Source organism: Pagrus major, chromosome 4 (assembly GCF_040436345.1).
Source record: "Pagrus major chromosome 4, Pma_NU_1.0".
NCBI lineage: Eukaryota > Metazoa > Chordata > Actinopteri > Spariformes > Sparidae > Pagrus > Pagrus major.
The window spans coordinates 7861484-7933572 of record NC_133218.1 but is presented as its reverse complement, the minus strand read 5'-3'; the positions used below and the strand labels follow the sequence as shown (position 1 = coordinate 7933572).

At 40.1% G+C, this 72089-nt stretch overlaps 4 protein-coding genes across 5 annotated transcripts; 3 read left to right on the top strand and 1 right to left on the bottom strand.

Moving 5' to 3' along the window:
* Positions 1-14075: 14075 nt before the first annotated feature.
* Positions 14076-17351, top strand: pnoca (prepronociceptin a). The gene is made up of 2 exons (XM_073465289.1): positions 14076-14195; positions 16731-17351. The coding sequence occupies exons 1-2, from the start codon at positions 14076-14078 to the stop codon at positions 17349-17351; spliced, it is 741 nt and encodes a 246-aa protein (XP_073321390.1).
* Positions 17352-20524: 3173 nt separating this feature from the next.
* pdpr (pyruvate dehydrogenase phosphatase regulatory subunit) lies at positions 20525-31887 on the top strand. Its single transcript, XM_073464886.1, has 18 exons — positions 20525-20612; positions 21304-21577; positions 21788-21921; positions 22392-22473; positions 22852-23015; positions 23209-23330; positions 23554-23671; positions 24257-24406; positions 26288-26480; positions 26736-26860; positions 26979-27134; positions 27565-27698; positions 28033-28181; positions 28261-28373; positions 28895-28989; positions 29257-29346; positions 29465-29647; positions 30272-31887. The coding sequence occupies exons 2-18, from the start codon at positions 21315-21317 to the stop codon at positions 30677-30679; spliced, it is 2679 nt and encodes an 892-aa protein (XP_073320987.1). The 5' UTR covers positions 20525-20612; positions 21304-21314; the 3' UTR covers positions 30680-31887.
* A 3088-nt stretch (positions 31888-34975) lies between these two features.
* Positions 34976-38804, bottom strand: mrps11 (mitochondrial ribosomal protein S11). Its single transcript, XM_073464490.1, has 6 exons — positions 38637-38804; positions 38316-38420; positions 38046-38144; positions 37118-37247; positions 35952-36017; positions 34976-35286 (listed from the first exon to the last, which is right to left on the bottom strand). The coding sequence occupies exons 1-6, from the start codon at positions 38723-38725 to the stop codon at positions 35179-35181; spliced, it is 597 nt and encodes a 198-aa protein (XP_073320591.1). The 5' UTR covers positions 38726-38804; the 3' UTR covers positions 34976-35178.
* Positions 38805-39340: 536 nt separating this feature from the next.
* mrpl46 (mitochondrial ribosomal protein L46) lies at positions 39341-45961 on the top strand. 2 transcript variants are annotated; one of them, XM_073464653.1, is made up of 4 exons: positions 39341-39601; positions 40915-41116; positions 41502-41672; positions 45575-45961. In XM_073464653.1, the coding sequence occupies exons 1-4, from the start codon at positions 39341-39343 to the stop codon at positions 45817-45819; spliced, it is 879 nt and encodes a 292-aa protein (XP_073320754.1). In that variant the 3' UTR covers positions 45820-45961. The 2 variants fall into 2 exon arrangements, with proteins under 2 accessions (XP_073320754.1, XP_073320753.1); XM_073464652.1 differs by having other exon boundaries at positions 45572-45961.
* Positions 45962-72089: the final 26128 nt, after the last annotated feature.

Sequence of the window (72089 nt, the reverse complement as noted above, 5' to 3'; positions counted from 1 at the left end):
TCCCTTTTTACAATGTAAATTTTAGATGCTGACTTTTGATTACTTTTTTTATGTACATTTTGTATATCTATGAATTTAAGACTTATTATAAATCATTTTGCTTTCTCGTCCTTGTTTTTTATTCATCTGTGGTGTTGGGTTAAATGGGGGTGGCCACGTTGATGGTAGGTCATTTGCAGACAATCTCCCTCTTTTTCACAGCCTAATGTTGGCAGGTATGTATTCAGTTATCCAGTATTCATAGTACAATTTATATCCAGACAATTTATTCATTCATTATAGTACAGCCACACATGCATCAAAGAATTTGCTTTCAGGACAAATTGTGTTTCCTGTTTCCTCAAAACTTTTTTTGTCACAGTAACTTGTGTGATTCATTTTGAGATTCGTCCTGCGAACACATGGCCAGAGTTAAGTAACCCTAATCAGAGAGAAACAGAGCTCATCCTGCTGATAATGAAGACCGGACAGATGCGTAATAAGAAACTCTGGAGCTCATGCTCGTCGTGATTCTTTTGTTTCCTGCGCCGATTTTTGTTTGTGAGCGGAATGACAGTAATACAGTCCTGCCACTGCCTGAAGAGAGGTTGGAGGACATCTGACTGTCACTCCCACAACATGGTGGAGGAGTGACAGCCAGATGTCCTCCAACCTCTCTTCAAAAGAACGCTGCACATGAATACGACATTTTCTTTGAGATAACAGCATATGAAGTATTTTACTCTGGGGAATTAATAACTGGTAACATATTGTTATGAGGAACAGTCATCTTATAGGCACAGTTAAATGAAAATAAGAACTTTAAAAAAAATCTCAACTGTGGCAAATACACACTTCACATACTGAAAGAGTGAGAAATATTAAAATAACACTTGTATTACAGGAGGCTGAATATGGAGCGTGTGACTATGCAATACATTTGCAGAAACCAAGAAGTGATTGGAGAACCTGTACAAAATATTTATGTTCCTCTTCAGTCAAAACTGTGCTCCGCAGTGCAGAATGATGTGTGTGAAGAGACATTGGAGAGCTTGTTTCCAAACGTATCTACGGAAGGGCGAATGTTTCTCTGTGCTTACCTTTTATTAACACGTGTGCAACTTTTACAAGTGTGAAATGTAAATCTGAAACTTGAAGTGCACACACACATTGAGAATGGACTTTTCAGTAAAGCAGGAGCAGGGCCAGATAAAAAAGACAGATTATTCTAGGCAGACTTTTTTCAGGGCCCCACTTTACGCACATTTTGATATTTGGTAAACACATAAAATAACTTAAATTCCACATGGTTGTTATTATTATACTAATTTATTTAGTTAGGTATATATTTTAGCAAATTTATTTATATTTTAATCTTCATATGCAATTAGTGAGTCACGTATGAAAAGTATAGCTAAATTTCTGTATGTTTATAAATGATAAATACAAGTTTTTTGACCAGAGATTCATTGAGATTTTTTTTTTTTGCAAAGATTTGTTTTTGTTTACAGATGCTGACATTACAGTGCAACTGTGATAGCGAAAATACACGTTTCCATATGTGCATTAGAAAAAAAAAATTTTAAGAAGAAAAGTAAAAATGCTTAAAATAAATAAAAAGATTTTAAAAAGGGGGGGACACAAAAAGACACGCGCGCGCGCGCACACACACACACACACACACACACACACACACACACAAAACAAACAAAACACTTAACTATAAGGATATCTCAACTTAGACATGTATACATGTAAGATATTGCTAGTACTAAACCTAAGGCATATTTTGAAGGTACTGATATGTGTGTATACATTTACGAATGGATCAGACATGATCCAAGATTTTTTTATTTAAAAAAAATATATTTTGATGTTGAATATGTGTGTAAATAAGTATGTTAAACATTATTTAAAGAATGCAGCTTTTTTGTTCTCTGTCTGGGCCCCCTAGTGGCAATAAGGCCTGAGACACGTGTCTAGAATGCCTATGGCTGGATCCTGCCCAGTGAAGGAGACATCTTACATTCAGTGGTTAAAACATTTTAAATGAACAATAATTTCTGATTCATAAATTTTGGATAATTCAATGAAGGAAACAAGTAAATGTAATTTTATGAATTTGGAACGAGGTCATAATGTTATTTTCTGTCTTATAGCCCATAGCAAAATCATTGTGTTTGGATTTCTTGAGAGTCTTTAATGTCTGCAGGTTATGTGGTTGACTTGTGTGTTTTTTCTCTGTATTCAATTTATTAATGTTCTTTTCATAATGTGAAAAATTAAGACACAATGAAGTGTAACGCTGCAACAAGATGAATGCCTTTATCCCTCCGTTTTCTTTAATTTTTCCTCCTCCTCCCTCTTCCTCGTCTATTTGAATTTTTCCACTTCTCCATCCCTCACTCTTCCTCCCTTCCTCATCCTCACATCTCCCATTCTCTCAATCATTTATTCTCCTGTCATCTTCTCCCTCTTTTTCTCCTCTACTTTTCTCCCTACGCTAACTCCTATCTTTCTCTCCCCCGTTGCCACCATCCCTCTCTTCCTACCTCACGCCCTGTCCATGTTCTCCCCCCATCTTCTTTCTCCTCGGATCTCCATCCCTCCCTCTCTCCCTCCCTCCTTCCCTTTCTCTCTCTGTGATGAAAGAGGGAGTTTTGAAAGAGAGAGAGAGAACCAGAGGAGGAGGTTGAAGGGGAGGGGTGGGTCTCTATAAGAGCAGCTGCCTCCAGCCTCCACGTAGCCAGAAAAACCACGCTGAGACCGAGGGAAGGAAACGTACGCTGACGAACCTCAACCTGCACCCAAGGGACCCCTGTTGGCACCCATAATCTCACCTCAATACAGGTAAGAACGCCCTGGGGAGAAGGAGGGAGATGGAGGAGGAAAAGAAATGGCTTGACCTCTGACCTTTGATACAGAATCTTTTGCACTTTGCATTTTTATATCTGTAAGGAATTACTGACATTTTGTTACACTTGATTGACAGGCAGGAAGGAAATTGTAAAAAAAAAAAAAAGGGAGCCACCGTTTTCAGAAAGTGAGGATCTGATTTAACGTGTCTTAACCTGCTTACTAGTTGCATCCAATGTTGGTAATGTAGCAGTGTCAAAAATGTGAATTCCCTTTAACTACATCTAAATTTAACTGAAACAATAAGCGAGGAAAAAAGAAAAAAACAACATGTTTGAAAGCTTTGTCAGCCCTCTTAAGAGCTCTTTGTCTCCATCACTTGTCTGTCATCTATTTTTTTTTTTCCAATTGTTGCCGTGCTGTGACCCTCTGACCCTTGAGCTCCTCACGGCTGAGTGACTGTAAAGATGCCAATCGTTGACGTCAGTGACGCACAGAGTGGTTTCAGATAATGTCTCAGGTCACTTTAGCTAACAAACCATTGAATCTGTGTTTTCATAGAATCAATGCATCACCTCTAAAGGAGCAATTACGGTCTATTATGTCTTGTGACTACTTCACCCCAGGGTTAAATACTTTGTGTTTTAGTGGGTTAAAAGCACAGGGCGGCAGGGATGTCCACGCTACGGAGAGCACGAGGTGACCACTCTGAGGGCTACACATGCAGTTTGTTTTGTCAGTGCGGTGGTATTTAGTAAAGAGGGAAAGGTCATAAATCGTTCATACGGTTAGTCATTAATCGTTAAGGCCTGACTTGGCGCTGTGCTCGAGTGGGTTTCATGAATGAATGGGGAGTCTTCGCAGAAAGCTGCTGAGGGCTGGTGTTTACGCTGTAGCTTCGTGAAAGGTAATTTGGGTGAGTGCGTGTCGGTTAATCAGGGTCAGATAGAAGAGTGTTTTTTTAGGTTTTCATAGCCTGAAATACTTTAAATTCAGAGTGAAAATTAGCTAATTTCTTAAGGTTCATTGTACTGTATGGCAAAAATATGAAAGATTACATGAACGAGAGGTGACGTGAGAGAAATCAATCCCTGTAGGCTGCTTTAAAGGGGCACTATGTAGTTTTAGAAAATAAACTTGGAAACTCAGAAAGGTAATATTGACAATATTGATAATACCATCTTAAAAAAGTGAAATAATTATTATGTCCAGGGGTGAGAATATAAGTCTTCATCAGAGGAAAATAAAGTCCCCAGAACACTGTTTAAAGGTGGCAGGGTTCAGTCAATGTAAACCGAGTAAAACAGTATGAAATTGTGTTGTCAGTTTGTATATTGACTTTATTCAGTAATGAAAATGAAGACAGTTTGTTGATTGTGTTTAAGCATGAAAATCAATCAATGAAGATTTTCTCCTCTGATTAAAATTTCTTCCAAAAAACTACGTAGTGCACCTTTATGTTTGATTTCAAATATGGATGATGGAATGTGAAATGAAACCTCCTTCCAATTTTAGGGTTTCACTGAAAAATTATCTGGCCACATCTGGCCCGTTTGGACATTTCAGTCACTTGTCCTTCGTATGAGCAAAACCTTATTCTTCCAAAGTTGGATTAATGGAGTCATACCAGGCTAAATGTGATGGATTCAGGTATTCATCTTGCCAGAAATATATATGAAATCACATCGTTATAGCACCAACTGCGTGTTTGTAATGCTTTGGAATTCAGATTATGCAAAGATTTTGAGTTTATATTTATAACATAATCATTTTAATCGTTATTATTAATTGTAGTCGTAGCTGCAACATTTCTGTTTCTGCCCTATCTGAGCCTACTCATTTTATTTATCTCGTGCCTTCAGGCTTCAGGTGTAAAACTCATTATTGAGTGTTTTTTTTAAGCTGTCAAGAAACATTAATGAAGCTAATAAACTCTAAGATTGGGTGTCACCTCAGTAATTAACAAAGTGTTTTTGTTTAGCCTGGGGCTCACTTCACACTTGACCTTGAAAGACACTCCATACAAAAAAAAGCACTGTTCGAAATGGATTACTTTAAAAGTGAGCGATTACAAGATGGCTCTTTCAACAGCCGCTGATAGTAACTGATTTGAGAGTGCATGTATCTGGTTCTAATTAAAGCTTCGTGCATCTCTCCAGAAAGAGCCTGCTGTAGATCTGCAGATAGTCACGTCATGTTGAACTGGCTCAGAGAAAACTAGAGGCTGCTTTCTCATACCTGGGGGCAAATACTCAAAACATTCTTGTGATTGCATTGGATTTGGGTAGCTGTGAAATTTATCTCTAATTAGCTTTGTATTATGTCCTACAACTGTAGCATTTCTGCACTAGCTGTGCGAAGCAAGGCAAGTAATGCATTCAGTGAGGCTTTATGGAAGGAACAGAAACCAGAGTAGGGACATAGTATGTTAATAGAAAGTTCAGTGTTTGAAATGTGAGGTATTACTTCTGCAGAGATTAAAACTGTGATATGTGGACATGTGGGCGAGACAACAAGAAGAGCATTATTATATGGCTATATAACCATCCTGAAACACATCAACTGTTGGTGACAAACCTTCTGTGCTGTTGTTTCGTGGGCAATTTCATTGTGTTCCTGTGGCAACATGGCCAAACATAGACAAGGTGACAATGACATTTGGGACTGGGAGAGAGAGATAAGATTTCAACACCTACTATAACAGAAATTCTAACAGAAAATGTTTGAAATATCTAACACAACTCTTGTGAGAGGGGCAAGGTCCTCTTTTTGTTTTACTATCAGGCTTGAAGAAGACTATTTAAACCAACAACACAAGTTGCGTTTGGAGGGAATAGTGACATTTTCTTTTTTTTAAAGCCCAGTTTCAATCATCCAGTCCTCCTAAACACAGATGAAACATCTGAATGCTTCAAGGTCGAGTCATTGTTAGCTGATAAAGTAGCAGCGCCGCACAGGAAGTTGTTTTACATGTCATCCAACTGTGATGGTAGCTTATTTGGGGTAAAGTGATGAACTGGTAGTCACTGTGTAGTCAGTGAGACGTATGAGAAAAAAGAATAAAAGAAGTTCCACTGATGCGAATCCATCTGGCATAAACAGACAGAAAAACAACAAATAGATACACAGAGTGTGGTGTCGCATTCAAAAATGAACCTTAAAGGTGCAATATGTAAGAACTGGCCACCTGTCCAATTCATACTCAAAACAAGTAAGGAGGAGCATATATCACCAGAGTAACCGCTAACTGCTGCTAACTGTAGCTCCCGGTAGCTTGTTAGCTCAGTTAGCCGTGCAGCTAGTGTTTCAGACTGGGAGCTTGGAGACCATGGGACACACAAGATTTTTGGACCAGGTCGGGTCAGAGCTAGCTGGTAGTATGCTATCAGTAAATATCTTGGCAACACAGTAAATAAATGTCACAATGTCAAAATGAACTTTTTCAACTCCAACTCTTACATAATGCCCCTTTAAGATTAACCAAAAACACAATGATTGCACACAACATTCAGAACACCTTACTGAGTTGCAACAACCTCTGCATAGTCATAGCCTAAAAATCCCTTTTGATCCATCTCCTCAGTATCAGTGAATTCTTTGGTTTCCTCACCAACACAGCACACATGTGTATCTTTATGGATAAACTTCCTTAACCCCAGGAAATCATTCTCATTCAAAGGCTGGCTAAGTAAAATGAAGGGAGGAGCGCAGGATCACAGGTCACGCTGCATAGTGCTGGTGTGCACAGCCGTGGTGGCTGCGCTGAATTGGATGTGAAGGTGTGGAGTTAATCCAAGGATACAATGTTCCTCACACAGCAGGGTATCTGTCCATCCTTTTGTGTTGGGAGGATTTCACAGATCCTTCTTTATGTCTTCGTTGGTGACCCCGGTGTGCTTCTCCTTTTTCCCTCCCTGCTGCCGTTTCAAAGGAGACAGACTCCTGTCAGATGCAGTTGCGCTCATTTTTGATTCTGGGGGCAGAGATATACTTTTTCTTTCCTGTTGTTGATTTTTCTGTCGCAAAGGCTAGGGCATTTCTTCAGGCTTCTTGATTTGTTTTCTTGTATTCATGGTACTTTAGGAATTGAAGAAGAATTATTGAGCCGAACTGGAAGTCTGGATAAGTGTCAACAAGTGTTAAATAGCTATATATTCGTGTTTTTCCTGCTCATGCAGTAAAAAAGAAAATACATTTTCTGGTATACCTGCCCATTTTATCCAATCAGGACAAAGAACTCCATAGAAGACGGTCCTGTCTGCTCGTGAACGTGCAGAGAGCCAGGTCCTCCTGTTTGCTGCTATGTCTGGCGTTTACTGTTCCGTGTTCATGCGGTGACATGAAGAGAAGGGAGGGGATTGCTAACTGCAAAACGGACAGGAAGTTTGCTAAAACGACAATGCTTACAGCAGCTTTAATGAATGAGCTGTCTTTTATTTTGAAATTTGAAACCCTGAAGATTAAATGACTCTATCCCAGAGTCTGACATTTGGTGACATTGTAGTCTAAGGACTAGTGCATGGGAAAGAGACACTACCATCATGCTAATTAGCTAATATGCACCACCAAGTTTAAACAACCACTCATATTAGCCTCCTAGTTCCGATTCTGAGTTGTAGATATCTGGAATTTCTGGCGGCTATCGTATATCTGGCTTGGTGAAGACATGACTTAAGTATTTTTTTAAGCTCCACAATACTTTGCAACAATGATAATGTTGAAAACGAGACCTTTGGTTATCCTTTGGCAATAATTCAACAATTTATCTTATTTTGACCTGTCATAGTAGAAAAGGCTCAGATGTAATAACCTTATTGATGCCTTCCATTTGTACGTCAGCCAGCCAGCCACCTCTGTATAGACTGCAGCCATTAGCGTTGTTATTAGTTACACCTGTGCTCGACAAAAGCCTAGTGTTTCATAAAATGCTTTCCTGCCTCAATACATTTTCTAAATACCCTAACACAACAGGTTTAATTCAATATTATAATAACTATGTTGCAAAAAAAAAATAAAATAAAATACAGTGCATCAACTCATCTCAAAACATAAACAAAAAAAAAATCAATATGAACTGAGTGTGATATCAGCCCTGTGTAAGTGTGTGAGCACACCTCCCAACCATTAATCGACTTCAGGTGATTAGATGCATTGAGAAGGGAAATTGATTTAGCTTAGCGTGTCCGCCTGTAATAGCTTCAGCATGTAATGTGCTGCCACGTCACACACGGGTTGACTGACAGGCAACATTGTGTAAAAGCACTAAAGGTTTCTTCAAAAGGTTTCTTCTGGCTCGAGATAGGTCAAAACGCCCACTCTGCAGACACATCAGGGAGCTGACATGAACTCTGACCAGGAGACAAGGAGCGGGATCAGAACAAATAATGTCTTTTGCTAGTAGTGCCGTTGTACTGTTACTGCATGGGCACATTTTTATGCTTTCTGATCATAAATCCATGCAATATAATCACTGAAAATATGGCTAAAGAAAATGGCGCAACGTTGATTTCTCATATTTCTTTGTATCAATTGCAATTTTGTGTATGTAGAATTTATCCATCACTGTTCATGTTTTACAGGCTGAACAATGGGCTAATTATTAACACTGATACAAAAATAAGGCAGATAATGCTCTAGTATCAAGTAAAAGGTAAAAATGATTACAAAACTGAACTGTTACTTATTGTTCATGAAATAGAATTTAGTTTAGGGGCACTCCTACAACTAAGCCTCTTGTCGATGTTTATACCGATGGCAGTAGTAGTTTTGTCCATTTTATGTGTGTGTGAAAGACAAAGAGTGAGAAAGTGTATGATGTAGGACGGGGGAGAGAAAGAGTGTGAGTGGGTGAGAATGAGACTTAAAGAGGCAGAAAGCAAATGTTAGTCTTACAGGAAGAGAGAGGTAATGACAGGTAAATTAGTAGATAGATAGTGTTTGTGGGTTGTGACAGAAATGGTTCATTAATGGATTAGATATTTTTAATCAACCTAATTGGTCATCCTGGTTGATTGGCAATATATATCTACTGTCCTGAAATGTGTCACATCAATGACCAGCCATCAATATTAAAACAAACAGCACAATGTGTTTTGAGTGGGCCTGGGACAAGCCGTCAATCAACATGACTTTTCTGACAGATAATGTAGTCTGCCATCTGGCTCCAGGCAGAAGACTAAATAACATTTAATTACCTGTCAAACCAACTCATCAACTAACAAAGCCAACATCAGGAATACACTAATTATTCAATATTTGATTTTTGTCTTTAATATGGTGCTTGTCTCTCCTTTAAGGGTTGGAAGCTAGTGTTTAAAGTAAAAGTTATCATATTTAAAGCTGCAGTTTATAGGTATAATTTTGTATGAATACTTGAGAAAATCCTTAGATCTTCAGTTCAGTTACTGTTTCATTGCTACTAATTTACTAACTAAAAGTCAGTAAATGCAAAGAGTGAAAAATGACTTAATGAATATTTGATGCAAACAGCATACCACAGACTACAAATAAGGCACTTGTCTGTCAAATGAAGTGGTCACAAGGCAATTGAACCTCACTAAACATAAAAATCTCCATTAAGAAAAGGCCATTTCTGTTTTTTTGATGTTCTCGCACATGTGTAACTACAGTGTGTCCAAATGTCCAGACTGGCCACACAAAATGAAAGTGGTTGCAGTGCATTCACATTGTGTGAATCTGACAATATTGTGGTTATTACATTTTAACTTACGTAATAATCTGCAGTTCAGCTTTTAAAAATAAAGAGGGAGCTGCAAGACGGATGGCCACAGCTCCTCAGTTCAACCACGCGTATATAATCCGGCTTTAAGACGCTCTTCGGGCCGAGAGTAATTTATTTTGAACTTCCAGCTCTTGATGAGAAAATGGCAATAATGGAGGAAAATAATGGTGGAAACAGTTGATAACACAGTGTGACACAAGCAGTTTGAGAATTTTGTACTTGACTGAGTTGTGAGTTGTGTGGTGATGAGACTTTACAGTTGAACATTTCTTTTTGGTTGACTAAACATACTTTTAAATCAACAACCAGAAGATTTTCATGATGTTTAGTACTTTTTCCATTTAGCTGGGGAAAAACTTTCTGAGCTGACAATGTACATACAGTCAGATACTTTCCAAGGAGACAGACCACAGACCCTGTCCTGATGGTCTCCCTTAGGAAAGTGTCATTATACCTATAATTTGTCTGAATACTTGTTATGTTTTACAAAACATATATGACACCACAAAGCTGTTTGCTTTTGCTTGGCAACGTTCTATTACGACTTGGATCAGATGTTTTTCAAGTAGCAAAAAAGGTCAAATGGCACGACATCAGCTCATGTGGTCGCATGGTAACAGACTGAGTCAGATACTATTGAGAGATATTCTATGGACAGGGGTTCCTTACATCCTAAAGATGATATATATTCATCTTCCCCTGGACTGTAAGACCTCAATCAGCATTGCCTTAGTGCAGCGCCAGACAGTAATGACTTAATTAACTGGTTTATTTAGTGGTTAATCAGTTAATTAAAGGCAGAGTAATTGGTTCTTTTTAAAGGCTCTCGAGAGAACCTGGCAGACGTCAGTAGAAGACCTCGTTGAGAAGTCACAGAGCTTTTAACAATACAAAGTACTTTATAGACAAAAGAAAAACAGATAAAGATTCAGTGGAGTGTACCTGTGTGTGAATGTCTGCATGCGCACACATATCTGTAATAAGAAATCAGGATTTAACTGTTTTCAGCAGGAAAGAAAGAGTTAGGAACATGTCGTTACTCAGCTTGGCCACAATGGTTGTGTGTGTCCTGCATTCACCCTCAAGTAGGATTCAGACTGCTCCTTAAACCTCCGATGACAGCTGTCAAAACATATTCCCCGGATCCCAATCTGAACAAACATTCAAGGGACATGCGGAACAAGTCCGTCCCATTGAGGCCCTAACTCGAAACCCTTAGCACTCAAAGGATCTGCCACCAACACCCTGGTGCCAGACACCATAGGACACCCAAAGAGGTCCTGTGTCCACTTGTTCCGGCACATCCAACAGAGGCTTGATCGCATTGGGATCTGTGGAAGTTGGAGGCCAGGTTGATGCCTTGAGCAAAGCAGAATAATGGACATTCCTGAGCAGTTTTTGTGGTGTGCCAGGCCTCACTGTCCTGCCAGGGGGGGCATGAGGGGTTGTACTTGGTCTGAAATGGTCTTTGGGTGGCTACAGCAGTCAGCGAATGGCCACAATTGTTGACTGTTCCCTCCTTTTGCCCTCAAGTAGGATTCAGACTGCTCCTTAAACCTCCAACGACAGCCGTCAAAACATATTCCCTAGATCCAAATCTGATCAGAAGTCTGTGGGGAAGTCCAATCCATGGAGGCCCCACCTCGCAACCAACAGGACTAAAAGGATCCACCATCAACCCCTTTGTGCCAGACACCACAGGACAACCCCAGAGGACCATGCCTTGATTGGTCAAAGCCAGGCTGATCCAGGGTTGGAGCTCTGTGGATCAGACTTGTTCCAGCAAAACCGAACAAATTCTTGATTGGATTGGGATCTGCAGAAGTTGGAGACCAGGTTGATGCCTTTAGCAGAGAAGAATAATGGACATTTCATAACAGTTTTTGTGGTGTGGTAGGGGGCCACTGCCATCGGGGAATGTCGTTGCCATGAGGAGGTGTACTTGGTCTGGGAAGTTGTTGGGTGGCGTCCAAACAAATGCCAGGACTGGATGTTTTCTCAGCAGAACATTGTATTTTAACAAGAAGACAGATGTCTTTATTTGTTAGTCCTTTTAATGTTGTGGCGGATCGTTGTATACAGCATGACATAATGGTTTGACTGTGTGAAGGTGAGCATGTATACCACTTTTATTGTCTTGAACCGTTCCTAAGAAGGATACTGCATGTGTATGTGTATGCGTCCTCTGGCCACAGCCCTGTAGATTAGTACAGATGAGAAGTTATGAAGTCTCCTTCATGCATTATGCTATCCTAAGACTTGCTGTCTGAAGTCAGTGACAGGAGTGAATGAAGATGCATTTTGGCCAAATGAACATACCCAAGCTGTTTGTCTAAATGAGGTGCCATCTGGCAACAGAGTCCCGCCTTTAGCTGTCCTACAATATGCCTGCCTTAAATGGCTTTGCTGCTCTTTTGTCCATCAATTTCAAACCCATATTCTTTTTCTTATCAGACTAAAGAGAGACTTGACACACTTTGAGTGTTTGCACACTAGAAGACTAATTAATTTTGATTAATTTTGCAGCTACTGTTTTATGGGTAGTTATAGATTGGAGAGCACTGTAGTGCAATTACACTTTTATCAGTTTTTAATTACTCTGAATAAATCCAAATTTCTCAGACATTATAAGGTAATGTTTGATTGAAGACAAATTAGTTTTACTTTCTGCTGCGTCGTGGCATAGATAATAACTACCTACAGCTAAAAGGGCAGTGGTGTGTGTGTGTGTGAAATTGTATTTGAGTGTGTCGACCAATGTACTGTATAATGGGCATTTGTGGAAATGCATGTATTTGTACGTATGTGTGTTTGTGTGCTGCGTACGTTCGTGTGTCTGAATGTTTTGTGCATGTGAGTTTCAGTGTGTGTGTTTGTCAGTACCAAACAATGACTCAGTTTGTTGCCAGAGGCATTAATTGAGGCATCAATTAAAGGAGTTAACGAGTTTGTTTAATGAGATGAAAACTCTGGTTGTGTTTCTGACGTCAGACTCACCAGACTGGGCTGCTCCTGCCAGAATAAGGTCAAACAGATTTCTTTCTGTCTTTTTTTTTTCATTCTCCAAGTCTTATAAGATTTTTTATCTGTTGTGCTCTCTGTCCCCCTGACTGTCCTTTCGTCTCACGTCCTGTGACCTTCTGTCATTATCATTGTCTTATTTGACTATATGTCCTCCTCTTCCAAGTGTGAGAGGCCTACATGCCTTTAAATGAAGATTACTCACCTGTTTGTACATGATACAGCATACAAATTAGTGACTGGGCAACGTTCTAAAAAATGAATGACTTTTAATTCACATTAGCAGGAAAATGGTAGCAACACAACTGAAAGTCTGTCTGTACTGTGATTATAAGCACACAAAACAAATACAGCTGATATACAAAAAATTAAAGATTAGTTCTTTTGCATTACTGCTAACATAAAACATGACGAGCTGTGTATTATGCTCCTGCATTGTAAATGGCAAATAGTTCTTTAACTAATAACTTACTAGCAGTTCAGTGTATGTGTGTGAATGATGCCACTACTGAAACATGTAACAAACTTTAAGAATAGGCTCCCCATTTTGGGAGAAATGCCTTCTCACTGTCTTACCAAGACAAGATGAAAATATTGACCTTTTTTTGACTTGCAGGGCAGAAAAACAAATATCTTTAATCAGGGCTCAGTTACATCCAGTGTCCCAGTAAGCCATGACAGTGAGCCAGCATGCACAATACAACACACCCTGGAAACAGATCAATATTTGCAATGTTATCAGTTCCGTCTGTGTATGTATTGCTGTTAAAGCCACAATATCTGTTGTCTAGTTCAGTTTAGCAGTAGCTGAAGAATGACTGAGCTTATCACAAAGACTTAAGCACAAGGAAACACACAACAACAACAGCAACACAATAGGCTACATAAACGCACAGCAGGAACGTCAGATGGATCATTCCATTGTGTTTAACTATATAACTTTAAACATAACAGTAACAGATAGAAATGACAACAATGTCATTTCACATATCCCAGAAATGCAAATGAAGTGCCAGTAGTCTACCCAGAAGTGACCTTTGTTGCTAGTGTGACGTAACGTTGATTTGGTCCATAGGTTGCTAACTGCTAAATAAAAGAGATTTAGAGCTGCTGGAAGGTGTATTGTCCTTCTTCTTAATGCTAATTAACTCTGCAATCAATACTCTGTAGCTGTTACTGTTTTGGTGTGTTAAAAGACAACATAAGGGGAACAAATGAAAACCATGATGTTGCCAACTTTAAGGGTCAGGGATCATTTCTATTAGCAGTTTCTAGTAGATCTAGAATACAGAAGTCTAGTTTCTTTTTCATTTCTTTTCCATAATAATCTCCCATAGCTTGATCAAACGTTGATACATATCCAGCATTTAACAGTTAAGCCCTTCAATATATGTTGACACAATATAAGATGTACGACATTGTTGCACTGAACATGTGTGTTTGCTCTGTCCTGTGTGCTGCAGCAGACGGCGGGACCATGAAGACTGTGGTGGCTCTGCTGCTGCTCTGTCTGTGTGATCCTGGACAGAGTGACTGCCAGACAGACTGCTTGGCCTGCAGCAACATCCTGCCCAAACAGCTCAGTTTCAACACCATGGTGAGGAATACACACACACACACACACACACACACACACACACACACACACACACACACACACACACACACACACACACACACACAGGGTTAGTTGTGAGTTAAATTACCGAAAAACAAATTATACTGAAATAGTAGTTAGCAAATCTTCTGTCCACTCACTCTCACACAAATCAAATCTCTCCATGGGGCTCTTTTAATTTAAGAAACCCCTCACACACCTTCCTGTATTCATCCCATCCTCCCTCCGTCTTCTTCACTGTCTCTGACTCAACAAATGATCCTTTTGGCATTTGAGTTTTAATTTTTTTGTGGCTAATTGATTCCTGGGGATATATGTGTGTTTCCCCTCTCAGCGCTCATGCCTGGTGGTTGTTTCTCCTAGTGACATATCTGCTCCTCAGACATTTTGGCAGGGAACAAAGTAAAAGACATTTAAGTGCTCATGGTTTCAAACATAAAACTTTGAATTATTAGTGTTGTTAGTATTCAGCATGGGCATTTGGTGCCTTAGGACAAGACTGGTCAGTTGACCTCGGCAATACACCTAACAAGAAACTGATGAGTTGGGCCATATGCCCCTTCTTTTGCTTATTTTAATTTTCTCCTCTCCTTTATCTCCCTGTCTTCTTCTTGGCTGAAAGGCATTTTACTCGTAAATCAATAACTGACCAGAGCTTCCATGATTAGTCTGCTTCAAGAAAGAGTCGATGATGAGCTCAAAGCAATGTGGTATTTCATGCATAGTTACAATCGTCAGTCTTATTCTGACAGATTTATTCCCCCACATAGTAACACACACACACACAGACACACACACGCTGATTGAACCGTTGAAGTGGAAGATATGTGATAAACGAGATACAAATCCAATCAATCTCCTCCTGTCACACTGATATGTGTGATATGTGATATGTTTCTGAGTTAAGGACTTTCCACTCAAACAACTCCATTAAATCAAATTAAAGCATTAAAGCAAATTTAAGCATGCATGCATTGTTTAAACACAATGACTAATAAATAATGAATGACAGCAGTCTATCAAGGTGTTCCCAGACCAGGAAGGCTACTGCGCATTAATTTATGTTATTGGTTCCACCTGTGCTTTGTCAGGTCAACATGTGTGTGCAAAACTCTGTTCCTTTGAAAGAATGTTGTTCTTTTCAAACTTGACATGAACTACATAGAACTCACCAAAACAGCCTTGTTTTTTTTTTTGTTTTTTTTCCACAGTCATGTCTGGTTTGGTCAAAAAAATCCTCAGTGCACTGCGTAACATATGAATGCTCATGCTCACTTCCGGCTGCCAAATCCAGCTGAGCTGAGCCCCGTCGCCCTGTGATCTGAGGTCCCAGTCCAAGCAAATTCTAGAGCCACTGCCTCCACGGCTAACTGAGCCATGAGCTAATTAGCTAATGGCAGCTAGTTACAGCCAAGGCTAGCTTTCCTTGGCTGTAGAGCTGCAAAGCTGCAGAGCTGTAAAGAGCAGCAGTTGTTGGTTACTCTGGTGATATGCTGTCCCCTATAATTTTGGAGCTACCTTTGAATTCTGGCTTTATTCTACTTATTACATCTTGAAACCAATAACAATTGTCTTGGGTGGGACAAAGCTCAGGATGCAGCAACAATGCCCCTTCAAAATAGTGTCGGTCAGGAACTTGTTTTGCTCACGATCAGGCGGGCCCTGGCATTAAAATGGCTAAATTCCCACAAAATAGGAAAACAATTGTTAGTGACCAGGTTAGAATTAGGGTGACTTGTGCGTTTCAGCATGTAGGTTACTAGCTTGGAGGTAGTTTCTTGGAGGTATGCTGTTGTTTCTGCTCCTGTCTGGAGCTGTTTACTGGTGGGAGGAGAGAGGCCGCGGTAGCGACTATGTGCTTTGAGCTAAATGCTAACATCAGCATGTTAACATTCTCACAATTAAATTGTTAACATGCTAATGTTTACTAGGTTTAATGTTCACCATCTTAGTCTAGGGTGTTAGCATGATAACATTTGCTAATTTGCGTTAACCACAAAGGACACCTGAAGCTGGTGGAAATTAGTTTTCCAGGTATTTGGTCATAATCCAAAGTGTTGGAAATAAATAAATTTGGACCTGAAGGTAGCGCTAGATTAAAAGTTAAGGGATCCCCACATGCATTACAATTTATCCTGAAGGGAACATGAATGTATGAACCAAGTTTCCAATATTTGTTAAACCACGCATTCTGATTGTGATTGACCAACTAACCTCCAAGCAGACCCAACTTATTTAGAGTTAAAGGTTCTGTTTGTAAGAAAAATTGATTTTTGAGTCTCACTCCCAACTTTTGTTTGGGAGTGAGACCAAAGCGTCATTTTTTTGACGAGCTGGGAAACACAGAGCGTCATTATTTGACAAGTTGGAAATGAGTCTCAAAAATTAACTTTTCTTACAAGTAGGACCTTTAAGCTAAAAACTGACCACATTGAGTTCTGTCTATTTTATGTTATGAATGAACTGACCATAACTGACCGAAAATGAAGATGATCTCGTCTTTGTCTTTGTCAGGTGTGTCTCACTGAGTGCGAAGGCAATGTCTCCCCAGCCTTCTACTTGGACTTCTGTCGTAAGGTGCTCTCATCTTCAATCTCCTCCCTCGGTGGTGCCATGCGGAAAAGATCTCAGGAGGAGGTGGAGGCCCTGTTTCCTGAGGAGGAGCAGGAGCCGGTGGAGGGACGTCTGATGCTGCCAAATGCATTGGAGAGGTTCGATCACATGACCCGGGCACTCGAGGTGGACGAGAGGGATCTGGGTGGCAAGGGCAGCCATCTGAACACTGCCTACAATGCCCAGAATGCCTTGTCTGTTGAGGATGAGTATGATGAGGAGGCAGGGCAGGAAGAAGGGGCTGCTGACCTTGCAACAAGAGGACAGGGTGACGTAGGGCTGAGTGTCTCCAAGAGGTTTGGCGGCTTCGTGAAAGGGAGGCACAACTACAGGAAGCTGATGTCTCCGGGAAGATCCTACCAGAAGAGGTACGGAGGCTTCATCGGCATTCGGAAGTCGGCTCGCAAGTGGAACAACCAAAAACGTTTCAGCGAGTTCCTGAAGCAGTATCTGGGGATGAGCGCTCGGGCAACTGAGTACAACAGTGTGTCAGAGGACCTCACCCAACAGAATGAAGTTTAGCGGAGTGTACCTTTAAGCCACTGACATAAAACAATCTCCTGGTGTAATTTCAATGATCTTGTTTTGTATTTCACTCATGTCAAAATTTTACTTGTGTCACCAGAGTTGACCTTTTGCGATGAAGTAAAGATTCAATAGGTCAACATAGATTCAAAAGTATAACTAAACTCATAATCTAAGACTGCTAACAGTCCTCTTGAGACTCTATAATCCCTGGTATCTTCCAGGCCACTGAGTTATTCTGACCGTTTATTCATTGCCCCTGAGGGATGTTCTAGTTAAACAATCATGGTGATCAGCTGCCCAAGACCTTATCCTCTGGAGTTTGGAAGAAAACTCTCACTTTGGGAATTCTTTGTATTTCCACAGTGAGTAAAATATAGCATATAATTCAGTGTTTAATGTAATCTGCAAGGTTAAAAATTGCATTATTATTGCTTTCCTTATCCCCTGTGTTATACAGTATATTTGACCTATTAATTTCTGTGCTGGGTCATCTGTAAAAACTTACATGGAGGCCTTCGGAACCTCTGATTTCAAGTCTAGAGGACCACTTATTATCTTCATTATACTACCATCTTGTGGCAAAATGTGTAACTCAGTCTATTTAACAGACAAAACTGGTGTTTTTCATGTTTTGGCATTATGGTAGGGCAGTAATGTAAGGTTTACTGTATGTGATTTGTGGTAAATAAATTAAGCAACACAGCTTAAAGTCATTAATTCATCACTGTGCCAAAACACACCTGAGACAGGGCTACTAACGCAGGTTTAATATAAAGATCTCTCATTTAATCCGGGGCAATGGTGATGTGAAAGAGTACACAGCACTCAATATTAACGCATTACTGATCTGTCTGACAAACTGATGTGATGTACAAGTGAGCATCGTCTCCGACTGGCTGTTGTCTTCACTTATGTAAAAACAGTATTTGCAGTTTTTTTTCTTCAAAGTGTAACGGTGTTAAAATGTTTTTGTTGCCTACTATGAGAACGTGTAAATAGCTGAATTTAAACATGTCAATAAAAATAGTTTACTATTTCCTTCGTGGCCTGTCATGCAGCAACTGATTCTGTGTCTTGAGGTGTTTTTGTTCTTAGTAATGAGAGTGGGTTACTTTAATCTCTATTTTTTGATTGTTACTTTTAGATTTTTTGGAACTGCTTTTTTTTTTTTTTTTTACATCAGTTATAAGCCATCAGTAAGGTTATGTACTGACCACAGTTCTTATCTCTGAGGTAATAAAGCAATTATAAATGCTGGCAATCCATCCAGTGAATCCTATTGGATTTTTTACTTTCAAATAAGCCATTAAGTCAGCAGTGGTAGATGTTGATGAATATTTAATAATATGATCTTTCTGATCTATTTAGGGATCATGAACTGGACTGATCCAGTAGGTCAGAGGTCAAACGGTCCATTGGAGGGGTCCACCTAATGAAGACCTAAAACAACACATTTTTTACAACCTGATGACACCAAAACTCCGTCATATTAAGGACTTATAATTGCATTTACAAATTACAACTCAGTCATATATGAATATAGCAATTATTTGCAACTTGTCAAACCTTTATAATGACTTTATGAGAAACATTTTTACTAATTTCTATGCCTCTGTACTGGTGATAGCCGTGGCTTGCAGTACATCCATCCAAATTTTGTGAACGCGATATCTCATTCCTGAGGGAATTTCTTCAAATTCGGCACAAACATCCACTTGGACTGATTAGAATTTGGTGCTCAAAGGTCAAAGGTCACTGTGATCTCACAAAACAACACATTCTTAGTACTTACTTAATTCATATGATAATTATGACAACATTTTACATGAATGTCTAACAGGATAAAATTATGAAGTTTTGACATTTTGTATTCAAAAGGTCAAAGGTTAACTTCACTGTGACACCATAATGTTCTGCAAAAAATGTGGCCATTTTTCAATGCCACAGCTCAGAGGTACAGCAACTTGGCTTTTGCTTGAAGGCATACAACAGCGAGGTGGTAAGGCTAGTAAAATTTATATCTCAAGTGGAATAAGCCATGATGTGTCATTACTTCCAACAACAAACAACTTGACAGCTTAAACAACACATTTCACTGAAACACTGCAAAAAATGTCTGTAGAAAACAACACAGACATACACACCAGTACCAGCTGGCTTCTAGTGCCCCTCAGTGGTCGGTCCTGTACAGGCCGGCCTGATCATACAGCAAATATATTGCATGCTATTCCCAACTGACCTATCTCCACATTCCCAACCTAACGTCACTACTGATGCTGTTGTTTTGAAGCATATCAATTCTTCTTTGGTAGTACTCTTTGATAAATGGTTGTTTTGATGAAGTTCAGTTTGTCCAGTTAACTTGAAGGAAATACCTCTCAGGCAAACTGCAAGAGAAGCATTGAAGACCTATTAAAATACAGTTTCTGTGTGTAAAAGTTCTATTCGCTCTGGTGCCTTAATAAGGACCAAGACTAGTTCAAAACCTGTATGTAAATATATAAATATAAAACAAATGAAATAAAATATAAAAGCAGACAAAGAGAAAAATTGCGTTACATGTGTGTTGTGTGACTCTACATATCCATAATGTGTTTGAAAATGTGAGAAAACTCATCTGGACTCTACCCATAGTTCTGAGAGTGGTTTGAAGAATAGTTTTTGAGCTGTTGGGCTCCACTAATTATAAAATAAAAAATAAAATACCAATAAACTATATGTCAACCAGACTTACATTAACATCAGCAGCTAGAAGACAATGTTAACTCAAAGAACCTCTGTAACTGTATAATCACCTGAATGGATCAGTCAAATAATTGAGGAGGTCCCCAAGTTTCCATAGATATGTCAAAATATAGCATTTTGGTAAACTGGCTTTAAAAGATGAATAAGAGAATCATGTAGTGCAATGCAATGCAAACAGATAGGGAAAAATCTGTTATAATAAATAGGCCCTCCTTAAATGTATCACCTTAACATATGAATTCAAATCAAGCTAGTCAAGTAAGAAGTCTTTCTGATTTGAACTAGGCCAGTGAATGTATTCATCTCCACGTTAATTGACTGTGGGATGATTACTATCCTGTCAAAAGGACTTCACTTTGAAGGTTTGGACCGGAAGTGCCTGTTGTGATTGAAGCTAGTTTGACATTGGTGCTGACTGCTGTACCCAAACAAGACTTTCTGTCAGATCACTCAGTCACTGTATTCACTTCTGTCCTTTAAATATCACAACGCCTGGACTCGGTTGATTCGGTGAGTTGCACGTCGTTGTAAACAATGAAAGAAGGACCGCGGAGAAAAGTTTGTGAATGCGGTTTCGCGACAGAAGTCAGAGAATCAACATTAGCTAGCTTTCTGATAGCTTAAGCTACGCATGCTAGCTACTTCTACCACCAACGGTACCTTTGACTTGAGAAACTCGAAAAACACGAAATGTCACGAAACCTTTGCGAAACGTTCACACTGAACAGTTCAGCTAAAGCTGTTGACCTCAAAGATAAAGTTTCAGGGTGGTTTACAAAGGTACTAACGCATTATAACCGTTAAAGCTAGCTATGTTGCTAAAGGGATAACGATTAATGTTAACTGCGGCGATACCTAAGAGCTAACAAGTATGTAACGCCAGGTTAAATATAATATAATTGACAGCTGAAGGACTATTGTGAGGTAACCTTGCTGGCTTACTAGGCCCCGTCTTCTTTGCAAAGTGTTGAATACTTTGCATAACGCCAACCTGCGTTACTTAGCAGAAACTTGCTGAATTGCATTTGTAGACTCCGTTAAACTCGAGCTGAAGTAAGAGCAGCACTGCGTCTTCTTCAAATATTATAGAAATTAGGTAGGGGTGTTGGCAGTGTTGACATTTCGCCTATCCTATAGTAACCTTGAATCCTTGAATACGTACATGACCAGTATGTGAGGCTGTGTGTGTTTATGGTTGCAGAAAGCACAGCTATGTGCAGCTGTGTGCGGAGCTCCAGGGCTCTGTCCCCTGTCCTGCTCCCTCGGCTGCTGCTCCCCCAGACGGGCTACAGATTAGCTGGCAGGGGCCTCTGGACCACCCCCCACTGTATGACTGTCAATGGAGACTCCCAGCTGCTCCCACTGCCCAGCCAGGCCCGTGTGGTGATATGTGGAGGAGGTATTGTGGGGACATCAGTCGCCTACCACCTGGCCAAACTGGGCTGGACTGATATAGTGCTGCTGGAGCAGGGCAGGTGAGATAATGTGTTTAAATTACTTTACTAGGAATGTTTGACATTTTGTGAATCCTCTCAAGCTCAGTCACCAACCCTGACCTATGAGTTTTGTTATTTCGACAAATAAAGACCGTTTCTACACTTGGAGTCAGAGGAGGCTCAGTAAAAAAGAAATGTTGATTAGATATTGTTAATGCTGTGTTGCCTGCTCTGTTATCTTGTTGGCAGACTTGGTGCGGGAACAACCAGACTATGTGCAGGCATTGTCAGTGTGGCCAAGCCTATTTCCATTGAGTGTCAAATGGCAAACTACTCCAACAGCCTTTACCAGCAGCTGGAGGAACAAACTGGGGTCAAAACAGGTCAGCCACTGGAACATATTTTGCTTTCATTCATATTTCACTTATTCTGATGCTATTCATGAAGACAGCAGTTTACTATATGACTAAAACTTTTATCTTTACTGTTAATAAACTACCAAAGAACATTTTCCAGATGCATATTTATGATCTATTCTATTACCATTTCTAATTTTATCTCCCCAGGGGATAGTCAGGCAATAAAGCAAACAATTACTTCATAGTCATAGCCTTGTATTTCAATGCAGTAAATCTTACAGTAATGCAGCTTAATCATTTGCACATGGCATGCACTGCTAGACAAGCTATCATTTGATGTGCCTTGCTGAACACTTCCCATATGTTTTGTCTTTTTCCAAATCTAGAATGAAACTACAGTTTAGAGTTTTATTATGGCTTTACTCTATATGTTAGCTTTGAGCAGTTTGAGATCTGCTGGGTCACATTATATGTGGTTTTCTTATGTGTTTCAGGGTATGTAAAGACGGGGTCTTTGTGTCTGGCCCAAAATCAGGATCGTTTCATTTCTCTGAAGCGCCTGGCATCCCGACTGAAGTAAGACCCCAAAACCTTACATCAGTATTTAGAAAAGATACATTTGGCAGCATCGAGTATATGTGGTTGAGGCAGCTTTGCACATGGGAACACAGAAACGTTTCTCCTTTGCAAAACTGCTCCAGTTCTGTGAAGTTGCACAAGGACTTAGAGTGAAACCAATTTTTCAAGTCCAGCCACGAATTCTTGATTTATTCAAGGGCTTGACTCTGACTTAGCTACTGCAGGACATTCATTTTTTGCCTGGTGGTGGCATGATGCTGCAAGGTCACTTTTATTATTTGTCTGTACAATTTCATCTCTGATTTGTTCAGATAAAATGTTCATTTTGAGTATTAACTCTGGTCTTCATCTTTATCTTTTTCACTCAATTGTTAGGGTGATGGGGATCAGCTGTAACATCATTAAGCCTAAAGAAATAGCCAAACTCCATCCTCTTGTCAACATTCATGACCTGGTGGGGGCACTCCACCTGCCTGCAGACGCTGTGGTGTCTCCACCTGATGTTAACCACGCCCTGGCTGTGGCTGCTGCTGGACATGGTAAGAGACTCATACTCACAACCTCTGACAGAACATTAATGGTTTATCATACCAACATGCTTTACAAGTAATACATTAATTCAAACCTTTGTCCCTCTGATTCTCCTCCTCTTCACTGGCATCTTCTTCTGTCCTCCTCCTTTTTCTCCTTTTTCCTCCTCCTACATCTCCTTATCTTTCTCATCCAATCCAGGCGTTCAGATCTTGGAGCGAACCACTGTTCAGCAGGTTTTGGTCGAGAAGGGTCAAGTGCTGGCGGTGGAGACTGACCGTGGCTCCATCGAGTGTGAATATTTCGTCAACTGTGCTGGACAGGTAAACCTCGGAGTGGGATTGTGGGATGCAAATAGGGAAACATAACAGTTCCCAATGCCAGCTTATAGTGGGGGATCGATTAAATGTATTCCTTTTTTCTTCATTGATTCAACAGAAATCTTGGTCAAATTGTTATATATATTATGGCAGGTTGGCACAGTCAGCATACCTTTTGTTCAGCAGCAGGTGTGCGACATATTTGTTCTGTATGTCTCTGGTCTAGTGGGCTTATGAGCTAGGCCAGGCTAGTGAGATGAAGGTGTCCATTCCTCTTCATGGCTGTGAACACTTCTACCTCCTCACCAAACCTCTCCAGGGGACACTTCAACCCAACATGCCAGGTATCACTCTTCAAACACACAGGAAAATTGACTTTTTCTTGCCGCAGGCACAGTTGCTAATGGATTTTAAATTTCAATCACTTTTACTGTTTTAGCAGCTAAATATGATCTCTGTAATAGAGAAGAACCTCCAGATTTGGCAAATTGTCTAATAGAGTAACTCATTACACATGATATCCATTACAGTGCCATTTCACATTTAAACTAATATTTTAAGAGCCGCTCCTCCATTTAATGAGTAGTTTCTCCACAATTACAGTGGTGCATGTGTCAATGCTAATAGTTTGAATGCATTTATACCTTAAAAGGAAAACGCATTAGAAGATACACATTAGAACGTAACTTCCCTTGATTCTTGTGACTCTGCAGGCTCAAATTTGTTTACATTGTACTTTGAAATGATTTAGCCACTTGGCCCCTAGTATTGATTGATAATAAACCCTAAACGTGGAAAATGAAAATCATTGTAAACCATCAGAGATTATTTTTTCTGCATGGATTCTGGGTCAGTTAACATGAGGTTACAGGGTGGCTACAAACAAACCCCGAGGAGGTAATCTAACTGGGCCTGCGTCTTGTCCCTAGTGGTCCTCGATATGGACGGCAGGATATATGCACGGCCATGGCAGGGAGGCCTTCTGTCCGGCGGCTTTGAGAAGAACCCAAAACCAATTTTCACGGAGGGCCGCAACCAGCTGGAGATACAGAACATGCAGGAGGACTGGGACCACTTTGGTAATGGAGGGAGGAGGGTAGCTTTAAATGAACATTGTTAAAGAAAATAATTGTTCCTGGCTGTAGTCTGTTGGTTGATAGATGTTATTCTTTGTATTATCTTGATAATCGGTGAAATGCAAATGTCACAAAGCCGTGACATTTTTTTTGGCTGACACTTTGAATTGAAACAAAAGTCTTGTGATCGATTCATATTAAATTTCAGGTTTTGGTCTCTGCACCTCTGAATGAAATGTCAGCCCTCTGCATAGACTCACCATTTTTAATTTATATTCAGCAGTTGCACAGAGACAGAAGGAGTAGTTGTAGACCAGGCAGAAATATCAGATGATCAAATCAGAGTCAGTGATGTAGCACAGACACAGGGTGTGTTTGTTTTGCATAATGGGGGTATACAGGCTCAATTTTACTTTACTGATGTGAGTGAAGTGATTTACTGAAACATTTGCAGTTTCATCCCAAAGAGCATTGCAGTTATTCACCTTATTGCTAGCCCCCATGATACCTCTAGCCTGTCCTGTCACTTAACCTGAACTGGCATTTCCATGGTAACAGGACACTAAACCGATGTGTACAGTTATTCATCTATGATAATATATTCAGATTTTTGAATGAAGTTTAGGCCCGCAGCCCAGTGTGCTTGTTTACAAAATCCAATATGATTTCCTGACTAATGGCCCCAGATTTCTTTCCACTGCATTTCCGATTTTTTGCGAGGCTAAAGTCCTGGTGTTCAATTTATATTTTGATTAAAGTAACCTTCAATAATGGAAGGAAAAAAGGTACTGGGTCGGTTCAGGTATTTTGTGAGACCTGTTTTTAAATTTTTTTTTTAGTACAGGTATGTTTTGAAATGTTTTTTCATGCTATTAATTGGACATCAACTGAAAGCAGTACACTTCAATGTACACTTCACTATACACATGTTAAAACACACACAGACACACACACACACACCTGTCTTTTGGCCTTGGCCTCATGCTTGTAATCTGAGATTCCTCATGCAGCGTGACTGGTTGTCGTAAAGACGCAGTATATCACCAGCAGACCCTGAACTGCTGCAATGCATAAGTCAAACTAATCCGCCCCTGGTCCTCCTACAGCTGAATTATAGTCAGTATTTACATGACTTTACATTTTAATTTTATTCGTATTTATTTTCAAGGTTGCACTTGAAAAAAAGAACGTGTTTCATTAATATAGATATGAATGAAGTATTTGATTGACCACCAGCTCACCTTCTGTCAACAATTGTTGTTACACTGCTTGAAGGTATGAATGGAAGTTTTAGTAATTAGTGGAAAACAGTGAAGTCTGGAGTTTGTTCTTTTTATCATGTTGGGAAAAAAAGGAAAACAAATGAAAGATTTTATGTTTTGCATTTTGGAATCGATAAGCGATAATCAACTAGGATCCATCACATATTTCACTTGCTGTGGGCAATGGATTTTTACTGCCACTTTCATGTTGGAAAACCTGCTGGACTGTTTATGGCACAACATGGGGAGTGGATGTGGTTCCTGCTGTGCTGCAGGAACTCTAGCTTGTAGAGTCTTTTGCAGTAGTAGATACTTTGGGTCTGGTGGTGGTCGGGCAAAGGCAATTAAAGACAACTTGAGTGTTTTGTTCATTTTTGTTTTTCAGTAATTTGAAAGACAATAGCAGTGAGGTTAATTGGAAAAAAGCTTTAAATGTTGACAAGCACTGAGACTGTTGCCATAGCTTTAGGCGAACAGTTATTTAGATTATATTGTAGTTCATGTTAATTATATGACTGCATCACTGATTTCAAAATGCAATATATTGATGTGGACTTGGCACGTTTTATAGAGAGTTCCTTTAGCGAGATTGTATAGCAACCTTACTGTCTTCTACCTCCAGAGCCAATGCTGAGTGCCTTGTTGAGGAGGATGCCCGGTCTGGAGTCAGCTGAGATCCTTCAGCTAGTCAACTGTCCTGAGTCCTTCACCCCTGATATGCGTTGCCTGATGGGAGAGACGCCAGGTGTCTCTGGCTACTACGTGCTGGCAGGGATGAACTCCTCTGGCCTGGCCCTCGCTGGAGGAGCTGGCAAGTAAGCATGAGTATAAGTGTGTTTGCTCGAGGATAGCCTACTGTATTTGTGAAGACAAACTTTACCAAGTGGTTTTGAAGACTAGACTGCACTGCATTGTACAACTTATACATTTATAAGGCGGGCAACTGAAATATCTTTTACTCAGAAAATAATTCAGCATCAGTTTACAAAGTCATCAGCATTGTGAGCAGAATATGTTTTGATTGCATTACACTGAAGCACAAATGGCATTTTGTGTGTTTTGGTATCTAGGTACCTGGCGGAGTGGATGACCTACGGCTACCCCACAGCCAATGTGTGGCCGCTGGATGTCAAACGCTTTGGCAACTTGCAGAGCAGCCGAACCTTCCTGCGACACAGAGTAATGGAAGTTGTGCGTGAGTATTGAACTCTTGTTACAGTTAATAACAATCCCCAGTTTCCAACACCTTAAAGGTAGTTAAATAACAGAATTAGGTATAATTATATTTGTGCGTACAATGTGTTTGTGTCCAGCTCTGCTGTACGAACTGAAGGTTCCTCGCTGGGACTTTCAGACTGGGCGACAACTGCGGACCAGCCCTCTGTACGACCGTCTCGACACCCAGGGAGCCCGCTGGATGGAGAAACATGGTTTTGAAAGGCCCAAATACTTTGTTCCTCCAGGGAAAGGTAGTCACTAGTAACACGCTGCATTCTCTTTATATTGAAGTCTTCAGTAAGAATCCAAATGACTTTCAAATTAAATAAATCACCATAGACTTGAAAACATGACTGAGGATCACTTTTATTAAAATTGATACCTTAAACTAGTTATAGTCAAAAATGCTGTTTGCCTGTGATGAAATGACTGGATTAGGACTGCATATCAAAGTAGCACACTGACAAGTTCTACTGTATTTTCCTGTGGTTGGATGTGACAAACCTAAAATGGGCTCTCTAGGGCAGTTTATTTTTGTTTTCTATTTTCTAGAGTATAGGTTTGAAAGTCACAATGCCCCACTCTCTGCTAACACAGCTGAAATGACCTGGTGTAGTTTGGTTGTGTATCCTCAATGCTTCATGGCACACAACCCTATATTTTCTCTGCCTGTGTGTATAGATCTGCTGTCTCTGGACCAGAGTAAGACCTTCTACAAGCCTGACTGGTTTGACATTGTTGGAGCAGAAGTGAAATGCTGCAAAGAGGCTGTCTGTGTCATCGACATGTCGTCCTTCACCAAGTTCGAACTGACTGTAAGTCCAATAACAACTTATAAGGCTTAATCAGCTCTGATCCCATAGGAAAGAAAACTGCCGCTGTACTTCCTTCTGAGGGCTCAGACATCTAAACATATATTGCTCCTCTTTGTGACCCAGTGAGTCGGCATGTGTTTTCCATCAGCCAGAGTGTAGAAGTCTTTAAAAGTCTTTAAAATGGCACATGATGCAATTCTTAGTCAACTTGTAGTAACTGATGCAACAGTTGTGCATTCTGCTTTTTGGAATGTTGAAGTCCAGTCGATGTGTAATGCATCCACGGCGGTAAAGTAATTTAAGTAAAACCTTTTGGTCTGTCCTGATGTCCTAGTCAACGAAGGACCAGGCCCTGGACCTGCTGCAACATTTGTGTGCCAACGACCTGGATGTCCCTGTTGGACATATCGTCCACACCGGCATGCTGAATGAGAGGGGAGGCTACGAGAATGACTGCAGCGTGGTCCGCCTCAGCAAGAACAGGTTTGTGACACCCAGACAATTACACTACTAACATGCAGCTGACCATAAAAACCAACTCACATGTTTGTCGCCTCTCCAGCTTCTTCATCATCTCTCCGACAGACCAGCAGGTCCACTGTTGGTCCTGGATAAAGAAACACATGCCCAGTGACCCACACCTTCACCTAGAGGATGTCAGCTGGAAGTATACTGGTAAGCGCACAGCACCGTTGTTGAGATTCTGCAGTGATGTCGCCATCTAGTGTCTACTCAATATTAAAGAATGGAAAAGCACCAGCATCTCACATCCTCTCTCCTCTCTTAACCCATTTTTTAAATTGACCTCATTTTGGGTTTGGTGTTGGCAAAATCAGACACTCGGGGGACCAAGAATGTGGTTAATTACTGTCCAAAATATAATTTGTATTTGTAGTTTAATCACATTAACTGTCTGCAGTGTGAGCACCACTTTCATTCTATCTTTGTACATGATAAAACACCAGCTGAGGATCTCTATCCCAAAACTTACCCATGACATTAAACAGTATGTCTTTACTGTAATGATTCTAATATTCTTTTCATATTTCAATTGATATTCATTTCTTACAAAGTTATATGAGTTTCTTTATTAATTGTGAACTTAGTCAGGAAACCTTTCAGGTGAAAGTGTCAGTCCTGGGCTGAACTTAACAGGTCTTTCTGATATCTTTATAAGTCTGATCCTTTACCCACAGCTTTAAATCTGATTGGACCTCGTGCAATGGACGTTCTGGCTGAGCTGTCATATGTTTCCATGACACCTGACCACTTCCCCTCCATGTTCTGTAAGGTAGGAAACAAATGCTAATGATAATATGTAATATTGTAATATTAATTGTTGAAGTAGCTGAGTATTAGCAGCAGCAGTATTTAAGGTTGCACCAATGCTTGTAGTAATGAAAGTGTCGTTAACAGTAGCACAAGTAACTGTTTATACCTAGTTATTATTCCCACATTGACTGTGTGTGTGTGTGTGTGTGTGTGTGTGTGTGTGTGTGTGTGTGTGTGTGTGTGTGTGTGTGTGTGTGTGTGTGTGTGTGTGTGTGTGTGTTTACAGGAGATGAGTGTTGGCTACGCTAACGGGATCAGAGTAATGAGTATGACTCACACTGGGGAGCCAGGTTTCATGCTCTACATACCTATAGAGGTGAGTTCACATCTTGTCACCATTCCACTGGATGATTAATAAAGTCAAGCTTTTAGAAAATGCTATAATTATACAGTGCAATTCGTCTCATTTCTGTATTCTCCTCTGCTCTCCACAGTATGCTCTGCATGTGTACAACGAGGTGATGTCAGTGGGTCAGAAGTATGGGATTCGTAATGCAGGGTACTACGCTCTGCGCAGCTTACGCATAGAGAAATTCTTTGCCTTCTGGGGTCAGGACCTCGATACCTTCACCACGCCGCTGGAATGTGGACGGGAGTTCAGGGTGAAGTTTGACAAGGTCTGTTCCGCCACATCAAACTGTGTGATAACAATGTGGATTCTGACTGCTGCGTTCTCGTTTTGTGTCACATAACAGCGGCTTGTTGCTGTTACCAAGCTAATTTTAGTCAAGAGGAGATTTACATAAAGCTTTTTTGCAAGATTAGGGAACAATTTCAGAATGATAAAAGGTACAATGTCATCTGCTTTGCTAAACTCTTAAACATCTGTGTTATAGTCTTTGCTGGGAAATGATCACCAAACTGCACCTGCAGGCGTAACAGGTGGTATTTTACACCAGCAGCAGTGAAGTTTAGTTCATTTATGAAACAGTGGAGCATCAGGTGCTGTCTGCTGCCACAGCAATAATGTCAGCACAATATTCATGAATGGACCTCAGTGTAGAATTGGTTTCACAGATTGCTTTCAGTTGAGTGGTCATCAGCTGATTCTGTGTCTTTGCTGCCAGGCTTGTAATCAAAAAAAATGTATGAAATGAGAAGCTGTTTACTGTTGTTTCAAACAGAGCAATGTCCCATAACATCTGATACTGCTCTCTCTCATCTTTTACTTTCTCCTTTGCGCTACTTTTGCCTTTTTCTCTCTCTCACTCTCTCTCCTGTCTTCTCTCTCCCTCTACCAGGACACAGATTTCCTCGGTCGTGAGGCCCTGATGCAGCAGCGTCAGGACGGAGTCTCTCGGCGGTTCGTCATGCTGGTTCTAGAGGACCATGACACTGAGTTGGACCTGTGGCCATGGTGGGGCGAGCCCATCTACTGTAACGGTCAGCTAGCCGGGGCGACCACCAGCAGCGCCTACAGCTACACCCTGGAGCGCCACGTCTGCCTTGGTTTTGTATCTCCGCCGCCAGGCCCAGATGGACTCCCCACACCCATCACCCCAGACTTCATCAACCGTGGGGACTACGAGGTGGACATTGCTGGCCAGCGCTACCCAGCCAAAGCCAAACTCTACCCTTTCAGCTCCCTCTTCACCCAGCAGAAACGACGCAAGGACGAAATGGAGCTCAGCAACCTCCAGGGGAAGTAATGTGGGCTAATGGAAGGCCTTGCCTTTGCCTCAGTTGAGGCTTCAATGACACTCCTTCAGTTCACCAAATCCACTCCTGCACTTACCTCGCGGTGCCAACCTATTGTCCCTTTTCTCGCTCCTAATCTGAGGGCTGTATGCACAATCACTCCCTGTCCCTCTGATATTTAACTTCCACACTGCATCTCCCTCTTTCAAAGTGCAATATTTAAGAGGCACCAAAAGCTTGTGCTGTATCAAAAACAGAGCTCCTGTGTCGTCAAGTTCTGCAGTTCTTCTTTAGCCCTCACACTCAAACACAGCCCACACAGTCTGAACGGCTGATGTACAGACAGCCTGCAGTTAAGTGCCTTTGTCAAGGCAACATCAACTATATGTGTTGTAGACTCTTTCACTTTGTTCACTTTAAACCATCCAGAAGGGATTTTGACCGACAATCTTCTCCGGTAGTGTTCCAGTCACTGTAACGTTTCGACACTGCACAGTCTGGAAGAGTTTGGAAGAATTGTCATTCAGTGCTGATGTGCAAATGCCTACACAGTCAATGTAGCTGTTGACTTTATTGTCCTTTACAAATTGTAAATTTGCTGCTGTAAAGAATATGAGTGATGTGATGTGGCCTAATTCAGATACTTTATACTGTCTACTACTACTATCATCCCCACTACATTATCCTGAACAATGAAGGGTTATCAGTTAATTAAATATCCTTCTCAGTCCAGGGAAAAAAGGCCTGGGAAAGAATCGGGAAGCCTGATATAATCATTAGTTAACTGTTGTGTTGTGTGCCGCCCATTATCCTCCGGTTGTGTTGAAAAGGCTTCACAGATTGGCCTAAAAGCCTCAGATTGAAGCAAAATGACCTTTTTTCGCCTTGGCTATCATAAATTTTCAGCTGTCCTGTGTTGTCGAGCTTGTGGTTATGTATTTACGTAAAATAATCCGAGCTGTTATTTATGTTTTGTGGTTGTTTTGAAGCAGCGTTGCTCTTTTGATGCTCAAGTTTTGTTTTGCTGATGTGTTGCTGAATGTGTGGTTGATGTTCGGTGAACCACAGATGAGGGAAAGCTGCGACTGGACCTGTACTCCCAGAGTCCACAATATCTTAGATTGGCTATTAGATTTTTGCTTGATCCATAGTAGTTCCCATGTTTGTGTAAAGGAAGGACTTCATTTGGATTTGAAATAAAGCAATGTATTTTTGTATAGCTAGTGTGTATAAAATCTCTATTTTCAGTACTGCACATTTTTTCAAGTTTTATCAGCTCTATGAATCATCTTTACTATGTATATTGATACACATTTATCAAGTGATTTGGTCCTTTAGTCTCATGTCCCCTTCACGGGTCAAAAGTCAGGAAGAGGTATGGAGGTGGTAGGGAGGCTGTGAGGAACTATGTTCTGATAAAAGTGGCAGTTAAAAGTGTAACTAACTCATCCAGCCGTCAAACATTTGACACCTGAGTGTTGAGTTAGTGTGTGAGCTCTGTGTTGTCACAAGGCTCTGCATCAAACTGCTGGGAACCTAAAAACTGAACGCCTTACAGATTTTGAGGTGCAAAACAATCTAGACAAGTGATAAAGAATATAGATACATTGTGTAGATATCTCTCTGTATTGCTGTTACCTCCATACTTTAAGATTTGCCACACTACTTATAGTTTTCTGACGTCGTTGCAGTCAGAGTTGCAATACATGAATGTAGATTATTTTACTCAGTCTTATCTCTGGCATTGAGAAATATTGGAGTGATTGTGTGTGCTTCTGGAGGAGGGTGGAATATCCTCAAATGTAAACAAAAAGACAGCCACAGCAGGGAACCCACTCCCAGTGACAGACAGATTTTCTTTTATCTCCCTATTTCCCTACTTGAAATCCTCTGATCTCAAGAGCAGGGAATTCTCAGCAGCATCAATTCAGTCTGTTTCAGGCCCGTCTGAAGCACTTTTATCTCTGAAAGGGGAGAAAACTGCAGTCTTTACAATTGCACACAAAATAGGAATATGGAAAGTTTCACCAAATCGTACTTGTTAACACTTGTTTTAAAAGAACAGTTATGCAAAAATTAAAATTCAGTCATTATTTACTCAGCCCCATGCAGATGGAAAGTCAGGGGAAGTTTTGTAGTTAACAAAACATTTCTGGAGCTTCAAAATGTCTCTATACAGCTCGCCCAGCATAATCCAAACCTGCGGAAACCCTGAGATTGCAAATTGATTTGAAAAGACATTATTTATTCACTCATTTCAGACAGGCTGCATGTTAACACTTTTAGCTTAGCAGCAACAGTGAAGATTTTGGCTTTAAAAAGGTGTAAATAATAATTTTCAAATCAATTTGGATTCTCAGGGCTTCTGGAGACTTGAGTTACACTGGACAAACTGTATAGACACATTTTATGCGTTCTTTCAGTGTTTTTGCTGTGAAGCTCCAGAAATGTTTTTTGGACAATGAAACGTCCCTGACTTCAATGACTGAATTTCCATTTTTGGGTGAACTTACCCTTTAATCTGATTCAGCTTTTGATTAGTTTGCTTACATCTCAGGCTTTTCCACTATAAATGATGTACATGGAGCCCATCTCAAACGTACAACAAAGGGCTAATTTCTCTTTTTGTGTGTTGTGTTTGTAAAAAGGCACAAAAAATAAGTGAAGTATTTGCATGTTGGAGCGCAGTGAATCATTGTCACTCTTTGTATCAGTCCGCTTCAGTGCTGTGTCCTGACCTCCTGCTACTGTGGCACCAGTGATACCTTTGCTTTGGCTATATGTGATTAACTTTTGGGGTCTCATTTACACAACAAGCAACATTTTTTCTGACTTATCTCATTCTGTTAATTTCTTTCATATCAGTATTGTATAAATAAGGCCCCATTAATAGCAGATAATTAACTGTGTGGTGAGGACACCTCTGGATTCTGTGTGCAGGTGACTGAAAGACACAAACTGCTGTGTTGACACTGATCACATGACCCTTTAGATCATTTCAGCTGTTTGTTATTCAACTGTCCGACTACATTGTTGAGTGAGTGACTGAAGGGAATCGGCCACAAGTATTTGCACTAAACCAGGGCAGCCTGAGCCTGCTGTTACTACTCCTATTGTTTGTGGTGATCACATGGTTTCTGTGTTATTTCAGATATTTGGAATCTGACAGTTTTCTTGATTTTCAAAGGTTAAAAAAAATCAGTTACACTTTATAATAAACATTAGGAAAAAATGGGAAATTAACAGTTAGTAGTTCAGTTAACCAATGGAATGTGTTATATACCAGTTATTAAAGGTGCAATATGTAGGAATTTTAGTTTAAAACATTCAAAAATTAATTTAGTTAATAAACTAAAATTATCAATGGAATGAAGAAATAACAGTTTTATTATGACGTCTTTTTCTTGAGTTGCAGATATATCTACTGAAGTTAGCATGCTAACCATCCCGTTGCGGTCCAACATTCCTGTCCTAGTGGTGTAAAGCTCCGAGTCTGGACTACTAGATGCGCAGCTAAATGAGCTAACTAGCTAACAGCAGCCACAGTTAGCAGCAGTTAGCTGCTACTCAAGTGATATGCCCGTTGATTTTAGGTGTGAATTCAACAAGCGGCCAATTCTTACATATTGCACCCTTAAGCAATTGTAAAGGTTCATGAACATCATTTGCAACTTTTACAACTAAGAATTGCTTAATAAAGGGTTTATAATGCATTTCATTAAGAGAAAAATAACTGTTTAGTTTAATCAACAATACATTTACCATTTACTGATTGTTATTTAGTGTTTACTGTCATCGCTGAATATCAAATATAATGTATATGATCTGAAAAGCAAAAGAAACCTGAAAACCAATGAAGTTCTGTAATAGTCTGTTGTATTGATAACTAATAGGTGAAGTGGTAGTTTTCTCTTTCAAACACTCCACACCACTCGTTAACAGTTTGGTGCATGTTTGTCTATGTAATGTTTCCATTTTAACATGACTTGTACTTGACCGATGTGTAAATGCCAGCTTTTTCTTCAGAGCTTTACAATAATGTATTTATATCATGTGCAACAGATGTTTGGCTGTCTAATGTACTTAAAGTAAAATAGAAAGAGAACTTTGTTCATAAAGAAAATTGAATATGCTTCATCTGTTCACTTTCAGACTATGTGTTGTGTTGCTGCCAGGTTACAGGGTTCAGTCCCCATGGCTACCAGTGTTAAAATAGAACATGTGTACGGTAGTGAAGCCTTGTGCTGTTTCTCTTCCCACACAGAGCCATCAGCCTGTTTCTACAAACATCAGCCAACTAATGAACATCAGAGCGCCTGCAGTCAGACTGAAGATTTATTCATGTGTCAGAAGTCGCAGCAGAGGACTCAAACACCTGTTCTCTGCTCATTAATAACACCATCTGCAATTATTTCCACAAATGAATTATGTAAGGTACAATGAAACACTTTATTAACATATTACAACACAAGAGCTTCCTCCTGTTGCGGTGCATTCTGGTACACAGAGGTCATGTCCTTCTGGCTTTACGTGGGCGGCATCCATTGTGTGGCACGGGGGTGTTGTCAGTGATCGATACCACCTCCAGGCCTCCCATCGTCACGCCTTTGATTGCAGACTGCACGACAGAGAAAAACACATTCATTCATTAACAAAGTTAATGGGAACAGATCAACATGTCTGAGGCTCCTTAAATGATCCTCATTATAAAAAGACTGAAATTAATTTCCTCATGCAGTGACAGGCCTATCTGAGGTGCACTGCCACTGTTACAGACACATAGACACACAGAGCAGGGTCAGCAGTACACAATGCAAAACATGTTTTCATCCTTATATCCTGCTGGGCCCATACTTTCTAAACTTTTAAATGCTAGACTGTAACTTTAAAATAAGTGGCCACTTCTGCTCATCAAATAACCATGAAGACATTTTTCATTGAGCAAAATTAACAAGGTTCCAGCTTTTCAAATGTGAGGTTTTGCTCTTTTAATCTGCCGTTTGTTGGACAAAACAAGCTTCGTGACCCAGAACACTGGGAAAGTGCAATGAGCACTGTATTCTTTTTTTCGACATTTCATAGACTAGAAAATTACATTAAATGAAAAAAAAAATGAATGGATGAGCTATGGAAATGATCTAGTTGCCACAGCAACAACATTTCTAATGGTTGACCTGTGAGATTTACTATAATTTCAGACTATTAGGGGGGAAGCTACGGATAAATGAAAATGGGATCACAAGGCAATGATGCACAAAGGAAACGTTTTCTTCTTGCACTCACCAGACGGCCAGGACCAATACCTCTGACCACGACACGGACGAACGTCACTCCCTTTGCTGTGGCTTTCTGTTCGGATGAAGACACACACAGAAGATTGATGGCTACATGTTCAGCCAACTGGGTTTCATTTGGTAGAATCCAGCATTAGGAGAATGACTGATTAAGAGGTTAAAGGTCAAAACAGCCGCAAATCGTTCCTGTAGTTAATGCTTTGTCAGTTATCTCCACTGCACTTCATGAACACTATTAAGTCATCCTCTTTAAATAATGTAAAAAATGACAGGAAGGTCATCGAAGTTCATTTACATTAACAGAACTCATACACAGAACAGGAACAACCTTTGACTGTTGGCCACAGTAGCTGAAATATAATATAAGTTTTACCAGCGACTTATGACTTAATGTTAATTGTGATGAATTGAAGAGCTAAAACGATTATTTAACGATTAATTAACGGCAGATATGCTCGTTACAGCTTTGTAGTTGTGAGGATGTGCTCCTACTAATGTCATAGTAAACTGAATATCTTTTGGTCTTGGAGTCACCAAAATCTCAGGCTTTGTGACTGACTTCTTTTCTCAATTTTATAGCCTAAGCTAGGTAGCTCAATAGATAGGTAGCTCATTGATTATGTACATTGTCTGAGGAATAGAAGAACTTGACATAGAGGTTGACCAAAATTACTCTTTTTTTCAAATGGTAAATTTCTAGAGATAAAGCTGCTATTAAATAAAAAAACAAACTTACCATATTTTCATTTTCTGCTCTACAACATCTAAAGCAGCAGATCAGAGACTAAAATAATTCTAAGATTACGACAGCACCATGAAAACATTTCATTCCTTCAGTGTGTTTACTGTGAATCAGTGTGACCTTACCCCTGTTAGCCAGCAGACTTCATAAATCAGGCTAATAAAAAGTCTAAATGAGCACTTAACACCAACTGCTGCACTCTGTCACAGTCCTTCGAGAGGGCAGCTTACTTAAAACAAACATTTAATATTCAGAAATCAGTGTTGTTACACTGTGTTGAAGCAGGATGTGACCTTCACTAATATTCATTTATTTAAAACAAATGCCCGTCCTGCTTTGGTAACAGGGTGAGAGTATCAGATGGTAAACACTGAACCTGATCTCTCGCATTAAGCCACAGGTGTAGAACTTACCGCTGCAGCAGAGATGCCTGCAGTCTGAGCAGCGATGGGAGTCGACTTCTTGATATTCTTGAAGCCTTCTGTTCCGCAGGACGTCCTCACCACCGACTGTCCCGCGCTGTCTGTCAGCTGGATGTGTGTGCTGGGACAGGACGGGCAGTTCACAGGGTCACTTGCTTACAAATGATGGGAACACTCAGTTTTCGAAGAGTCAAACATCTTTATCCACACACTGTCATGCTGATGAAGCGTTATATGATCCACATAGCTGGTTTGACTGCATCACATAACAGCTAATGAAAATGTTGTGAAGTTGTCTGCTTTACTTCCAACAGCTTCTTCTGGTTCAGGAGTCTTTTCCTACAAATCACTTTCTACTCAACTTGACATCCACTACACGCCACAAGATTATTAATAATAACTACCTCGAAAATGTAATGTAATGTTCCTGTTTGATTACTTGCAGCTGTTTCTACTTGAAGTGATAGATGGAAGTTACAATCTGCTCTCCAGCGGCACACTAACAACACTGATAAATACTTTTCCATGCATCGTCTAATGAGGACTAAAGACCTTTTCTGAGTTGTGACGTTAGAAAACTTATTTCGTTTTTCACTCTGTCCATCTGGAAGCACAAAACTGAAGTTGTGGTTTTCATAAATTTGAAGGTAGGAAAAATAAAAAGCCAGTTTTTGTTGTTTTGACTTGCCACAGCAGAAACATCTATGAATTCATTGATGCTATAACTTGCACTCCACAATTTCCCACTAGACTTCACTGACCTAACCTAAATTATATGGAAAATAAAATTAACTGAGTGAATTATGGACTAAAATATTGATATTTCCACAAATATATAACTCATGGAAACAGGTTTCAATTTTCCAAAATGCCAACAATTGAGTATTTAATGACAGCTTTACTTGCAGATATCACTTACTTGTTGTATGTGGCTTTAATATGAAGGATTGGTAACTCCTCAAACTTCTTTCCTCCCCATCTCAGTGGACTGTCCTGACCAGGCAGCGGAGGAAAATGGCTGAGGGATTAAAACTAGGGTTAATTTCTCATCAACATTATTTATACTGTAGTGATTTGTGTTTATATTTAGTGAGTATACACATAAATTAAAGGAAAAATACCAGAAATACTTCAGAATGCTTTAGTCAGTGGACAGACATGTACAGATGCATGTGTTGGGTTGTCTGACCTGAAGTCTCTGGAGGTTTTCTCAGACTCTGTGCTGGATGCTGCTGTCTCCTGAAGTCTGACAGCACTGGTACATAATGCTCGCTGCAGCCCACTGCTTCCACAACTGGGCAAACAAAATATAATTAGCATTATCGTTATAAACCCGGTTTTTATTATCAAAAAACAATGTTAGGTCCTGCTATGATCACCACTAGTGTCATCAGGAAGTTATGTAAAGTCACAATGTAACACTCAGCATGCAGCAGGCTGACTTTATCAGAACTAACGTTAGCCGTTAGCTAAGTACGATGCTAGTAAACCAGACCCATGAAACACTTACAGAGAGCTCCCATTTGCATTTAGGGAAACAGCCAGCTGCCGACACGCGTTACTCACAGAACTAACTAATACACAATTTAATTTATACATGTTTCATGTGTTAAAACAAAACTATTTCGATATCAAACAGTTAGCTATTTGACACAACAAACGTGACATTGAAGGAGCTGGAAATCCAGACCACACCAGTAAAATCTTTTTGTTTTGAGGGGCGCCGTGCTCATAACAACATTCTTTTCACAAGTACATATACAACCTTCGCTTGTAGAGTTTAACGGATTGTATTTATATTTATTTGGTAGATATCAGAATATTTTTTCTGTATTGCATACAATGAGATATATACATATTTTATAAAGCTATTAACGTCATTTTCCCCCACTTTTGTCTGAATGGACCGTTCGGTTTCCTGCACAGAATTGTGGGTAGACTAGAAACATGCTGCCTTCAAGTGCTTTGTAAATCCTCGTAAATTTGAATAACTCCGTTGAATTCTCGCTTCCAGCCCTCAAGTAACAATAAATCTACCATACATGAAATAATGAAAAGAAAAAAATTTACATCGGGGAATAAAAATGTTTTTATCTTCCATTTTGGCACAACCTAGGGAACAACGTGGTTGAAAATCACACTTCTAGGCTGTTTTCATGAGTAGTTGCCAGCGTCACTATTTTTATGCACATACAGTGAATGCAACAGAAGAAAATGGCTGCGCCCTGTAGAAGGATGGCGAGTCGGTCTCTCTTACAGTTTTTGTCTAGTTTTAGCCGGACAGCGATCGTGAACACGGCGACTCGTCCGTTTTCTAGCACTTCTGTTTGTCGGACGGTTCTGCAGACTAAAAATGTGACGGAAAGAGCGAGTTCTCCTTGGACTTTGATGGCAGCGGTGTGTCTGCAGAGGCTTCCGGTCATTACAGCGGACTGCAGCCCCATAGAGGAGCAGTTCAAACAATTATTGCACCAGGTGCGTTTATTCAGTACTAAAAAGAAGCGTTAACAGTGATTATCAAAACGGGTTTTAGCAACTATATGAGGCAAACTATCCCACATTTACACTTTGAAATCAGTTCCATCTCATGATCTGCGATGCTGAAGAAGGAAAGGTTGACAGATGAAGTGCTCTATCGACCTATGGTTTACGTATCCTTCTAAAAACTATGGAGGCACCGATTTTGTTAACACTTATAAAACATATATTGTGTGACAGTGATACAAACATGTAGTGGTAAATATAAATCAGGTCAAGTGGGTCACACAATCCAGTGTAACACCTGACTTTCAATCTGGGAATGTGCAGTTTATGTTGTTTATAAGTCATAACTAGTAAAATGTGGTTTTAAGATTATTCAGGGAGGCTCTTTAATTTGACATACTGTTAGCAATCCACCTAAGATGTCTGGACAGGATGTTCAGTTTATAGAGACCATCCATATATTGCAAGAGGTTGTGCAATAAACAATATTGAAACCTCTCATTTCTTTTATACTTCATAAGGGACTGAGAAGTTCTGCCATTGCTGTGTAATCTGTCTGCTTGATAGGCTGTACATCAATTAACACTGTGCAGGCATCAATCTGATTCCTTTTTATTTGAATAATGTCTGTTTCTAAAAAGAATTTCCCCTTGTGGGATTAAAATAGTATAATAAATTAATAAATAAATAAATTTCTGAAAGGAAATATGGCAATATATCTGTTTCCTGAGTGAATGGCAAAAGTTTCTTCAGTCAGTCTCAAATTGAGATGTAACGCAAATTATTAGAAAAACAGAATTTTGATCGGCTCGACATATTACCATGAAGTTTATTCTCATAACATTTGAATTCCGTAAGTTTACAAGCATCGTAGTTGGGGGCTTATCTCACATACTTGGTCACTTCCACTTGAATTGCTTCTTTGTTATTACCAGAGATTGAAGGTGTGTACAAATAGTAGTAGATGAGGTCCTTAAACAAAAAATAAAGGGCATATACAGCATATGAAACAACAGGAAATAACAATAAGCTTTTACACATATTATGGTGGTGATTATATCCCTTTGTTACTAAATCATCATACGAGTGATGAAAATCACCCTTAAGTAATTTAAAATTATGATAAACATTATGTCTTTTTGTTGTGCTTTGTTCTTCTTCACATTTTATGCAGCTGTAGACACACTGTAAACACATATTGTGACATAAGTGGTGGAATAATGTCGAGCTACAGAGGGTAATGAGGTAGATCACAGTCACTTTGTTCCTTCACAAACATCAGACGCGCTGTGGCTTGATTTCAGATGGAGCAGGAGAAAAGCATGCTGTCGGACCACGAGCTGCAGCTGCTGGAGGACGCTGAGAGAATGAGTCGCAAGCAGGCAGACGACTATGACTCGGACGAAGAGGATGGCCAAGGGGACCAGGACATCATGTTGGCTCAGGACCTGGAAGACTCCTGGGAGCAGAAGCTGAAGAGCTTCCAGCCAGCGCCGAGGGTCAAAGGTCAGTATGGGAAATGGACAAAATGTTTGAACAAGTAAAGCAGAATATACACTGTATGAAAATATCCATAACTAATATAAGTGTGCCTGATAAAATACATTAGAGTGTTCAGCCTTTTGTCTTGCTCCAATCATTAATCAAGTAGGACAGAAAGAAAAAAAAGATAATCTGAAGGCGTCACATACATCTCGATGTAAAGTAAATTACCAGAGAGGAAAGAGACTTATATTATTTTTTTGACATTCAGAAAATCTACTCGCTCCAGCACTCCCAATTTGCATTTTATTCCCCGTGACATTTCCAGTGTTTGTGTAGATTTTGCTTGACAGTTTCACAGAGAGATGTAGCTGTTGTGAAGCGTCTGATGGTCCTGTCTCTTGTTTAGCTGATGTAGATAAGGAGCTGACCTCACCGAAGCGCTGCCTGGCCAACTCGCTGCTCCTTCTGGCCGAGCAGGAGGTCGGCGGGCAGAAGCTGTGGCTGCTGCCTCAGACTCAGTGGCAGGAGGGAGAAACGCTGCGGCAGACGGCCGAGAGAGCCGTCGCTTCCCTGCCAGGTAACACCAACATGACCTTTTAAATGTTGGTAGAAGTCATGTGTAAATGAAGCTGCTAATATTTTGATTCCCTCTACCTACCTCCCTACCTTCCATTTTCATTTACTAGAGCCCGACTGATACTCGATTTTCTGGACTGATAACTACCAATACTAGGGAGTAAAATCATTTCTTATATCGTTATATCAGCTAATTTACATTATATCTTATATATATCTATATATCTATCTATGTGTAATATAAAGTGGCCAATATATATTTGTGTAATATAAACATTTTTTGCAAGGATCCCTCAAATGTATTTACGGAACACTTGTGACAAAGATGTGAAATGGCATCAGGATACTTAACAGTTTAGAAATAAACTTTATTATCCAAAATGACATAAAAGCAATGAAAAAAGTCAACTTCACTGGGAATTAATTAATTATTACTATTAATTTTTAATCACCGAAAAGCAGCGCATATCGGACAACATATAGGCTGATAAGATATATCTGTGATCGGCCAATAACGTATAACTGATATTGGCCGGTAAACAGTATTCCATGCTTGTATCCCAGAGCTATTTATCCTCAGCAGGAGTGACCTGCTCTACTCTAAAATACAAGGCCACTCAAAAGATTGTGTTCACCCAAAAAATAATAAAATAATTTTCCATTAAAACTCAAAATTGAATCCGTCATATGAGTTGCCAAATGAATAGAAACTGTAGTGAAGACACTGACAAGGTTAGAAAAAATTATTTTTACTAGAAATAATAATTTTGTCCTTCAAACTTTGCTTTCGTCAAACAATCGTCCATTTGCAACAATCAGTATGGTTGAGGTCTGGTGACAGCACTGGCCACTTCATTTAAGACAGAATACCAGCTGACTGCTTCTTCTCTTAGTAGATTTTCATAGTTTGGAGCTGTGCTGTGGGTCATTATCCTGTTGTAGGATGAAGTTGGCTCCCATGAACTGCCGTCCACAGAGTATGGTATGGTGTTAAAAAATGGAGTGATGGCCTTTCTTATTCAAGATCCCTTTAAGATCCCTTTAAGATCCCTTTAACCTCGAACAAAGCTGCCACTTTACCCCAGATCCCACATCCAGCACTCCTCCAATATCTTTTCATTTGTTCTGTCTCACAAATGTGATCCAAACACCTCAAACTTAAATTCTTCTGTCCATAACACTTTCTCTAGTCTCAGTTTGTCCAGTGTCTCTGCCCATCATGATCTTTTCCTTTTGTTAGTTATTCTCAGATGTGGCTTTGCCACTCTGCCTAGAAGGCCAGCATCCTGGAGTCACCTCTCCGCTGTTGACGTTGATAGTTTTTTTCTCTTTCTACTCATTCTTTGAAGGAAGTAGTACACACCATCGTTTGAGATCTTTAGTTTTTTCTCGTATAGAGAAGCATTTATTTCTCAGAACGAGAATAAACTAATTAGTTTCAGAGCAGTAATCTTTTTTTCTGGCCATTCTGAGACTAAAATCGAACCCACAAATGCTGATGCTTCAAACACTCGACTAGCCTAAGGAAGGCCAATTTTATTGCTTCCTTAATCAGCACAACAGTTTGCAGCTGTACTAACATATTTGCACAAGGGTTTTCTAAAGACCAATTAGCCTTTTAAAGATCCTATTTGTAAGAAAAGTTGATTTTTGAGTCTTACTCCCAACTCGTCAAACACTGACGCATAGGGATGCTGTCCAACCCGACCTACAATCCCAAAGCGTCAGTATTTGACAAGTTAGGAATGAGACATAAAAATCAGCTTTTCTTACAAATAGGACCTTTAAACACGACAGACTTGGATTAGCTAACACAATGGGCCCTTGGACCACAAGAGTGATGGTTACTGAAGATGGTCCTCTGCTCACCGATTATTAAAAATGAGCCAATTCCAGCTAAAATGGTCATTTACCACATTTACAATATCGAGGCTTTATTTATAATCAATTTTAGTGTAATTTTGATGGAATAAAATTGTGTCTTTCTTTGAAAAAATAAGGAAATTTCAAAGTGACCCCAAACTTTTGAGCGGTAGTGTATTTTGGTTCTTTTTAAATATATCAACATTTTCACATTGCTTAAAGGTTCCTCACTTTTCATTTTTCTTTCTTTCCTTCAGTGTGTTATATAGGTAAATCATCTTAAAAGTTAAAATGGTCAAAGTCTGCACCAACAGAAGCTCCTCTCTCCCACAGAAAACGCTGCTCCTGAAACGCCTCGTCAGTAGTCCCGCCTTTAATTCTGTGACTTTCTGACATCACACTACGTCACACGTTTGTATCATTTATGCCTAGCAGCTAGTTTGGTGCGTAAGAATTGATTTAGCTGCTCTGTTGTTGTTAGCAGTGCTGGCTCATGTGTGTGTGAGCTGACCAATCAGAGCAGACTGGGTATTCAGGAGGGGGGGCCTTAAAGAGACAGTAGCTAAAACGGAGTGTTCCAGACAGAGGGAGAATACAGTGTAGATTTCCATGTAACTGTAAAATATAGCAAAACATGACATCTCTGAAATACAAGGGTGCATGTTTGGTTTCATAAGAAGAGAGACGATGCTCTTGGGGATTCTTCAAACAGACAAACAGAAAACGCACACTGAATACTAATTCCTGTATTTATGTCAGTGCATTATTTTGGAATGGGTTATTGTGTTGCAAAAAGAGCTACATGTCTCTGTTATCAATGCACTAACACTACTTAAAATTTAGCTCCACTGGTAGAGGCCTGATTCATGATTATAGATAATGTTTTTTTTTATTTTCATCAATAGAAGAGTTACTTCTGTTCTCGCATCTCTTTTGGAGAAAATTAACGGTAAATAAAATAGAATGAAAAAACCAGAATGAGCATATTGAAGTGTGAGGAAGGTAGAGAAAATTGTTTATAATGTATTTCAATTAACCTCAAGACCATAGCTTACGGCAGAATATAAGGTGCTGTTATAGGTTGTATTATTGTCAACATGCTCCATTTGCTGCATTATGGCTGTATCTACACTCTCATCTCTTCTGCTGCAATGACCCACTTTTATCCTCTGGATCATTTAAGTTTAATGCGATCTTATCTAAAATAGCTGTGTGGTATTTCAGTACAATCATCCATATTAACGACAACAAGAGGGTCGAATCATTCGAAAGCCTGCGAGCAACGATTCATTTATATACGCAGCGTTTTACCAATCAAATTCCCCTGGTAGTTCAGGAGTAGTTGTCATATCCACTTAGACGTCCGCTGGTGTCCTCTGTGGATTAGACTTCAAGAGTAAGATAATGACAGGAAGACACTCTGGGGTCACGGCTGGCAAAACATGGAACAAATGTTCCAGGGATTTGATAATGATCCCTCGCACAAGAAATTTAACATTAGCTGTTAACTGTCTCTCCTCTTTTTTTTCTTTCTGCATCCGATGGAAATCAAGCCTTTAAGCTCTCTGAATAAATAGCCTGTGACTGACTATCTTAAACTGTTTCACAACACTGCTCATGAACTATTAATGTGCCAACTCCATCAATCACTCCCCATTAGACTTTCCACTTGACATTAACGTGTGTCAGATGGAAGAGGGTTTTATTTAAAGTGTTTTACAGTAGCAGGAGCCAATCCATTTTTAATATAGCCGGACTCGGTGGGAATTGAATCTCTAACATGGTCACAGTGCTGCCTCAGCCTGCATGTTGAGCCAACAGGGAGCATGTGATTTAGATGACACAAGATTGGATTAGAACTTAATTGAGAAAAGTGTGTTGTTGTCACAGCATTGAATGAGAAACAGAGCATTGGGGTAATGCCACACTTAATTATGCGAGTAAGTAGTACGACCGCATTAAATTTTGGGAACATCTGCACTTAAGCTCACCTTTTGTCTCCAGATGAATTAACTCACAACATGTTCTTCCCCTCAGCAGCTGGTTTCAAGGCGACTTTCCTCGGCAACGCCCCCTGTGGAGTGTACAAGTACAAACTGCCCAAAGCGGCGCGGACCGAGAGCTCGGTCGGAATAAAGGTGTTCTTCTTCAAAGCCGTTCTGTCAGACAGCGGGCCCCCCGCAGCCCAAAACCCTTCTTTGCTGTGGCTGAAGAAAAGTGAGCTGCAGCGCTACCTGAAGCCAGCGTACATGATGAAGGTCGAACGATTCATCCTCGAACTGTGATGCACAAAGACAGGGACACTGACTTACAGAACCATATTTATGAGGCTCAGAAAGTTACCCTTGTCACTTGTCTGTCGTCCTGTATCATAAAATGCTCTTTCATTCAATATATGTGTATAAATAAATTGTTTTTCCAAACTAACTTTGTGAATTGTGGTTTTTAAGTTAGCAGAACTCTCAGAGCTCACCTGCACTTTACATTACCAAGTGATATCCACTGTAAAACTTCCATGATTTTAATAAAATTGGTCCTAAACATTGATTTATGATTAAAGCGGCTCTGTAGAACTTTGTCGTGCTGGAAACTGGTCATGTAAAATTGAAAGCGAATCTTAAAGCATTAAACAACTTAAACAAATTAACCGCTGGATTGTACATGGAACTGAGAGAGACGTCAAGGCATAATCTGCTTACATATGTCCAATAAAAAAAATTATGAATACATGAAAATTGCAACAAATTATTGCATAGAGCCCCTTTAAAATATTCATATTAAAAGTAGGCATAAAAGGGTAAAAGGATTACAAAGAGGTACATTTGAATACATTACAGAGACAGAAGACAATGCAAGACAACACTTAAGGAAAGGAAAAGAAGAAAAGATTACAAAAGCATAGTCCATACACCTGATTTTAAATTTTTCTTTTTATCAAGATTCATTCATTATTGCTTGAGGATATAACAAAAAAGTAAAACAAACAAACAAACCCTATGTCGCAATGTGAAGGAAAGTGAGAAAAAAATACCTGGAACTGCCCCTTTATCCGGACCCGCACCAAAAGTGGATGGGGTCTATTCTGGGCCAGGACCCATCCTTCATCCAAGTTTCAAGAAAATCCGTTCAGTAGTTTCTGGGTAATCCTGCTGACAAACCAACCAACCGATGAACAGTGAAAACATGAACCTCCTTTGCAGAGGTAGAAAGGCTTCCTGTTGTCGTTTAAGCATTATAGTCGCATTAAGGAGCGAATCGTGAGGTAGATAAAGTGTTCCTGTCCAATGGCACACATGTTACACACATGTACACATATATCCATATCTACATGTGTGTACACACATGAACAGGCTTTAGAGTTTTAGTTTGCTATTGCAAAGTCATACACACCTTGTCATGAGCAAGACTACCCAGAATGCATTTTTTGTAATCTTCAATATAATAAAACATGATAGATGAAACAGAAGAGAAGCTTAGAAAACACATTTCCTCTCCACTCATGTTGACAATGTAAAGGACGACACAATTTCATACTGTTTTACTTTGTTTAAATTTGGCGGACCCTGCCACCTTTCTAGCTTCAAACAGTGTTCTGCGGACCTTATTTTCCTCTGAGAACAGCTTGTTTATTCACCAGGAAAAGATAAATATTTCTGAGTTTGTATTATTACATCATTAAAATTGAAAATATAAAAAATCTGAGCTTGAATTTCTTCTCCAAACCTACACAGTGCCCCTTTAATCAAATTCATGTTAAATCCTGGTTGACTTCAAAAGAGCTTTTCTTTACTACATGCTCTTTCTCAGCAGGTCTTTAGTATACAGTGTGTTCACACTACAGGTCCTAACAATAGACCTTTTTCACAACTGACATTCTGACTTGTCATAGCAGAAAAAAGCCACAGGTGTAATTAATAACATTAACAATGGCCTCAATCCAGCAAGATATTCCACTGAGCCAACAGGCACAATACCAGGACCCAGGGACTGGCTCACATAAGTGGAAGCAGCATTACTAATGTAATTAAATGTACCTTTGCCTTGACTTTCACGAAATGTCAAAATATTTGCTGTGAAAAAGGACTGTTAGGAATTTCATTAATGCTGCGTTTTCTTGATTGTAAGAATAAAAGCAGAAGCAGTTGAGAATGACGATTGAGTACAGAGGCCTGTCCACAACAATACCCACACATGATGAAGCAGAAATGATCTTATATAAGCTTTCCTCTTGACTGCCTCAATATACTGAAGCATGTAATAGAATGCATGATGGGTCCAGTCAGGACAGGATGTGTATGAAGCTGTGATAATTGATTTGATGCAGCCATGGCATGACATTTTGGAGGCCTGTTATTGGCTGATTAAGTGCTTGAGTGGGGGTATTTCAGGCGGACATATTTTGAGTTCTTATTTTCACCTAGCAGTCAGTCAGCACTGAAGTATCACACTTAGACTTCGATGACAGGTACTTCTACTAAGCAGAAGAATATTTTTAGGTGACTCTTAAGTCTAAGTCTAGGAAACTTTAAGACTGTTTCTTTAAAGGATAAGTTCACCTAAAAATAAAAATATCAGTCATTATCTACTCACCTCCATGCCAATGGAAAGTCTTGTGAAGTTTCTACTGTAGTCTACAAAACATTCCTGGAGCTTCACAGCAAAACAGTGTTGCAGCATTCTCTTAAACAACTGAAGTAGATGGGGACTTGATTTCAATGTTTAGAAAAATAAAAAATAATCCAGGTCCTCTGAAGCCCCCAAATCACAACTTGATTTGAAAAGACGTTCTTTTTACACCCTCAACATGCGGTTGAGCTTGTGCACACACACCAGATGGGGTGCCAGCTTTTTACGCTTTTAGCGTAGAGGCTATAGTGAAGATTTCAAATCACTGTTGGTTCTGGGGCTTCCAGGGACTTGGATTACACTGGGTGAGCTGTATGGAGCCATTTTATACTTTTCTAGATTGCTGCTTCTTCATGCACAACCCAACCTACCTCAATGCTACTTTGCACCTCATGTCAATACTGTAAATATCTTACTTAGTTTATTTAGTCTATTTTATTCTTTATTTGATTTGTATTTATCTTTTCCAGGTACTAACTTGTTTGAACATGCTGACTTGTTTGTGTCTGTGTACAACTACTCCATGTGCCTTAAATTGCCCCCCGGGGACAAATAAAGTTTTTTGAATTGAATTGAATAGATTTCTTTTTGACGTTTTAAAACAAGTCCTCATCTGCTTCTGTTGTTTATGAGAATGCTGCAACATTGTTTTGCTGTAAAGCTCCAGAAATGTTTAGTGGACTATGAAACTTCACCCAACTTTCCATCTGTGTGGGGGTGAGGAGATCATGACTGAATTTTCATTTTTGGGTGAACTTATCCTTTAAGGCTGTATACCTTAGTGGACCACAAACACATAGCACCTCACCAGCCATGGTAAAAAAGGGGAATAAAATAATAATAATATGAGTTTAAACTGAAATTAGATCAGAAGGGCTCTTGCTGTGAGTTGTTTTGGTCTTTTAGAGCTGCAGCAGTTAATGAGAACACATGGAGCACTGAAAACTGAACACCGAATGTTATTGCTGCTGTTTGGAGTGCACACTTAATGCTGAACTGTGTGGGCCTGTCATGCCTGCTCGAGGTGAACTGTTAAGCTCCAGCAGCAGGCACGTTCTCATCATTTAACAATAGATGGCAGTGTTTGCACACCGGCCACAGAGGAGCACTGTGAGGCGCTGTGTAATTATGCCTGTGTGGTGACCTCAGAGGGGGACTGCAGAGAGAGCTTTTCTGATCAACTTGGCTTCCTCTTCCTCTTACTGAAAATATCCATCATAGCAGGCTAATGTTCCTGTGGAATATGGCTTTGATAATTCGTCTTAGGTAAGAGCATTCTGATGTTTCCGACCCATTCTCAGCAATCAGCCTGTTCTTTCTAGTCATGCCTGCTGGGACAACAGTTAATGTCGTAGACTTTTGCATTAGCTTTTTTTCCCCATCTTTATTTTCCAAGTTCGCAGGCTTGATCCATCAGTTGAGATGTGAGATGTGAAGGTCAGGGCGAGCTAATACAGGCCATTTCTAGCTTCTCGGTTTGCACACAGGACCACTTACTACTCAGCCGGCTGACGATGGCCCCCTGCTGCCCTCAGCGCAGCTCTGGTACCTGACGTCAAATCAAGGTGTAATCACAGGAACAAAAAGAGCAACAGCTGCCTTCATGTCCATGGGGAGTCCAATGAAAGTGTTTTTACCCAGTTTGGAGGGAAGGAGCCTGAAAGGTTAGTCGGGTAACACTTTATAAGAACCACCATTAATAAAGTGTAAATGTCTAGCTAAAACTTTATAAACCATTTATTAAGCAATTGTTTATCGTTAAGTTGCAACTGATGTTTGTAATACTTTGTAAATGGTTAATTAATACTGTGTAATTCATCAATAAACATTTATTGATGATAATTATTATAAAGTGTTACCATTGTAACTTCTGAATCATCTGAGTTGTATGTGGCCGTGTGTTTCTCTCCCCTCCATTTAAAAACTGTGTCAAGGTGCCCTTGAGCAAGGCACAAGAGAAGGCTGGTTGCTGGGCAGCTCGTGGTGTGAAATAATAATAATAAACACAGGATAGATGAATGTTAAAGAGGAACTCAGTTCCATATATTAAGTTATAATAGTCATGGGGAGTTCTGCTTTGACTGTGAGAAATGTCATTGAAATTACAATTTTTAACCATCCTTCACCAACTTTATGAAAGTGTGATATTGAACCCCTTGAGTACTCTTTAAAAGGAAGAGAGTTCTTTGTCCAGACCCTTTAGGACTGTCTCTCACAAGTAGATAAAGGCACAGTCCAGCAATATAGTATTGCCCTTTCTTAAATCGGTTGGGGTAAAAGCAGGACGGTCAAAAATGAAGCAGCAGAGACGGAGAATTTTAGTCCCAATTCTGGGTCATGCTCCAAAAACACTGCAACTCAGTAGCATCTTGTGGTAGACTTCCCCTGCCTAAATGCTCACGTTTTTTCGACCTCCATGCCAAAGTTTGTGATAGCGGCTTTTCTTATCAACTTGTTCTGATAAACTCTCGGTGTCACTATGACACCACCAGGGTTACTTGAGACATCTCCTTCTGGAGCCACGGGAGACTGTTTCCCAGTATTGTGTAATTGGTACTATCAGCTATTTATCGGTATTGATCAATTCTAGCCGACAAATAGCGACGATAATATTTAGCCAAATTGCTTTCAATGGTTTAACAAGCGCAGCATCTACACACGGATGGGTGGCAGTGTGCACCTTTGAAGTTGTTTTTTGCGATCTGCCAGATACCACAGAAGAAGAAGGAGGAGAAGAAGAAATGATGTGAATGTTCCGCAAGTGTTCTGAGAGGAGGGAGGAACCAAATCAAATCAAATCAATTTTTATTTATATCGCCCAAAATCACAATCACATTGCCACAGTGGGCTTTAGGAAACCTCAGGAAGATCCACAGAGGGGGGATCCCTCTCCCAGGACGGTCAGACGGGCAGTAGATGTTGCAGAAGTCTGTGAGTTTTAACACAACAAATCTTATCAGACTTGTGGAATATATAAATCGTCCGTCTTCGCTCACAACATCTGAATCTGAGCCTTTTTTTACCCTCAGGTGTGCATAAATTACAGAGTATAAACTTATTTTTAAAATATAGAATTGTGAAATTATTGGTTATCTTATCTGTATTCGAGAAGCAGGTCATTATCAGTATGGCTGAAAAAAAAAATCCATATTGCACACCTCTCATTAAAATGATTGTGTAAAATAAGTGTAGAAATGAATTCAAATGTTTTTCTCAATTTTTAAGAACAATTTATTTTAAGTTTATATCTCCAAGCATAAATTACACAGAGAGCTTGTACATGCACACTCGTACATGTTAATCAGCTATCATACAAAGGTACAGACCTGCTGATGCCAAAACCTAAACAGGTTGAGGCAGAGGTAGATCACGACTTCAGTTCAGGAAAGCATCTCACCTCCTCCTCCTGCCAGAGGCTGCCCCACAGTCTACCTCTTCATCCAATTAGATAGCACATGATAGCACCGGGATAACAAATGTCAACACAAAGGTCTCGTAGTTTTTCGCCACTGAAAAGGGTAAAAGAGAAACAGTAAATGCCGAGTGTGAGGCGGCTGATGGCCTCCTCTCAAGCCCTGCTGCAGCTTTGGAGACGCTTGCATGTATAGAGGAGGATGTTACTACCCTGCTACGCTGTCACATTCACACTGGCCTCATTCTCACTCAGGATTTCAAACTGATTTTAAAGCAGCCACTGAATTTTTTAACCTTATTCTTGTGATCCTTTGAAGTTCATTGCACAGAGGAAGGCACTGCCAAGCTGAGGGGCTCAGCTCCATTAGGGTGACCTGTGCTAATAATAGTACTCTCACTTATGGCACTGTCGGGCACTATCGCGGTAAAAGCCTCTGCCATATGGTAGACTTTCCTCTTCAGTGACGCTGTTGGTAGATGCAGCATTATGTTCTTATATTGCAAAACATGTCCTCTATGAATATTTATGAAAATATACTATACAGACGAAATCTAAACACTTTGGCAGCAGTTTGGCAGGGCAGTGGAAGTGAGCTCAGAGCAACAGAGCACACAGTCAAACTTCTCCACTCTGACCTGTCAGTGTCATCTGTGCTTATAAACAAAGTCTGGCTCAAGAAGACAGCAGCCATCTGTAGGAAACATGGCAGCTCTGTCTGGAGTCAACCTGACTTAGTGAGATTAAAGGACAGCTCCACATCTCCGCTCCCATGAGAAATAGTGCACAACACCCTCCTCAACTGTGTTTACACACAGAAAGTTGCCTTTTTTATTTTATGCTAATGTCTTATGACTGAGGAGGATTGTAAGCAGGCCAGTCGTTCAGCGCAGCTTACCAAAACATTAGATAAAGAAGCTTATTAAGACTCTTTATGTAACACACAATGAAGCACAGAAACATGCAGGTAAAGGAGTGCAGCTCCAAGGAAGGCTTCTGGATACCGACTGAGCCGGACCACATTAAGCGCCTTAACCACCACCCTCCTTAGTTCCCCTCTCCCACCATGCAGTGCCAGCAGCAGTGCACTATATTTCTTACCCTTAATCATTCAGTGACAGTCAGCTAAGCACACACGCTTTCAGCCACATCCTACTTCGCCTTTATTCAGCTGCACACTCTGAAACAGAAGTCTGCCAAGGGACTTTTGCTTTTTTGGTAACTACATTTCACTCACCAGTGTTCCTACCACCTACAGTAAGCACAGTCATTTTATTATATTAGATTGTCATTGCATACACTAAGTACCAGTGAAACCTAATGCAGTTTAGCATGTCTGCAGATGGTGCAAACAGCAGTAAAGTAAGTACAGAAATACAGAATACTAACCCAGCACCAGTGGTAGACTCAGGATGTTTGAGGGAGGGGGAAGGGGCGAAAAAGATATAAAAGGGCACCAACTGGATGCGGTGGAGCACCAGCACGCAGAAAGTTGTGATAAGAGGGCACTTCACCACGTTTTGTCCACTGGAAGAGGGCACTTTCACTGTGTTTTTTTAACACGGGGGCACCAGGGGAGTGATCGGCCCTACTAAACCTAACCAAGTAGTTTTCCTGCTTAAACCTAACCAAGCAGTTTTGGTACCTAAACCTAACCAAGTATTTTGAGTGCCTGAACCTAACCAAGTGGATTTTCTGCGACCTGGTACCTGTCACCGGTACACTGCAACAGTCATGTTGTTTTAGGAATAGTGATATATGTAGTATGGGAGTCACTGTCAATTGACCTATTCAGTCGTTTGGATACGAGGATGTGTTAAAGTAATATTACTGATTAAGAGAATTAACACTTCTGCCTCACACTAGCTCGAATTAACACTCATAAACCCAATCTGCTTCATTAGGACAGTGTGGGTGTGGTTTTGATCACAGTCCGGTTAAAAAGCCTACAACCCCTCAACTGTTGTCAAATGTTGCTAAACCCTGACTGGTGCACTGTGCTCCGGCTCAAAACTGGTGAGATAAGCACAGACAAAAAACACAAATAAAGAAATTCTCATGTGAAATAGCCAAAGCTGTTCTATATTTGTGTAGATGTGGGATCCCATGGCTCAGAGTAAGAAGCTGCTCGAGATGTTTTTAAGGCCTTTAAAACGTTAAAGGCCAGGCCTGCAGATAAGGCTAAAAAAAACTGTGAAGGAAAACATGAATACTTTGATGGTAAGATGCTTCACCAGGGAGATATTAAACTTTCTTGAAATGCTGTTTATATCAGTGCAGTACTACCCCAACACTGCGTACAGAGTCCCAGAACCCACTACGTCTACCCCAGTCGCCAGTTTTACAACCTCAGAGCACAGTATCTCTACCATGAGACTCTTTAAGGGTGGCAGTGCTCAGAGAAAATGCAACAAATGCAGTACCTGCTGCGTCGCTGAGGGCTTTCTAACAGCCAGGGTGGCAGACAGGAGGAGGAGGAGGAGCTGTATTTTATGGTGACCCATTGCTCTCGCTAGGGCCTGCCCTGTGGCAGAGCGGTGATTTCTGTCTCTCCACTGGCTATAAAAACATCTTCATCTCCAATCAGAACCAGACAGTCAACGTAGAGTTACTCTTTCTAGATATAAAGTCCTTGGTGTCATTTAGGGGAGTATGACCCCTACCAGCTTCACTGTAAATAAAAGAAAAAATAATAAAGCCTATATTGCAGTTTGCTTCTAAACTATAGGCTATACTACAGAGGAAAGTTTAAAGTGAAGCCTGACGATTTTGTTCCTAAAAATACACCTTTTGACTTTTACGTTTTTTTTACAGTATTTTGAATCTACAAGCGAAATCAGCTTAGCTCCATTGCATTAGCATGGCTACAGAAGCTTCAGATGTTAATGCTTACACTGATGTAAGTTACAAAAGATGTTATTTGTACTTTGGTTGAACTAAACATTTCATACAAGGCGATGTATCCATTGAAAGCCGTCTCTCTCACACATACATCGTTGAATTCATGAGCAATAAAAATCACCCTTGCTCGTGTCGATACTCTCTAGTGTTGGCTAAAGTTAGCAAACTTTAGCTAGCTGTTGTGTAACTGGTATTAATGAGCAAATTCACTAAACAGATTCTGTTAAACTGCATGTTAACATATTGATGTCTTCAAAAATGCCATTTTTTTGGACCCAAGGATGGCAGAAACGAGCTAAACACTAGCCCACATTGACATGTTGTCAAAGTAAACCAATTGTTCACATATAGTTGATGTACACACCAAGCAGGTCCAGAGCAATTAGCATGAATTCCTGTTTGTATTTTTGTCCAGCTGGTGAATGTATATCCAACAATTACTCGTCTTTTAGCTCTGGTCTACTCTTAATCGAGTGCTAAAGGAAATATCTGGCTTGCTAGCTGCTAAATGCTCCACTTTGTTCACCAGCTAACGGCTTACCTGTGTGTAGTTTGGTGCTGGGAGGTAGCACACACATCTTGCTGAAAACAGTTTTCTGCTATTAGCATTTGGGTCAGTGAGTTTGTCACTATGAGCAATCCTTGTCACATCCATTGTTAAAGGGGCTTCTGTGTTGTGGTTGTTAGCTGACTTCATTTCTAAAATAACGTTAACCACTGTTGCTCTCTGTTAGCGGAGCGGAGAGAGGCACTGACACGGGGCACTCTTGCATAAAGTCACATTCTCCGGTCGGTCGCATAAAAACCAAACCGAGGGGAAACTAGAATGCCACACAGTAGAGTGCATACCTCAGCCATGGCCTAACAGTCCACTTTAATTCAATCAAGCCTAATCCACAGGATCCACATCAAGTTGTATTCACTCATAGATACCAGCCACCTTAATACGTCTGATTTTTCATCAAGATCAATGCATTATTCCCTGAGAAATTAACCAAAATGCCAAAAAAACGCTGTATCTCACAATGTTAAAGAAAGTGGAAAAAGATTCTTGGATCCGTCTCTATCTGGATCTGCACCAAAAGTTAATGCGGTCTATTCATGCTCCTTCTAAGTTTCATGAATATCTGTTAAGTAGTTTTTGTGTAATCCTGCTGGAAAACCAACCAACCGACCAACAAACAAATGGACACGGATGAAAACATAACCTCCTTGGCAGAAGTAACAAAGGCAAATTAAATGTGCCATGATCCCGTAATTATAACTTGTTGCCACAGTGGCTGCGGTTCAGCAAAAGTTACACTGTCGGTTTTTTTCATTTAATCATCCATTGATCCAATGTTTATTCATACACAAAAGATCATTGAGGGGTGACCCTCATTTACAATGACATAGACAATTTAAATCAAAGAAAAGGAAAAACATTAACAAAGAGATATAGGCTACTAACAAAGAAAAGGCAATGCCACAATGATCTTATAAAAAGATATTTAAAACTTTCAGATTATGGAAGATAATTTGATATATGAATTAAGATAATTAATGCAAAATAAAATATGTAAAACATTGCAATTATGGAAGATAATTTAATAGTAAAAAATACAGCTATGCAAAACAATTAAAAGTAAAGGTAGGGTGGTTTGAGATCACATTCCTAGGTAATAGTGTATTGATATTAAAGAGGTGCTGTATTTATATATATAAATATATATATGTATATAATGTTTTGCTTACATTAAAAACAGTCTTTCCAAGCAAGAGCCAGTCGGTAGAGCCAGTCTGATAAAGCCCATCTGAGAGATGAAGCAGCTCTCAAAGGTAATATGGTAATTTTCCAGTAAAGGCTTTATAGATAAAAAGATACCAGTGAGTATCACGTCTCTCTTCCAGGGAAGAGCCACCCAGCCTTATCATATAAAATACACTGATGTGTACCATAAACATCACCAGTAATAAATCTTCAGGCAGAGTGACAGACAAAGCAATATGTATTTAAAACAAGCTGTGCGGGGTGAAGAGGCAGAGGTCACAGCACTGTAATGATCCAACGCTTCATAGAGGAAACATATGCAAGCTTATTTCATGGTGATAACTGGGACGTTTTCTGGACCATATTTCCTAACATATAAAACGCATATTTTTTCAAATGGTTGAGCTTAATGTGGACAAATGTAAATGTGTGAATTTATGCGTGAATGTGAATTTATGGGAGATGATTTATATGCGACAGAGTTAGTGTACTGTGATGCTGTATCTTTAGCAGAAGCAACCTATTAAATCATCAGATTAAATGTTTCATATTTCACTTTTGGCTGTTCCTGCTTTGTGTAAGTCTAGCCCGAGTGAATCTGCATGCATTAAGGACGAGCGAGAGATTGTGTGCGATGTCGTTGGGATGGAACAGTTGGAGATGGCAGACGCTCCTCCTGCTTCCTCCTGTCCCAGTCTCCACGCTGCAGGAGGAAGCTTTAGTCCTCCACACCTCCGTCTATCCTTCCTTCTCGCCTCCCTCCTTCCCATCCCTCCATCCAAAGCTGTGTCAATCATTTTCAGTATAAATATATCATAGATTTTTGAATTTGTTTCTTGGGTTGTGATGTTGTAAACCCTGCATATGTGATGTATTTTATATTTTATATACAAATATAAAGTATACATCGTCATTTATACATTATAGCAACAGATGGCTTAGTACATACATTTTATTTGTTTCTTGCTTTTCTTATTTATTTTCCTATCCAACCGTCCTCTCCTTCCTTCCTTTTTTCCTCACCCCCATCAACACACAAACTGGCTTTTGCAAACACACACACACACACACGCAGATCCGTTCATACTGTGTCTGGCAGGCAGACCTCCGGCCTGCAGGGTGAGTCCTCCTCCCCTCTTCTGACTGTCTGGATCCGCCACCTCCTTCGTATCACCCCAGATCCTTCCCCCCTTCCCTGGGAGCCGTCAATCCAAAACAGACAAAACAGACAGTTGTGTGTGTTGGGTGGTGGGGGTGGGGGTGGAGGATGGATGGATGGATGACAAATGGGATGTCTGGGTTTGGAGGCGGGGTGAGTGAAAGAAAGAGTGTGAATGGACAGCAGGAGGGTTAAGGTCACTTCCTTACTGTGCAGTAAGATGGCATGGTGTCACAGTACAGACGATCCCTTTACTGACCCCGACTTGCTCCATCACCATCACCACCTTGCAGTGCACCCCCCCTCCTCTCCTTTCAGCCTACAGGCCGTCTGATTGGTTGCTGGGGTCAGAGGTTCACCACCAACCACCAGCTGGACTGGAGCATCATCACACCTCCAGGTCAGTGGTAGCATATGGAAGTCAGGCTGGAACAAGTTCACTGGTTCAATACCGTATAATAAAGTATAACGAGGAGACAGAGCTGTTGGATTTCAACGTGATCAAAGAGCTACAAATGTGGAAAAACCGCTGACACAAAATCAAATGATTCAGCTGAATCACATTAGTGGTGTTTAGATATGTATAAATAGAAAAAAGGAAACCTTCACACATGCTCTCACATGCAGAATGTTCATTGACTGGTGTGGATAATCTGCTGGCAGTGGCCTGTGAAGGGGCGAGTCCCCTTCCAAAGACCTTTTCTGATGACGATCAATGGTCCCTGAGGGATCTCTGAACGGCTCGGCTTTGGCAGCAGCGCCCGTCCATGTCCCCTGGGATCAGAGGGACAACAGCTGCTGCAGCAGGGCCAAACATCTGGCAGAAAGGTAGGAAAGTCAAAGTCCGGAAGGTTGTTAGCAGAGACGGTGGCACTGAGGATCATGTAAGACGGTGCCGTCATCGTTAACGGAGACTGCAAACAGCACGGCGCGCTGCTCCCCAGACGGAGGAGTCATCTGTATCTTTCCTTCAAGTGCTGCTGAACATTTCTGCAATGATAAAAGACACAGCGCTTTTGATAGGAAGGGCCTCAGGGACTGCGTTCGACTGTGTTGCATACTGCATGCATGGTGGCAGTCGGCGTAGCAGACCAATTTTAATGCTGTCTGCCTGTTGAACTACCGCTGCACTACAGCCTCTTTCTTGTGAGGAATCACTAAAAAATGTTTAGTTTCCGCTCATGTATTTTCATCTCCGTGGGTTGTTTACACCTTTAGGGTCACGTCTGAGTCAACAAGGTCATGTAAGAGTCATCAGAGTCACGAGAAGAAAGGTGTGATTTGTTGTGAATAATACATGAAAGAGGACTTTTATGATGCACCTGATAGTTCAGAGGAACGCAAAGTCAATCCCTCGAGGGTTTTGTGATCACACAGATACATTTAAACTCAGCCTGTTGTTTTTGCTGGATATTGCAATTTTCAAGGAAATGAAAAAAATATCTGGAAACTGAAAAGAAACAGAAAATAAGAAAATACAATCGAAGAATCACAGTACAACACAACACAGTAAATCTGTAAATCTGGCTGTAAACAATGATTGTTTTCACGATGAATTAATCTGCATTGTATTTTCTTGATTAACTGATTAATTGTTTGGTCTGTTAAACATCAGAACAAGCTGTTAAAAATGCCAAATACAGTTTCTCAGAGCCTGATGTAATGTCTTGTTCTGGCTGATCAACACTCAACATTAAAAGCTACAAGTAACTTTGATATTTAGTTGATTTCGGAGGCCCCTGTAGACAAAAGTGTTGCCACCATCAAATCCACAAAATATAATGTGAAAAATAAAATGATCTAAGGAAAAATCTCCTCCTGCTTCTTCTGAACACGCTGACATACTACTCACTGTAAGTTTGCCTGGGAAAATGTAAACACAGGCTCTTCCAGTCTGCACGGAGACTCGGTGGTAGGTGTTAAGAAAATCGAAAATAAAAATAAATGATCTTCTCGCTGAGGGTCTCGTTTGCTTACGTAGGTCGTATAGAGGCATCAGTATTAAATAGAGACTGTTTCATAAGCAGTTTAAAACTCCTTGTGTGCTGATTAATTTTCTGTCGACTGTCTAATCCAGTTTTTTCCAGTCTTGTTCCTGGGTGCTCTGCATGTTTTAGATGTTCGCTGCTCCAACACACCTGATTCAAATGAAGGGGTTCATGACGAGCTGATCAGCAATTAGTAAAATGCTGATGTTTACTGTACAGCCAATATATTATAGTTATATTATAACTAAAATTTAAACGTATTACAAAGAAATTTAAACTGCTGAATCCACATGACCAATATAACAAGACCATCAGCGAAAAATTGCTATTTCTATGTAGTTATTACAGTTTTTCTTACCAGTTCGGACTGCAACTTAGCAGTGTTGGATAAATCATGAAATAGAAGCAGTTTTATTTTATGGCGGTGTGCTGAGGATGAATTGACAGACAAGAAGTTGGTCTCTTTTCTTTGTTTCACTTTTGTCCACAGGGGGCGCCAGAATCAACATAAATGAAAGTTCCTTGTAGCAGCTTTAAATTGTGAGCTGATATTTTAACATCTCTGATAAGTAGATTAAATATTCATCCATTTTTAGTCAACACAATATCTGTTGTGTCACTTCTCTTCAGCCATTAGTTTTTTCTGTATTTACGGGGCCTTTTTCGCTGAAAGTTTTGCCAAACTGGCAAATGTGTTTCTGAAACGGCTTGTTTTATTTTTTGAATAATGTTTATAAAAAAGGCCAGTGTGTCGGCCACAGTGGAGAAGATGCTTTCTTTCTTTAACAGTGTCTATTTCTGTCTCTCAAGTAGCAGTTGATCTCTCTCTCGGCCTCTGTACAATTGGGAAGAATGCTTGCCAGATTTACCATCAGTGCCCTACAGTGGATTAAAAGAGGCCAAGTCAGAAGCACTTTCAACAGCCAAAGTCAATATAAACCGATCAATCAATTATTTCACACCTGGCATTAATATGCACCACGATAAACATCTCGAATGACCACTTGTAATCTCACCTCGCTTCTTTATATGCAAATAAACACTTACGTCACTGGGACAAACGGGCATTATGTTCTTTACACATAGAAAGAAATATCTGCATGTGTAACATTTGCCGAATTAACATGTAGACCCAAATAGTTAAGAATGTGTTGTAGAAAGCATTTTACAAAATGTATGAAATTTCTCCTGACACAACAACGCTAAAATTCTGGGTCTGGGTATTTTCTCTACGGGCAGCAAAGAATTGGCCTTTATTAGTTATTGTTTACTGTATTTGTAAAATTTGACGTGTTAACCTTCAATAAAATGTCTTATAAATTTAGTTAAATGGTGAAATCAGTTGAAACACATAATATACATTACAGTAAACTACATGGAGACAGCATTTAATCCATTGTGCCTGTTGTTGTGGCTTCTTCTTGCTGTTTCATGGAGGATGTCAGTAGAGTAGAAGGTCCTTAAGTGAGTCCCAGGACATAAACTTACACACTGCTAAAACAATGTGGTCACATGTGGCCCCGGCCACGATCACTCAGACTTGAATGCGGTCTTAGTGATCGGAAACTTAAAAGAGCTGCCTAATTGCGACTTGTAACAGTGTGGTGGAGAGACATCCAGAGAGATTTATACAAGATGTTTATAACATAACATAACATAACAGTTGCATTTGTAAATGTAATTGTGATTCTACTCAAAATAAACACAAGACAGGGAACACTTTTCAATACTCATCATTAATAAATGGTAAATATTTAGTAAATTATATATTATTATATAACAATTCTATATATTATCTATATTTATCAAGCACGAACATGTAAACATCAGTTGCAGCTTTATAATGGCCATCCAACTATACAGTATTATTAACCATTCACAAATTATTATATATCATAAACATCAGTTGCCACTTAACAGTAGACTAAAGTAAAACTGCTTAATTAAACGTTTGTCTGTAGCTATTTCACCGTTAACAAACAATGACCTTTTATTCTTGATGGTTATCATAAAGTGTTATCAAAAATAGTTTGAGCACAGTCTTTTGGAAAAGCTGCCGTATCTGGCCTAATTCTGTGCAGCAATAATCCCAGAAACACTGAGATCCTGGAGGGACTGTAAAGTTACTTTCAGCTCAGCAGAACTTTAAACGCTCTGAAGCAACACCTCACACAAGACATCTGCTAACATAAAACAGCCCGGCTACAAAAAAGATCAATTCCGGGCATTTACTCTGCCTTTGATAATGATTTCAAATACCATCTCTGGTAATGTCAATGTCTTGTAGCTTTCATCCCATCATGCACTATGCATTATTATAGCTAGTCAATGCTCTTTCAGCCATTTTTATTTCATTTGCCCTTGTCAGTACTTACCCCTCTTCACTCTGATGGAGAAGTTCCACAGGAGGTTGCTGAGCATACATTCTTAACAGAATCCCTTTTCAAATTAAATTTAAATGACCCCCTCAGCTCATAAGCAGAGGCTCTCCTGACAACTTAATTCATAATTCAGTGCTGAGCCAGGGCCTTGAGGGCCATAATGACGGCCTAAATGGAGGAGAGATGCTACTAAATGGGCTGTTTGTTTGCACCTAAACCTCTTTACAGGCCACAAGTCCACAGCTCAGCACTGGTGGTGGTGAGGAGGAGAAGGGCTGATGCAGGGAGGAGGTGGAGGGGCAGAGGCAATTTGCTGACCAACTGCTTTCATGTCTCGTGTTGCCATGCACTGCTTGACCACACTGAGGTCTGGGAAGATTTTGCATGTTTTAAACAGCATCTCTACTTTTTAAAGCACGAGTGAGTTAATGGCTGCGGTTTATTAGTGCATCATGTAGGCGACAGGAAGAGACAGAAATGCACTCATGAGATATTTATGTCAAGGAGGCGCTGGTGTGGATGGCAAGCCATTGAAGTCCCCAAACTAGGCCGACACTTACGAGAACTGATTAATGGGAGAGAACATCTGAGCCTGTCACAGTGCCGCTAACCTCTGTCTGCTCAGCTTAATGCTACCTATGGATTCATGAGGAGAAGGAGGACCAGCAGAGTATGTTGTGGAGGTATGAGAGTATGTGGAGGAGAATACTGATGGAGGGATACAAACAAAAGAGGTGGAGAACACTGGTTACTACTCCTACTAAGTGAATGTGAAAGTGAAGCTGTATCCTAATGGGTACAGGCAGGAGGAGCATTACACTGTAAACTTGTCTCTGAAAAAAATATGAAAATGAGAAAGTACAATCCAACAATTATATAGCATGATGGTGAGAAATACTCTCGTTTGTGATTGCCAGGCAGGCGTAGGTCATATGTAACACGAGCAAACCTGAATGGATCCAAACACAGCTCTAGACGAGTGTACAAAGAGGCTTATATATAATGTATATAATGGTAACCATAGCAACACTACTTGATGCTGTGAGATAACAACTCTTACAGAAACTGACATAACCATCAATTATGTCTTCTACAAATAAACCTTGGAACATGTACTTTGATTTATTCTCTGACTGTGCTGCTGCTGCTGCTGCCCTGCTGTTGGTGAGATAAGCTGCCACTCATATCTCACAATTAAAATCCGATCTGGCTTTTTGTTAAGGATGTAAACACAAACCGCACATGGACTGTGATTCTGGTTTCACATTGTTTCTCAGTGTACTTACAGCGTTGCACAAGGAAACAGACATATGGCGAGGAACGAGGACGAACACTGATAAAGAGTAAAGGATGGTGACTGGTCAGGACGTGTACTTCATTACTCTGTTTAAATAGATTCTTCAGGTATCTGTACTCTACTTTTACTCCCCAGATTTCACACAAATATCTGTACTTTCTGCTCTTTACATTTTCAAAACAGGCTCGTTACTTTAGTTTTAATGCATTCGAGGGGAATCGATTATTTTTATTTTGCGTCACTGCATACCGCCTTCCCAACATCACAAGACGGATTTCAACCTATCAGTGCGATTCACGCACGGTAGACGCTTTGCCAACACAAAATGTTGGTGTTTCACATCCTGGGAAAAAGACTTAACAATCAACTATCTTTCTGGTCAGTATCTGTACTTCTACTTGAGCAAAGCTTGTGTGTACTTTTGCCACCTTGACTGCACTGAACAACAGCATGTGAAAAGAAAGTAGATACAATATATTAAGAGCACTATAAAAATATACACTAACAAAGTCTGTATGCAAGTCAGCGGCACATCTACTGTAGTGGATAAGTGTGCATACATGGGGTGGATGGAATGTTACATTACATGCATGTATACATGTCTATGTACAGCATGTAAACAGCATTCAGTATTTATATGAGCTAATTATGTTCAGCGAGCAGAATATATATTATATATCATCCACTTTGATGGTCTGTATAGACAGTGAGAGTAGATGATGTTATGTACATGTTAAAAGATATTACATTTTAGACTGAAGCTCTTTAGTAGGATTAAGTGATGATTTAATGGTTAATTGACCCTTCATGACTGATTTAACAGTTCATCAGGATGATGGGAAGAAGCTGTTCTTCTGTCTGCTCGTGTTGGCGCACAGGGCTCTGTAGCGCCTACCAGAGGGGAGAAGTCAAAGCAGGTTGTGTTCACGTGTGATGGATCTGCAGTGATGGTTCCTGTCTGCTTCCTGACTCTGGACATGTATGAGTCCTGAATGGAGGGGCAGGTTGGTGCTAATAATGTCCTCTGCAGTCTTGACAATATTGCAGTCTGTTACTGTCCTGTTTGGTGGCCGATCCAAAGCAGACAGTGACGGATGAGCAGAGAACAGACTGGATTATTGCAGCGTAGAACTAGATCAGCAGCTCCTGAGGCAGATTGAACTTCCTCAGCTGGTGCAGGAGGAGTACATCTTCTGCTGGGCCTTTTAGATGGAGTTTATTTTTGACGCCTACTTTAGGTCCTGGGAGATAGTGGTTTCCACTGCAGCCACTGTAGAGTATGGTAATGGGGGCAGTGTTCGGGGGCTTACCCTTAAGTCCACTGTCCCCTCGACAGTCTGCAAACTTCAGGAGATTAACAGACATGTCTTCTGAGGTGCAGTCTCACGAAATAGAAATACTGGTGCCTCTCAAAGGATTTCATGAGATGTCAGGGCGACTGGCCTGTAGTCATTTAGCCCTTATATAGAGGATTTCTTTGGTACTGGGATGATTGGAGCGTTGAAGCAGGAGGGGACTTCACACAGCTCCAGTGATATGTTGAAGATCTGTGTGAAGATTGGGGCCAGCTGGTCAGCACAGACTTTCAGACAGGAGGGTGACATGCTGTCTGGGCCTGGTGCCAGTCAACTCAAGTCAATTTTATTCATATAGCAAAAAATCTCAAATTACAGTGCTTCAGTGGGCTTTACAATCTGTATAGTGTGCGGCACCCTCTGTCCTTAGACACTTGATTTGAGTCAGAAAAACATGACAACAGGAAACAGGAGGCCCACAGAGAGCTCTAATGCTACAATCATTCAGCTAGTAGCACTAGCTTAAAATATACATTTTTATTATTGTGGTGACCATTTGACAACAGAGTTTAAAATGCTTATAATACCCCTGTTTGTTAAAATAATCTGATATTCAGTCAACACTAGCTAACAAGCCTGCTGGCAAGTCTTTGCTAGTTTGTTAGCTAATGTTATCTAGCAAACTAGCTTGACAGCAACTTCAAGTAGTTGCTAGCTTGCTACAAATGCTACAAATGAGGTTCTAGTGTTGAAGCTGACACCAGAGCATCATTGGCGTCATCTCACAGTTTGAGAATGACACAGAGAGCCTTGTCACTAGGCCATAACAAGCATTCAGAGAGTGGCACTAGCATAAAGTTTAAATGAATATTATTTTAATGACCATTTGACAAGTAGCTAAGTTTAAAATGCTTAAAATACCCCTGTTTTTTTTTTTTAAAAAACATTCTGGTATTGATTTTATTTTGTGAAAACTAGCTAACAAGCTAGGCAGCATTAAAATAGGGGTTGGACAATCTAATGAGGTTCTGGGGGGCTCTCCCCTCGAACACTTTTTACAGAGAAGATGTCATTTTCTGTAATCTGGTTGCTTTTAACAGGTGGATTGACACTTTTATCTGGATAAACTAGCAGGAGAAAAAATTGTGGGTACATATTTGAAGATATTAAAAAGCTAAAATGTATTTGCTGACTCATTTATAAAAGCTTTTTGGCACAGGACCCCTGATATACTGTTTTTTGTCCAAAAATATAATCTCTAACATATCAAACAGCAAATAATAGATTATAAATATCTAATGAAGTATCTACATTTATGTGAAACAATTAATCATCAACAATGACTTAATGTGCTTAAGTTTTGTGCTTTTTGCTGTTCTTTATTGAATACATTTCCTAACCTGACACAATTATCAGGTGCCCAGCTGTATCAACTAATGTGATGGTGGCACTGCAGTGACAATTAAAAGATTAAGAGACAATTATAAAAATAAAAGCACCCAGCTGGAGCTCCCCTCTGATATCCTTCATCCTTTTTTTGGTAAGTCCATGTGTTCCTTCTTTTCCTCTTCATTTGTTCCATTTCTTTCTCCTCCTTTTAGTCACGTTTGACCTCCTCCTTTCCTCTTTCCTGTCATGTCCCTTCCTCCAACCTCGTAAAATAATGATAAAAATAAAAATGTGAGTGTGACACGCCCCACCCTTGTATAATGGCTCCGATGCCCATGGTTATGACATAGCGGTGTTTTTTCACACCACTCTCGCTAATATAGCCACTGCTAATCACAAACATGGGGGAAATCATGGATATGACTACCACAGTGACAGGCTCATTTCTTTATCATCTACAGTCAACAGTTGGGAAGTTGTCTCTGTAATACCGTTTTGTTGGCTCATTAAAGAATTTCAAGACTGTGAAAATGGCAATAAAATTGAGAAGAGTTAATCAGTACAAAGCAATGTTGTGTGAAGGGAAATTAAATTTTATTTAATGTGATATCATCTCTGAAATGCTTTTAAAACTATTTTGTCTACTGGGAAAAACATATGCCTCCTCAAGCTGGTGGAAGAGTCACCGACCTGTTGAGACAACACGAGGTCATCTTCACTCAGTGTTAACAGGAAGGCCGGGCACTCGACGCGCTCGACTCTTTGAAAGAGCCCTTGAATCCACAGCTGGAATTCACTGATTCACTCAGTGATCCGGCGATTCATTCACCCAAGTGTGTGAATCTCAAGCCAGCACTTCCATCTCTTTACTACACAGATAAATAAAAACCCTGAGCAGACAATACTAAAATAACACCAAGACATAAGTCACTGCAATAGGTGACCAGACGGAGGACATCTTTCGCCCGGACACGACTGAGGCCACTAAAGTAAGAAACACTAAAAATAAAGAGGCAAAGCGAGAGACATTTTCACCTCACAGCGTTCAAAGACACTGTGACTGAGGGAGAACCAGTTGAACAAGGAGCTGCTGTAGCTTTACCCACGGTGAGGAAGAAGAGGAAGTCCCTGTACAGCTTCTTAAAGAAGACACTGCTTGACCTCATGACTCGGTGACACAAATAACAGCTTGAGAAATAGTCACAGACAGCAGACCCAGACACTGAAACGCTCCATGTGGAAGTTTTTTGTCATGTTATTTGTCTCTGTTTGTTGTCCTGTAAGGATTGACAGCTGAAATCTTCAAAGGCCGAAGATGTATACTGTCAAAATGTCATATTTAATGGACACACTATGAAGTTGTGTACCAGATATGTGATTTTTGTTTGTTTTTTCTGTTTGAAGGCTGCTATTGTACAGGAAGGAATTCTGTTGATAGTATTTGGGATTTTAATGCATTTTGGGTACATTATTAATAAAATGAATCTGATTTTGTATTTCTGTTGGTAGTCCATACAGTTCATGGTTGTTTTTCATGCTCTGAATAACTCTCACAGTAACCCTGGACAGTCAGAGGTATGTCAATCAAGCACACAGCCCTGAGAAGAGGACTTATCAGCCACTCAAGTGAAAACAACTACGTGTGTTTAGATGTAGGTGTGAAACTTTTCAGAAAAAAAGATGAAAATGTTGGCTTGGGGATTTGGGGGACTCAGTGGAGAGTAGCCAAACAGGTCCAGAGGCAGCTGCAGCGCCTCCGGCCCAGAAGAGTCAGAGCGCCACAGGGCAGCTGTGAACAGGTGAGCTGGGTCAGGCCAGAGGGGTCAACCCATTTTATAATCTTCTGCCCCACCATTAAAGGTCGCCCCTTTAAAAAAAGCATGCACACCTCAGTTTTTAAGTTGGCACCTTCTTGCTCTTGTTGCAGTTGTTGAAGTGCCCTCGAGCAAAAGGACTTAACCCTTCTTTAACGGAGCTGCTTGGTGGCAAGTGGAAGAACACTGATTTTACTGGTCAGTCAAAGAAAACAAAACAAGAAGAGAAAAAGATCACATTTTCCTTTTTAGTTGTGTGAAATCCTTAATATCTCATGTAACAAGTGACAAGTCAAATTACCAACAATCTGATATATTTAGAATAGAGATAAAACTAAAGGGAATTGGCTGAAATAGAAACAAAAAAGAAAACTTAGGGCAGGAAAGAAATTCTACTGCTGCCAGAAAGAGAACATGAGATATTAGAGGGAGAATTGAATATGATATTGACGAGAGCAGATGGCAGTGATGCATGAAAAGTAGTTGCAAACAAAATAAATGCAAGCTTTATTCTTGTTTTTTGCACATGCGATTAAAGAAAAACAAAGAAAAAAACTTGGTGCATTAAATGTTCAAATCAAATAGGCTCAAGCCACCGGACTGTGAATCATACAGTACATATTGTTTCACCTGTATTATTTATTGTGAACAGTTTATTTTGTACAGTCACTCCAGATGGTCAGAAGTGTCAGAATACTGCATATATAAGCTTTTATTCTGAAGTTTTGTGAGGAAACGTGAAAGATTTTTTACTTTTTTCTCTAAAATGTTACGTTTATCAGTTTGATGGGCCCAGGCCTTTATTTTAGACCAGCTTTTGTTTCTAATCCTCCTCTATTTTTAAACTCTTGTTATTCTGTAAGTTATAAACTCTTGGCTTCCTGATCTCCTGATCTTCATTCACTCTGTTAATTCACTGTCACTTCTATTTGCCAGCAATACAAACTCAACACACCAGCTCCTTTTTGCTTTAAAGAACAACTTGCCAGATTTAACCAACACACTCATATATTCAACCCACCAGATTTAAATGTAAACCATTTAAATAGAAACTAATTGCAACCGAGGACGACATGACTTAATAATAATGAATGCTGTGGAAATATTCATCACACTGAATTTATCAGGACAATTTATCATGTTAGAACTAATTATTTTTTCCCTTCATTTATTTACTGCACCTTCATTTGTTGGTGTGAACTGTGACTTTCCATATTATATAAGACCTTTATGTATTTATTTGAATGCAAGCTTTTGTTTGAACGTTTACTGTAATACTTTTAATATAATATATACAAAATCACATTTGCTTACATTATAGCTGTAAAAATGACCATTAGCTACATTATTAGCTATAGAAATAAAACTGTAATATTTTAAGTGAGATGTACAGAGTAAATATAACTTGACAGTAAAACTAAAAAGTCCTGCAAATGTACATTCTTACATGAGTTTTTGTGACTTGTCACTTGCACATTCTGGCAGAAGAGCTGATGTTGTAGCCTAATTCAGTCTTTACAATCACAGAGTCTCAAAGGCCCCTGTAAAATAAACCTTGGTCAGCACTGCAGCGCATTGACATTTTTACTCTTATATTGAAAGCATTCATCAGGAGCGACGCGGTACAGAGCCAGTAACTTGCAGTGGGACTACCGACACGCTGGCTGTTACGAGGACTAAAGATAAGAGCTCACACATACTGAACACTCCGACTGCTGAAGAGACGGTCCCCGCAGTCTCCCACGTCTGCTGTGTGAGAAAGTGTCTCTGACAAGATCTAATTTCATCTCAATATTAGTGTATGTGGTGATGTGAGCACCGGCAATAAGAAAAGGAACCATGCTACCTGTCAAAGTGACTACATTGGGTGATAAATGACCTGATGTTGATCTGTTTCAGCTCGTTTTATTGCTGCCGCTGCTGCTGAATACTCACAGGTTGGTTCCCACAAAAATAATCAGTCAGCTGTGGATCAATATGTGCAGGTGACAGATGTACGATCACTGTACTATCAAAAGAGTTTCCAGAAGAATCAATATCAAGCTCAATCCTCTTTGCTATAGGCTACTACAATATTAAAAAGTATGGTCTTTTAAGCTCTTTATCTCCCATTGAGGTTTTCATTCATAACTGCAGATATCTATAGAATATGCACTGTAGAAGCTCTCTGGTGATCATCAGCAGTATTTTTATAAAGCCCTTTTCTATAAAACCTTTATTAATTTGTGTAAACAACATCCTTAAGGGACGTGGATATTGTTCAGTACCATACTTAGCAGTGACGATGGCTGAAGATCCAAATGTTAAAGGTGCAATATGCAAGAATTTGAAAACATTCAAGAAATAACTCAGATTATCAGCAGAGTGTGAAGAAATAACAGTTTTGACCCTACGTTAAAGACATCTGTGTACTGTGTTAGCATGCTAACCAGCTAGCCGAGGCCCGTCCTGGTCAAAGCTCCTGTGCTAGCGGTGTAAACACCACCACCCCCTTTGTGCCCTGAGCACCCATTCCAGACCACTAGCTGCACAGCTTAATGAGCTAACTAGTTAACGGCAGCTAATAGTTAGCAGCAGTTAGTGGTTACTTTAGTTATAAGCTGCCTTCTTATTTGTTTTGAGTCTGAACTCAACATGTGGCCAGTTGTTACATGCTACACCTTTAATTAAAAAAGCTAACCAGGAAACCCTGCTTTCATTTACTTTCTAAAGTCCGTTAATTGATTCGTCAGCCTAAGCTCCTTAGACAGGTTGCTCTAAAGCTGTGGAGTCCAACTGAGTGCAGACCGCAGTATCAGGGAGCCCAACACACACACATATGGAGAACTGTTGTTACCTAAGGGGGCAGTTGTTTTTAAAGAGCCCGGACCACCCATGTCCTGCTGTGCCATTACCTGCTTTAACAGCAGTGATTTGTTGGTGACTCTCACTGGCACTGTGTGATGTAGGTTTGGGAGTGAGCTCTATTAAAAAGTCATTAAAGCTGAGAGAAAGCATGGTGGGCTCAACCCTCTTGGCGAAAGGCGCCTCTGGAAATTACTCCATCCATCATAATTACACCGACCGGACTCTGCCTCACAGAGGCCAAGGGACACAGATCCCTTCATGACCTCACTGAACCAGACTGTGAGCATATAGGGAGGGAAGGAAGGGATGGATAAAGAGACTAAACCAACAGAGAGAAGGAAGGAAGGAGGCTTGGAGAGGAGTATTAAGAGGTTAGAGGAGGAACAGAAGGAAAGGAGGAAGGCTTTGGGACAAAAAAGAAAGGAAGGAGGAAAGTTAGAAGGTATGACCCTGACTGAGCACAGATTAACTGTGAAGTAAGGCTGCTGTCATAAAACAGATGATAAAGAGAGGAACATATTTCCTCAGTATCTCAGTATGGGCTCTGGTGCAGGATGTGAGTGCACAGGGTGTGGCGGCTGAGTTTTTTTAATTCTGAGGCCAGAGGCAAACAGCGCAGCTGGAAATGAGGTTGGATTTAGAGAAACACATTATCTGTGCGTCTGGCTTCAGTCATGATCAATCAGATAAGCACTTTTCCTTCCTTTTAGAGTTTGATAATTTTGTGATGTAATAGTCCAGAGCATCACAAAAGCCTCTCTTGAAAGGAAACTAATGTCCTTGTGTGGGAGGTGCAGCGCTGCCATCAGTGAATATATGGTACCTTAAATAAACTACTGGTACTTAGGGCTGGTGATTGTGTTTGTTGCCGTGGCCGTATGGGAACAGTTGCCCCAGCGTAGAAAATGATATTAGACAAAGAGACAATCAAACATTGGCAGCAAATCGCAGTGTTAGCCCACACTATTGACTCCAGACTGTCCCCGAGCACATTGTTTAGAGGAAATAAAAACAACCCCGACGACCTGTCAGTCCATTATGGGGCTCACGCATATACATATTCAAATCCAGGCGAGAATTACACACCTCTCTGGAGTTAGAGTTTGATTTTATTGAATCAGAATCCAATATACAATCCCTTGTTGAATCTGATTAATTCAACATTTGCAAGTAATTAAAGTAATGAAGTAACTAAAAGTCAATGATCTGTAATCAGCTTTTATTGGCTGTGGTGAGCAGAGATACTTCAGTTTTAAGTAGTCATCTACTTAATCTTCACAACCTGCAGCTACACCCTAAAATGGAGAGGAATGGCAGAAGACATGTAACTGACATTGAAATAACATTTTAAGCCAACACACTTTAACACCTGATTTTTCATGAGCTACTTGATGCAAATAATGAAGGCCCCCGATTCAGAAGTCGTTGATCAACTTAAAATATTGATGATATGCATAAAAGTTTAACTGTGAGATTAGAATGTCACGGCATGATTAGCTGGATCATTTCTCAAGAAAATAGTTGCCCTTCTTGGTCTTGCTGAGCTGCTCGTGGTTGCAGACTGGTGTTGAACACTGGTGTTTCTCTTCACTCACACACACTTAGCTGAGTCATTGGCTCGAGGAGATCCCATTTATCAAACAGACTTAACAGCCCAAACGCCAGAGTAACTGTTGTTTTCTAAAAACCGTGGACA

Bases quoted from the DNA above. Each gene is read 5' to 3' on its own strand.
- pdpr (XM_073464886.1), top strand. From the start codon at position 21,315: ATGTGCAGCTGTGTGCGGAGCTCCAGGGCTCTGTCCCCTGTCCTGCTC. The intron at 21,922-22,391 runs GTCAGCCACTGG...TATGTGTTTCAG, and splicing joins ACAAACTGGGGTCAAAACAG to GGTATGTAAAGACGGGGTCT. The intron at 23,672-24,256 runs GTATCACTCTTC...TCTTGTCCCTAG, and splicing joins ACTTCAACCCAACATGCCAG to TGGTCCTCGATATGGACGGC.
- pnoca (XM_073465289.1), top strand. From the start codon at position 14,076: ATGAAGACTGTGGTGGCTCTGCTGCTGCTCTGTCTGTGTGATCCTGGA. The intron at 14,196-16,730 runs GTGAGGAATACA...TGTCTTTGTCAG, and splicing joins AGCTCAGTTTCAACACCATG to GTGTGTCTCACTGAGTGCGA.
- mrpl46 (XM_073464652.1), top strand. From the start codon at position 39,341: ATGGCTGCGCCCTGTAGAAGGATGGCGAGTCGGTCTCTCTTACAGTTT. The intron at 39,602-40,914 runs GTGCGTTTATTC...GCTTGATTTCAG, and splicing joins TCAAACAATTATTGCACCAG to ATGGAGCAGGAGAAAAGCAT. The intron at 41,673-45,571 runs GTAACACCAACA...TCTTCCCCTCAG, and splicing joins AGCCGTCGCTTCCCTGCCAG to CAGCTGGTTTCAAGGCGACT.
- mrps11 (XM_073464490.1), bottom strand. From the start codon at position 38,725: ATGTATAAATTAAATTGTGTATTAGTTAGTTCTGTGAGTAACGCGTGT. The intron at 38,421-38,636 runs GTAAGTGTTTCA...TTGTTTGCCCAG, and splicing joins AATGCAAATGGGAGCTCTCT to TTGTGGAAGCAGTGGGCTGC. The intron at 37,248-38,045 runs GTAAGTGATATC...GTCCTGTCCCAG, and splicing joins ATTAAAGCCACATACAACAA to CACACACATCCAGCTGACAG.